Source organism: Cibotium barometz, chromosome 25 (genome assembly GCF_041138505.1).
Source record: "Cibotium barometz isolate CiBa-2024 chromosome 25, ASM4113850v1, whole genome shotgun sequence".
Lineage (NCBI taxonomy): Eukaryota > Viridiplantae > Streptophyta > Polypodiopsida > Cyatheales > Cibotiaceae > Cibotium > Cibotium barometz.
The window spans coordinates 35,368,750-35,435,416 of record NC_141070.1 but is presented as its reverse complement, the minus strand read 5'-3'; the positions used below and the strand labels follow the sequence as shown (position 1 = coordinate 35,435,416).

General features: G+C 41.3%; 1 protein-coding gene across 1 annotated transcript; it reads right to left on the bottom strand.

The window, feature by feature from the left end:
- Positions 1 to 6,245: 6,245 nt before the first annotated feature.
- LOC147624504 (uncharacterized) lies at positions 6,246 to 33,984 on the bottom strand. The gene is made up of 5 exons (XM_086819841.1): positions 33,647 to 33,984; positions 33,114 to 33,562; positions 8,908 to 9,004; positions 8,327 to 8,628; positions 6,246 to 6,547 (listed from the first exon to the last, which is right to left on the bottom strand). The coding sequence occupies exons 1-5, from the start codon at positions 33,982 to 33,984 to the stop codon at positions 6,246 to 6,248; spliced, it is 1,488 nt and encodes a 495-aa protein (XP_086675967.1).
- Positions 33,985 to 66,667: the final 32,683 nt, after the last annotated feature.

Here is a 66,667-nt window from a genome sequence, read left to right as displayed (position 1 = left end):
GAAGAGAGAGAGTGTGTGCATATGTGTGTGTGTGTGTGCATATGTGTGTGTGTGTGTGAGAGTGTAAGAAGAGAGAGAGTGTGTGCATATGTGTGTGTGTGTGTGAGAGAGAGAGAGAGAGAGAGAGAGAGAGAGAGCAGGTGTGTATATGTGTGTGCATGTGAGAGAGAGAGAAAGAGAGAGAGAGAGAGAGAGTTTCAACATTTGAGAGTGTGTGTACGTGACAAAGAGGGAGAGGGTCATGTGCATGTGCATGTGTGTGTGGGAGAGAGAGAGAGATGGTTGTAGAGAGGGAATAGTTCTTTTCTGGAACCTTGGTTGGCCGCAGCAATGCGCAGGTGCAATACTAGTACTAGATAAAGCATAGATGCCCCTGTGGCCACATGGGCAGAGAGTTTGAAAAAAGGAGAAAGCTGAGCCATAAGAAAACTTGAATCTCACATCTTTCCATGCAATTTTGATTTTGAAACTCATATCTTACATCTTTCAAAGCAAATCTTTGGATGCAACTTTCTTCACACGTGGGTCATTCTTATTTTATTTTGCACTCTCTGCACTTCCGGTTCTACACTTCTACACGGTCTGAGAAGCGGAGGTACTTTTCTTGCTTCTTTAAATAAAAATTGCAATGTAAATGTATGTAACGGGGGTGCCACCGAACTCTGGTCTATTCTAGCACATCTGGGCTAGAGAGCTTATGGTTATAAGGGCTAGGAGCCACCCCCTCTGCCTCCGCTACTGTCAACCTGTGTAGTTGGTGAGTTGATTCGTTGACGTCTGTCGACATGGTTGTGGAAACGGATGTGGAGACGGCTGTGGAAACAGCTATGGTGATAAAGGAGGCAATACCAAGGAAGGTGGCGATGATGAGGGGAATGGCGGCGACTTTGGACCAGGCGTCGGACGAGCAGGTGAGCACGCCGAGGCGGATTTCGATGACTGTGATGATGGAGGTCCTTCCAAAGATGAAACTCAATGAAAGCGAGAAAGAGAGAGCTTCAATGGAGTTTCTCAGTAGCACAGGGAGAGAGAGAGAGAGAGAGCTTTGATGGAGTTTCTTCGTAGTAGCAGAGAGAGAGAGAGAGAGAGGACCACCCAGAGCTTCAATAATGGAGACTCATTGGTGAGAGAGAGAGAGAGAGAGAGAGAGGGGCATGTAATCACTTCTCAAAGTGGTCGAGTTGTGAGACCGGTTCAGTTTGTTTCAATGGAGACTCATTAGCAGGAGAGAGAGAGAGAGAGAGAGAGAGAGAGAGAGGGGGGCCGTAATCACTTCTCAAAGTGGTGGAGTTGTGAGACCATTTTAGTTAGTTTTTTTTTCCATTTTCCTTTAATTTTGCTACTTTTTCAAGTCCTTTTTGACACGCAAATATTTTAACTATGTTTCTAGTAATAGCTCAATAGTTGGTGTCCATGGACACCAACAATTGAACCACCATTCCATGCATTTACCCATGCTCTACCATTACAACAGTGAAGTATTTGTATACAAAGGACATGATAGAGCTACTATAGATTTTCAAGATACACATGGAGTTATTGATGATGTTAGTTAATATCTGGATGCATGGTATATGTCTGCATCAGAGGCATACTAGTGCTTATACCAATATTATTTGCATGATGAAAATCCTGATATACAAAGGTTTCATGTTCATTTTTTGATGCAAAATAATGTGATATTCAATGACCTTGATGATTTGCATGATGTAATTCGTTTGTGACAAAAACCAAAAACTCCTCTCACCGAATGGTTTAGAGCTAATCAATTGCAGGCAGATGCAATTAGCTTGCTATATGTTGATATTGTTGATGCAACATTGTGCTAGTCATATATTTGGAGATATGTGAATTTTTTAAAGCAACCCAAAACATGCAGGTCAGATAGAGTGCTTATGATTGTACAGAACTAGAATTTGTCAATTGGACTTTACGAATTGGATATGTCTCTATAGGCCATCCAAACAATTAAGGTAGAGTGGTAATTCCACCATGAATGTTCATCCATGGGAACTCCCTTTTGAGTTTGGTAGAATGGGTGTACAAAGATCTTCACAGAGTGGAGGATATGCATACTTCCTCAAAGATCGTGCTATTCTTACACCACAAAATCTAGAGGTCGATGAGATCAATGACTAGCCTTGAGTGCATTACCCAGTCTTAAAAGAGAATATCTCAATGTAGATTTGGTTGTTTCTTCTGAGAATGACATAAAATTGTATCCAATTGAGTACTTGAATAGTTTGAACTTACGTGGTGGTTACCCTCCTCACCACTTGCTTCTAAAGATAAATGCTTCTATCATGCTGCTCTGTAATTTGGACCCTCGGTAGGGACTTTGTAATGGTACCAAACTAATATGCAAGAAATTTCACTCAACGGTGATAGAAGCAAAAATTATTACAAGTATAAACATTTGATACAGGGTCTTTATTCCTAAGATAACATTTATACTAGCTATGCTTCAATTGCCTTTTGACATGAGAAGGAGACAATTTCTTGTGAGGCTAGCTTTTGGTATGTCAATAAATAAGTCCCAAGGACAAACACTGAGTGTGTGGGGACTTTATTTGGGCACACAAGTTTTCACACATGGACAATTATATGTTGCTATGTCACGTGTTAGATCATCAAATGTAGTGAAAGTGTGTGTAAACAAAACTGTTGAACATAAAAGGAGTATAGAAGGTTCAAACAAAATCTTCACAGCCAATGTTGTCTACAAAGAGGTATTACGAATGGCATATAGAATAATGTAAATGTAATCTATGCCCAAAAGGTATGAAACAAGCTATTGATACATTAGCCTACAAACGCTAGAAACTACATTCATAGATATCTCTGTATCAATCAAGTAAGCATTTGAAAGGAGAATGTTTGCAAAGATGTGACATGTTCAATCTATGTTGTCTTTCAATAAGCGTGCATGCTTTCAAGTTGATTGATGTTTCTTTTAGGATGAAAAATATTTTAATGTGATGTGAAGACATGAAGTTAAATAGGAGTTGGATGCCAAAATTCCTTCAATTTATCTCTCACACACTAACGCTACCCTTGTCGGTAATATTGAATTCATATATATAAATCTACTTACATTGTGTGGATTAAATGGTTGACATTGAGGTAAACCATGTAGATCCACAATATGGAGTGTCCCATCCATTACTCAAGGGGTGTGGTTCAAATTGTTGAGATGGTTGTAGTAGCCCGGTGAGTTCCTGTTTGTTTTTTTTTTAACATTTGGATAAGAAAATATTTTTCTTTTAACTTGCTTTCATTTACAGTGGCATTATTTATTTTTCTTGCTTGGCTCAAAATATTGAACATTGAGAGAGAGAGAGAGAGAGAGAGAGAGAGAGAGAGAGAGAAAGAGACCTTAAAATCTTATGTAAATGATTAGTGTAGTGTAGTGACGTATTTGATATGACGGGTATATTGCTTAGGATGGATGTGGCAAGGATATCATTTTCATTTATCTATGGTGATGGGCAAAATATTCAAGGTATTTTTCTCAACGTTTGCTATGATATAGTCATCATTGTTTACCATAATCTTTTTTTTTTAATGGCTCGATTGTAGGCTCCCCATTTTGGGAAGGATAAGTAACAATATCTCTAATGATTCGAACTATTAGAGAGCACATGAGTATTATAGTATATATAGAAACTTTCTTCTTATGTAGCTTTTGTGTTTTATGTAAAAGGGTGTAAGTAGGTTAACGTTGTATGTTATTTATGCTTGTGAGCACATTTCAAAAGCTTCTTTAACTAGCATAGAATATAGTAGTTATGTGGGGTGATATTATAATAGCCTAAAATGCGATAAATCTTAATAGTATATTTATTATGTGTGAAATATCATGTCAAGTTTTTTACCACTATTATTCCCTCCAAAAAGAGACACCGGATAAAATTTTTGCAAATGAACTCCAAATTTGTCGGACCTCAAATATTTAGATTCTACTCTTCAAAAGCTATCCATTGATATATAACACGATAGGATTCTGAGAAGGGACAAGATAGATACTTAGAAGATTCCTTTTTGCTTGGGGAAGATTCACGTAACCTATCCATTGATATATAACATGATAGGGTTCTGAGAAGGGACAAGATAGATACCTAGAAGATTCCTTTTTGCTTGGGAAAGATTCACGTTACGTGAATCTTCCCCAAGCAAAAAGGAATCTTCTAGGTATCTATCTTGTCAGATTCCTTTTTGCTTGGGGAAGATTCACGTAACCTATCCATTGATATATAACATGATAGGGTTCTGAGAAGGGACAAGATAGATACCTAGAAGATTCTTTTTTGCTTGGGGAAGATTCACGTTACGTGAATCTTCCCCAAGCAAAAAGGAATCTTCTAGGTATCTATCTTGTCCTTTTTGCTTGGGGAAGATTCACGTAACGTGAATCTTTCCCAAGCAAAAAGGAATCTTCTAGGTATCTATCTTGTCCCTTCTCAGAACCCTATCGTGTTATATATCAATGGATAGCTTTTCACGTTACGTGAATCTTCTCCAGGCAAAAAAGAATCTTCTAGGTATCTATCTTGTCCCTTCTCCGAACCCTATCGTGTTATATATCAATGGATAGCTTTTGAAGAGTAGAATCTAAATATGTGAGGTCCGACAAATTTGGAGTTCGTTTGCAAAAATTTTATCCGGTGCCTCTTTTTGGAGGGAATATTCCTGTCAAACTTCCTTACAAGGCCCAAAAATGATCTCAAAAAATTCCTAATGGCTTGTTAACAGTCACCTGTTAACAAGCATGATAGTTAACAGTACCCATACTTCCTAGTATGCTTGTTAAGAATTTCCAACATATTGTTTAACAATCACCTGTTCACTAGCATGCTAGCCAACAACCACCCATGTTAGCTAGCACTTTAATATGTTTAGTTAACAGTCACTTGTTCATTAGCATGCTAGTCAACAGTCAGCTATGTTAGTTAGCACTCGAGTATGTTTTGTTAACAATCACACGTTCACTAGTATTTGACTAGGTTAGTTAGTTAGCACACATATGTAGATAGCACCCATACACTAGTGCAGTCAACTACTCCCTAGACTCATATGTTAGATAAAAAGTGCTTTCCACTTTGTACTTATGTTTTCCAGTTGGTTTGTCTATTTTTGTAGCTCCGTTGACATGCAGCTCATCAAGATGAACAAATGTCCAAAATATGTTTTCACATGGGAAAATGGAGAGCAGCATAACAACGGGTCATATGCACATGCAGGATAAGGGTGGTGAAGACAACGGCTCTTCTGCAAATTTGGCCAATTTGAATAATGCTATTAATAGTGTCGGTGTTGACATACACCCTATTTACAACATGTCAAATTTGGAGCAAAAAGGTGACATACAGGACTTGAATTATAGTGAGACACAAGAGTTGGAGGAGGAAAAGTACAGGACCTCAATTATAGTGAGACACAAGAGTTAGAGGAGGAAAAGGTACAGGATGAATCAAACCACCTGTGCAAGAGGACGCACTACCGTCTTCCCCATATGAAGAAATTGCTGATGTCCTAGAGTTGGAAAGTCAAGGGTATGATCCAAAGATTGTGAATGTAGGAGATGACTCTCCCTTGGGCCACCTTGTAGGCCAGATTGCAAGAAAGAAGGGTCGTGAGCACATGGTGAGCCAAGCATCTCCTGCAAAGAAATGGAAGGTAACAGTAGGTACAACAAAATCCTAGAAACCAAAATCACCTAGTGTAAAAGTTGGCAAAACTCATGCATGCAAGGAACTCGGAGGTCACAAGGCTAGGTCTATCTTTTGTCCATCCTAGTAGTTGCACACCTCATGGAGGTGGTGTATTTTGTAGTTCTCAATTATATTGGAAATATGTTTTGTAAACCAACGATATAATAAAAAATGTCATTTTTTAATCCGTGAGTTTCAATTTTGTGTATGAGTGCCTAAGTAGTACAACTTTGTTTGCGGGATACTTTGTTCTAGTGATGTGGGTGCCCCCATGTTTCTGTATTGCAGTTAACTTGTCAGTATGGGGTTTAATGCATGTTCTTTGGGTGCCTCAAGTTTTGTGTTTGGATGCAAGTTTTCAAGCCTACAATCAGTTTAGTGAGGTGTTAACACATCTAAACATACCAAACATAGTTGATGATGAACAGTTAAAGCCATTATTGGCCCCTGGGTCATAGCCTAGTAAAGAAACAAAAACAGAAGAAAAGAAAATAGGTAGTCAGGCAAGTGGAAGAAATAGTGATTCATCGAGTGCTACGCGGTAACATGTGAAGAGCCATATTTGAACCAGAAACCAGCTTCAGAGGAGAATGATCGCAGAGCATTGATACTAGATCTTAATGGTGTGTTGTTGTGCCATTTTAGGGAAGGTGAATACATTCCAAGGTATACAACACGGATGAAAGAGGTAACATATGCCCCTAGAGAGCGAGTATTTGTCCATGAGGGAGCCTCTGTATTTTTGCTATGGTGCATGGAGAACTTCACTGTGTCTATATGGAGTTGTGCGAGGTCAAAGAATGTAAGCAGGCTGCTAAGGGCACCATTTCCACAGTCTGCAAGCAAATTAGCAGGCCAAATTTTGTCCCAGCAACATTGTCAAAGACAGGACAACGCAAAAGTTCCTGGAACAAAAAAGTTGATTTTTTATAAGTGCCTGTCTGATTTCTGAGCCACTACAAGCAGCGATTCGAACACTTTAATAGTCGATGATTCAGCTTACAAGTGTTTCAAAAACCCACGTCACTGTTGTTTAATAATTCCAAAGCTTGTAGACATGGAAATGTCAGAAATCGCAGGGCTTCTTAATGATAAGATTCTTAATTGGATTTGGCATTGGCTACTTGCAGAGAACTATCCAGAGCATGCAATCGCCAATCTTATGTGTACACCCTTGGATAGTAAATTTGTGGCTCAATATGTAATCAATACTTCTTTTCACATCTTGCAGCCTTTTCGAGGGGCTTTTGTAAATTTTTATAAATTTTTAGCCCGATATGTAATCATTACAATGAATATACATTCAAAGAATGTGCAGTCTATTAAAGTGTGTATAAACTAACATGTACAATTTATGAAAGAGTGTTGTTTGTTCAAATGAGTCACCTGTTGATTAGTTACAACAGTCACCTATTCTCTCTAGTTAGTCAATATGTTTAGTTAATAGTCACTTGTATGCTAGTTAATAGTTACTTGTTACCAGTGCTAGTTAATAGTCACTTGTATGCTAGTTAATAGTTACCAGTGCTAGTTAACAGTCCCTAGTATGCTAGTTAATAGTCACCTGTACGCTAGCTAGCAGTTACTACTGGCAGTTAACAATCCCTGGTAAGCTAGTTAACAATTAGCAGTATGCTAGTTAACAATCCCCAGTATGGTAGTTAACAGTATACTAGTCTTCTTTTCACTGGGAAAACAAAGAGGCAACTATTCTATTCTCTATAGTTAGTTAGTTAACACTCTCTTGTAGGCTAGCTAGCAGTTACCAGTATGATAGTTAACAGTCACCTGTATGCTAGTTAATAGTTAATAATATGTGTGTTAATAGCCACCTTTCCACTAGCATGCTGTCAACAATACCTATGTTAAACCAGCCTTTTGTTCTCTCTCAAAACAAAGAGGCAGCTATTATGTTCTCTCTAGTCAATTAACAATCACATGTATGCTAGTTATGCTAGTTAACAATCCCTAGTATGCTAGTTAATAGTCTCACATATGTTTGTTAACAATAACCTTTTCAGTAGCATGCTATCAACAGAAGTCACCTATGTTAGTTAACAGTATACTAGTCTTCTCTTCTCTGGGAAAACAAAGAGGCTACTTAGTTAATAGTATACTTGTATGCTAGTTAGTTCTCTAGCTAGGTAGTTGTTAGTCATGTGTATGCTAGTTAACTGTTACATGTATGGTAGTTATAGCAGTCACTTGTATGCTAGTTCACAGTCACCAGTATGCTAGTTAACAGCAATCACCTGTATGCTAGTTAACAGCAGTCACCTGTATGCTAGTTAACAGCATTTTTTCTAGGAAAACAAAGAATGTGCAATCTATTGAACTATGCATTTATTAACACATAGTTTATGAAAAATTTTAGTTTGTTTAAATAAGGTGGTTTATAAAATTCCATGTATTAAAAATAAGTCACATATCAAATGGCATGCTATTATAGATTTCCTCACATTAGGTTTCTGGAGTGATACAGTACAAATTTCATTTTTTGGGGGTATGCTCCATGGGTATCTTAATACAACACACAAGTTGTGATAGTATGTGAACTGGGGGCATATTAGAAAGAAGATTAAAGGAATATGCATCTCTCTTCTTGTAATACAAACCCTTGATAACATATGTTCCTTTAGCAATTTTATTCTGCCATTCATCCACATAATTGTCTTCAGTCTCGTCCTTCTCTGCAATACATTTGATGACGTAAAAGTCAATTGCCTCTATATTGGTTGCAGCATCTGGTTGTACTGCAAAAGTGTCACCAATTTGTCGTGCATTGCTCAACACATCATGATGTCCCTCATATAGCACTTCATCATATGCATCTTTGTCATCAGGAAGGGGTTTGGAATCAGGCAAGGGTTGCAAAATATGATGATCCCAGGAAGGAACATGTGCTTCATTGACACATCTATTCCAAAAACGACCATGCATATGTGCATCACAAAAGCAAGCAAAATGTCTGATGGTGGCAAGTCCTGTAGTAGAATCCCATGGGTTATGAGCACGAATGGCATGCATAGAGCATGACTTTGGGATAGGTTCACAATTCTATTTTACCTCCCTATTTACATCTCCTACTTTGACCTTCCAAAAAACATGGACACAATTTCTCTGTTTTGAAGAATAGCAAGCTTCAGCACCCTCTAATAGGTTGTCCCTACAGTAAGTGACTACATCATTAGCACACTTTAAGGTAGCACTGTCTAGCTTTAATTGTTCATGTGTCAATGTTCTCTTCACCACAGCTCCTGCTCCATCATGTTCTCCCTTGCCATGTCTTGATGCTGAAAAGTAGGGATTTCATTAACGTCTTCACAATTTCGTGATCACGTTAACAAAACCTATTGTTAACATATTAAAACTTGTGATCACATTGTATATTTACATCACCTAAGCAATGACCTGCCAGAACCCACTAGTCCCGTAACACCTCCGGGCCTTTAGCTTTCCCGACGGGCCTGCCGGGATTTCAGATATCCCCGCGGGCCCACCGAAAAAACTAAAGAAACCCGGCAGGGTTCTGTTCTGTATATAAACACTGCCCGACACCCATCGTGGAACTTTTGGGGAGATAGTCCTTGTTTTAGAGGCGTGATATCTCTCCTCAAAGTACTTGTAGAGCTCTTGAGTTGCTAGAAGTGTCCTCTTGGAAAGAACATCCTTATCTTAGGGGCTGTCATCTTTCCTAGTAGGCACTCCTAAGGCTATTGAGCCACTTGTCCTTAGTTCTTTGAATTAGGGGCAGGGTGTCGTAGCTAATACTTGCGGAGATTTAGGGACAAATTTGGAGTCATTCAGCTTTGCATTTGAGCTACGTAGGTAATCTACCTCATTCTGCTTTGTGAATGGTTGGATGGAGCCAAGAGTCCTGCTTAGGGGCTTGTATTGGTTCTTGATACTTGATATAGTTTAGAGTAGACAAGGGTCTATTGTCCTATACTAGAGTATTGGGCAAGCATAGATCTTTGATTTTCTTTGTGAATGTAAGAGAAGGTCTATTGTCCTATACTAAAGTATTGGGCAAGCATAGATCATTGATTGTGTAAAGTATCCTTAATTGGGTACAAAAGGCATCCTTCATTGGGGGTGCAATGTGCATGATAGTTTCGAAGTAGTTTTGTAGTAAGACCTTGCAAGATAGTTTGAAGTAGTTTTGTGTTATGTGATGATCTTTTGTATTTGTCAAGATAGTTTCGAAGTACTTTGTCTGCTAATGTATGTTTTGTAATACGTGAGTGACTTTGTTGTTTTTTCATTTGTGTATTCATTGTTATATGCTTGGTTGAATAGGTTATTTGTTCAGATGGAGGACAATGTTGGATCCAGTGATACCTCCAATAGAGTCCAAATTTCAAATAGCAGGAAAAAAAAGGCACCTGGGATAGAGTGGCAATATGCAATTAACATTGGTGATCGATTCATAGATTGGGAGTGTAAGCTATGCCATGCAGTAAAATTAGGTGGGGCGCCTCGATTAAGAGAACACTTTTTAGGCGGACCGAAGAAAAAGTCATGTATCCACCCCTCTGCACCTGTAGTGGCCAAATGCATAAGAGAAGAAATTCAAAAGAAAGATTCAAGAAAACATGACACTCCTACCGTTAATGTATCAAGGCAGCAAGAACACTGTTGTTCTAATCATCAAACTCCCGCTACATCGCCTACTTGTACCCCGTCGATGGCAATGTGCAACCAGAAAGTAATTTACCCAGTGCATCTTCCTGCAAGCAAAACTTTGATGTAGGAAATATACCCATGCGTCAAACTTCATTGCAAGAAAGCCTACGTCAAGGTCGACTCGATGATGCACAACTTGCCCTTGTTGTTGCTGAAGCGATTTACTTTTGTGGGAGTGCTATGATGATGGTGGACAGTGAGCATTGGAAGAGAGCATGGAAGAAAATTGGTGAGTTTGGACCAGGGTTTTCACCGCCTACGTACCATGCTATGCGAAATGATCTATTAGAGAAATGTTATGCACAAGTAAAAGAACGTGTACAAAGAATAATTCTTAGCAATATAGAGCTTTCTGGATGTAGTATAGTAAGTGATGGATGGTCTAATGTACAAAGAAAACCATTAATTAATATAATGGTTATTTCACCTAGAGGTGAGACTTTCATCCGTGTCGTGGATTCAGCTGGTTCAATTAAAACTGGGGCTTACATTGCTCGTCATTAGCTTTGTGATAGAGGAAGTGGGTGCCAAAAATGTAGTCCAAGTCGTCATGGACAATGCAAAAAATTACAAAAATGCATCCAAAATCCTACAGCGATAATATCCACATGTTTTTCCGGTAGGCTGTAATACTCATAGTTTGAATCTTGTATTAAAAGATTGGTATAAAAGTGATGATACCAAATGGTTTGCCTCAATCGTCGACACTGCTCGCCAGCTTGTGAGATTCATGCTCAAGAGACAGAGAGTGTTAGATATTTTTCGACCTCGCATGTTAGTTATGTTAAAGCTTCCAGCGAAGACAAGGTTTTGAACTCACTTTTACACTTTTGAGTCTCTTCTTAGAAATAAAGATGCAGTTTGCGAAACATTTACATGCATGGCATTTCATGACTAGGAGAACACTCAACTTGAAAAAGTGAAAGAGAAAATCACAGTCTTGAAGGCAGCGCTTACGAGAAGAAGTTGGTGGAACAGTGTGATGGATGCATACCATGTAATGATGCCTGTTATGTATGCCGTACGAAGTCTTGATCAAAGGGCGCCTAATCTCGGGAAAGCATGGATGCAATGGTGGACTGTCCAGCGGAGTTTGGAGTGCCCTGAGAAATTAGAGCATTCAGTGGTGGACAAGCAATGGCGTGTACCATTCTCTAGTAGACAAAGAAAAGTTCTATTGAAGTACTTTCATGCTAGATGGATTGGAGCGCATTCACCACTACACAGTGCTGCTTACATGTTAGATCCTGAATATTGGAATATAGATTTGATGTCCAACGTTGAGGTGGTGCAAGATTTTTATAAAGTGGTAAACACTTTCTATAATAATGTTGATGATCGTGTAAAGTGCATAAAGGAGATGATCGTGTAAAGTGCATAAAGGAGATGACCTCATTTCGATTGAAAGAGGGTTTATTTTCCAAGTCCCTTGTTCAACAAATGGCTAAAGAGCAACCTGCATGGAAGTGGTGGGGATGATGAATGGTGGTGAGCATTATGCTTTATTGCGCAACCTTGCGATGAAGGTTCTAAGTCAGTGCTCTTCAAACTCAGGCTCAGAAAGAAACTGGAGCATGTACAAATATATTCACAGTACTATTCACAATCGACTTCTTGCAGATCGAGCAGACAAACTTGTTTACATATATTGCAATGAAAAGATCTTGCGAGACATTGAAAGCAAAGAGTATGAAGAAGATATGCCGCCCAGATGGATGTACAATTGTGATGATGTAGTAGACGAGAACTTTGATGTTGGACGCATGTTGTGCACCACCCTTGAGGTAGAAGACAATTTAGACATTGACTTAGATGAGCTTAATTTAGCAGACGAGAGAGTAAACGGTGAAAGAATTTTGGAGCAAGATACTGACATAGAGGAAGAAGTCATTTCATTAATTTCATAAAAAGTACTTGTACAAATGATCGTATTTGGAGAAATTATCAATACAAAAGTAGGATTTGTCTTTCTTAGCTTTCATCTTGAAATAAATTACGAATTGCACTAGGAGTTGCATCTAAAGTTCCTGGTGGTTTATATTCGCTAGCCATGCCGAACACTGTATAAATACCTTGATTTATTTTGGGACACTACACAATGCACATGTGGAAGTATTTTGCATTTACCTCACTAAGCATATTAAGTGGTAGTAGTGTCCACAGGGTAGTATATACTGGCCGCTCCACCCATCGAATACTTTGTAACATACAGGACATTGGGGGGTGAAGGAACTAGTAGCCTCAGCAGAAACTCCCACAAGATCAGGATGTATCAAAAAATGAGAGAGGTGGTTTCCTTGGCGCACAAGAGCAATACGTGAAGAGATGCTCTGTACATCTTGGCTGATCTTTGTGAGCTGCTCTTGAATCCCTCTATTGGCCGGGGGTGGAGTTGACGCTTGAGATAATCGCTCAGCTTCTTTCTCCTTCTCTGCTAGCTGTGCCCCTAAGCTTTCTTTGACCTTGTTTAACTCCAATCCAGCGCCCTCCACCATGAGAGCAAGTTCTTCCCTTGTGAATGTCACTGTCTCTTCACGTATGTCGTGGGTGTTGACAGCGGCCTCTCTGGAGGCGAAGTCCACTGGAGTTTCTAGGATAAATTGTGCATATAGCATCTTAGCAAAATAGAGTGGAGCATCGGCGTTATGGAGAGGACGACCGTAGACCTCCAAGAAAATGCGCTCGACATTAGTTTTGATATCATTGTGAGTGCAACGTGAAATCTTCCATCTTCCCTTCTTAATCTCGCCATCTGGACATGGCCATATTTCCTTTATCATCTCTGTGGGGGGTTACGCGTTTTCCAAGCATGAAGCAAAAACCACTCGTGGACACGCATGTGTCATAACAACCAGCCCAGTCAGAATCTGAAAAAACATGTAAATCTGGCGGCAATGATCCCCCCTTGGGATAAAACAACCCAAGATGCCGAGTACCACTCAAATAGCGAAAGATACGCTTCACTGCCTGCCAATGCTTAATGCCTGGGCTATGCATAAATCTGCTCACCTGTGAGACTGCAAACTGAATGTCTGGCCTCGTAATGCATACATAAATGAGGCAACCAACAGCTGTCTGATAGAGTGTGACATCAAAGTGATCTCCAGCATCATGAAGACTCAACTTCAAACCTGTCTCCATTGGAGTAGCAATAGGCTTGCAGTCTTCAAGGCCAAATCTCCGCAACAATGTTTCAATATACTTTGTCTGACACAAAGCAATACCTCCATCACACTGCTTAAATTGTATCCCCAAATAATGATGCAAATGCCCCAAATCTGACATCTCAAAAGAGGCATTCAAATCAGCCTTAAAATCAGCAATATGACTCTCATTTGGTCCTGTGAGCAGCATGTCATCGACATAGAGAGCAATGATTAGATGTACACCATCCACACGTTTAACATACAAAGTGCTTTCTGTTGGACTATTCTGAAACCCATGTGCAGTCAAATATGCATGTATTTTTTCATACCAAGCTCGTGGAGCTTGCTTTAAACCATATAAAGCCTTTTTTAACCTGCACACTTTGTTTTCCTGCCCTCTTTGAACAAAACCACGAGGCTGCGATACATACACCTCCTCATGCAAATCTCCATTTAAGAACGCAGTCTTTATGTCCAGCTGATGTACATTCCAACCATTATGAGCTGCTAATGCACAGATGCTACGAACAGTGGTCATACGACATGTGGGAGCAAAAGTCTCATCAAAATCAATGCCCTTCTCTTGAGCATAACCTTTTGCAACAAGCCTAGCCTTATGGCGATCCACTGTGCCATCAGGCTTACGCTTCAATTTGTATACCCACTTAGTGCCAATGGCCTTCTTGCCAGGGGGCAAGTCACATAAAGACCATGTACTATTCTTCATAATAGCATCGTATTCTGCTTGCATAGCAGCCATCCAATTTTCTGAACTTTGTGCCTCATCAAATGAAACAGGCTCACTTTCATCGCACATACTAGAAACAGCCAATGCATAACAATCTGACGCATAAGAGGCACCATGAGAGCCAGAACGAGTGCGACTAGACAAAGGGGCATCCAACTTGCTGTCACGCAAAGTCTGCACCAGCCATCTAGGCATGTTCCTAGAGCCCTCAATCTCTTGTCTCTCATCCTCAAGTGCATCATGCACATCTGCATCAGATATAGTCTGATCTGTGCCATCATTTAAAACCTGCATAGGCTGAAAAACTGCCTCATGAGGTATTGCACTTGACTGTGCACCACTGAAAAGAGGCAACAATGTATCATAGACATCACGTGAGCTGATATCTGTCTCCTTAGTACATGAAACCAAGGGCTGAACTGCATCTTCCACAAATACAACATCACGGCTAACCAAAATGCGCTTTGTCTGTGGATGATACAAACGATAGCCTTTGCTCTCAGCACTATATCCAACAAAAATACATTTGACAGCTTTGTCATCCAATTTTCTGCGATGTTGCACAGGCACTAATGCATATGCCAGGCAACCAAAAACACGTAAATGGCCAACAGATGGCTTGCGGCTATGCCAAGCCTCATATGGAGTGACAACCTGTAATGCTTTGGTGGGACACCTGTTTAGTACATAAGTGGCACACATGACAGCCTCAAGCCAAAAACCATGTGGTAGACTTTGACTCTTAACCATACATCTTGCCATTTCCATGAGAGACCTGTTTTTTCTCTCAGCCACACCATTTTGCTGTGGTGTATACGGCACTGTACATTGGTGTTTTATCCCACGCTCAGCCAGAAATGCATTAAATTCTGAAGACATATACTCCCCCCCTCGATCTGAACGGAGGGTGCCCATCTTACTTTCTGACACATTTTCAGCCATAACCAAAAACTGTTTGAAGCACAAAAACACTTCGGACTTTGCCTTCAAAGGATATACCCATGCATGCCTGGTAAAATCATCAATGAAAGTCACGAAGTAAAGGTAGTTTCCAAATGATGGAGTTTGCATGGGACCACAAACATCACTGTGAACAAGCTGCAATCTGCGTTCAGCTCTCACTGATCCATCTTTGGGAAAGGAAGCACGCTGCATTTTACCCAATATGCAGCCCTCACAAACATGCTTGACAGGTGCCTCAAGCTTAGGCAAAGAAGACACCATTTCAGATTTCTGCAGGCGCAGCAGACTTGCAAAATTCAGATGACCAAAACGTGCATGCCACAGTTTTGCATTTGAAATAGCCTGCGTATCCATAATAGCACATGCTGAATCCTCTACACATTTGCCATCCATATTGAGCTTATACAGCCCTCGACATAGTGAACCAGATGCTACAATGATGTCACCACAAGAGAGATCATGAACAGTGCATCTGTCATCCACAAATTTTACAACCAAACCTGTTTTGGCAAATGCGGAGACTGACAGCAGATTCTTTTTGATCCCTGGCACATACAATGCATCAAAAAGTGTAAAGGTGTTGCAATTTGCAACATTCAGCACAATCTGTCCAACTCCTTTAACGGGATAAGAGGAGTTATTGGCACAAGTGACAGTATTCCCTGTGGGAGCAGACTCAAGGAAAGTGAATAAACTGCGCTGCGAGGTGATATGCTTAGTGGCACCACTGTCAAAGTACCATACATCTGAATCTACTGCAGACATACATGTGTCATGCAAAGATGGGTCATAACTGCACTGCGCATTGAATGCCCATTCTGTATCTAGCACAACATTAGCAGATTCATTGTTAGAAGGAGAGGCATCTGCAACAGCCATACCAGCCTCTTTCTTCTTAGCCTCTTTCGCAGCCAGCTTAGGACACGCTTTGATGACATGATCATTTCCCTTACAGTACTTGCAAAATGTCTTCTGTTTGTCACCCTTCTTCTCATCTTTGTCTTCCTTCTTTGGTTGCGCAGCATTTGCAGATTTCTGCTTACTAGAAGAAAAGCCAGCTTTACCTTTCCCGCTTCTCTGACTAGCAACGAAAGCTTGATCTGCGACACGCATAATATTCCTGTTTTGCCTTGACTGGTCTTCTTGCAGCAAAACAGAAACTAACTCCTCAAATGATAAGGCATTGGGATTGCCTTTCATCATCAAGCGAAGAGTGGAAGCAAAACCCTGATAAGAATCTGGTAGACCATTCAAAACAGTCTGCACAAGTGAACTGTCTGACAGGATTTCATCTGCAGAAATGAGCTGCTCTTTGAAATCCTTGATCTTTGTCAAAAAGCTATCCATAGAATCACCTTCGTTCATATGCTCACTCTCTAACTGTTTTCGGAGGTAAGCAACACGAGCCTCATTTCTTGCCTGATACAATGTGGCAAGTACATCCCAAGCATCCTTAGAAGTCCTGCAGGAGCGAATATGTGGGATAATGGTACGTTTGACAGACAGCGCAATCAAGGCATGAGCCTGCGCATCTCTACCATCCCAACGAATCTGCTCTGCTGAAAGTGGTGGTTCTCGAACAGCTGCTACAGCACTTGTGCCTGCACCATCATCTACAGTACCTGTTTCTGATGTGTTTGCAGCATTCCCAGCCACAATAGGACGTGCATCAATACCCTGCACAATGTTCCATAACCCCTTTGCTACCAATACATGTCGCATCATATATGCCCACAATGGATAGTTGGTGCCATCCAACTTATCCTCAGCAGCCAACATGCGGAATACATCATTGTTGTCAGCCATGGCCAATGACTGTACTACTAGATGTAAATGCTGTCTGTAAGAGGTAAACCTGTATAAAATCGACCTGTGCTATGTAGCACAGCCCAAAACAGACGAATGGGCACCTGTCCTGCAGATTTTAATCTTGACAGAAAATCTGCACAGTAGGACGATTTTGCCTGCGCAGTACTTGGAATGCAAAAACGGAGGGCGAAATGACTTCAGATCAAAATTCTGAAACGACCAAGCCCTACGGGCTTTCCCACGGCATATACTAACCTGCAGACGCTCGTGAAACCTCGTCGCAATCGGAGGAGATGAAGCGGCAGGTGCCGGTGATGCTGCCCGAGAGGAGGAAGCCTGCTCTGATACCAATTGTTGGAATTAGGGTTGCAGGAATGCACACACAACTTCAAGAAGATGAGGAAGCTTGAGCACAACACAGTAGTGTATTATGAGTGCCAAAAATGAAAGATAACAAGCCCTAGAAGATAATGGGCGTATATACAATGCACGGGGGAAAAAACCTCCTAGTGAGGGAAAAAGTGCCCCGGCGGTCCTAAGTGTGTTCACACACATCACTACTATAATATGGTACTAACAGCTTCGCGGGCTGTCAGGCCATGTGCAAGGGCCTTCATTCGCTCATATGCCTTCTTGGCTAACTCTTGATGCTCGTTTGCTTGCGCCTCTGCCATATCTGCATGAACATAAATGACTTTAGGATTTTAATGAACTGTAAAGATCAACGTAAGATAAATTGACCATTACCCTCAAAAACTTAAAGTTTAACACCACGAGAGGAGATATGTATTGCAAAGACTCAATGAGAAATATCCACTTGACTCCAAAAATACTTTAAACAATGCGCGCACATCAAATTTTGAAGAGAAAACATAAACTTAAACACCACAAGAGGAGAGAGATATTGCAAAGACAATGAGATAATATTTCAAATGATGGACACATCAAATTTTGAAGAGAGAAACAAAGTGCCATTCCTGAAACTTAATCTCCTGATACTGTATCATTACAAAATTGGGATGAATGACACCGATAGCTCTACAAGAGGACGTTGTGCCCTCGTTGGGTCAGTATTTAATGATCTAAAAAATTCAACTACTTGCAAAATTGATTTTTGCTCATCACGATTAGGCAGAAACATCCAATTTTTGACTCTATAAATAATAGTATCCATGGTAACTTTGTCATAGGAACTATTATCCATCCACAACTCTTGTACTTTCTGCCAAAAGTCATATAAAGTTTGTAATAAATATCCCAAGGCAAAAACATCAGATGCAGGAGTGTATGCATCTGCCAAAAACGGATCATAAAGCTCCGGGGCTATCCACGGCCGTTTATTTTGCTCTCTGTCTGCGTAGGAGACCGCCTGTGCCACCTTCTCAGGGTTCTTGTCTGCTTCAAATACAAAATTGAGAGACACCCGTTTTTTGGGTGCTCTCAGCAGTAACCCCCAATCGATAATACCTATGTGTGGCTTCAACTCTTTTGTGAAATCCAACACTACATTGAATGGATGTAGGTCGGTATGTACAATTCCTGCTAGATGTGCTGCCGCTAGGCCTTCCACCAGGGCATGCATAATATGTGGCATGGTTATTACTATTTGTTTTATTTTAGAAAGTTCTAGATGACTTAAAGAAATATTATCGGGCGGGGGTTGTCTCTATCCTCGATCTAAATGGAAAATTGCTCTGGTGAACTCACTGAATCTGAAGGGAACCTTCAAAAGAGTATCACCAAGCGAGCCGCCATTATAGTACGAGAAAATAGTGATCCAAGGAGATTCTTTTGTGAAGGCAATACACTTGACAATCGATGGGTGTAGAACCTGCATGCCCTGCTCTGCCTGGAAGCTCTCGAACTTGGCGTTGCCTTCTCCTTTGTAGTGCTTTTCGCAAAAAGTAATGTGCTCCGACAAAAATGATATACCTTTAATTGTATACTCTTTTACTGTGCCAAAAACACCAGAGCCTATTGTTCGCCCTTCGAACAGAGCCTCGTGCGGGATGCCAATGAGGTGTGTGCACATAGAATTGTAGATGGTACGATTAATGACACCTGTACCACTTGCATCTGCCTGGCTAGACATTGCAGCGACGTCCTGGGCAATGCACACTCTTTTGGGGAGGGACTCTGCATCCAACGCCTTCATGCGCTTGCTCTTGGCTCTTTGCTTGCTCCATACAATGTCCCATAACTGTAGACGTTGCATATTAGCTTCAGGCACGGCAGCATCTCTAAGATCACTGCATGCTACACGCATGCTCCCCAAAATGGTTCGTATTATATGTTGATGGTTGAAATCTGCTATCTTCTGTCTATCAAGCAACTCAGCGTTGCCTCCGCTTCGAAGCCGACGCTGTGCATTTTTCCATATCTGGTCTATTAGATCTCGCATGAGTATCTCAGACTCAATGATCTTTTTGACGACATCATCAGCACATTGTGACACTGTGATGCGAATTGCTCGTAGAATGATTTTACGCTCTTCAGGGGAAAGCATGTTGGTCGTCTTCGTAAATCTAGCAAATATCACTAAACACAAAAAAACAGAATATCAAACATTACTGAAATCAACATCAAGCAAACGTGAGAGAACAGCAACAAGTGTATCATTACTTATCAATGTTCAAACAAAAACGGAATATCAAATAATTTTAATGAACTCAACATCATCCAATACATCATCAAACGTGAGAGAACAGCAACAAGTGTATCATTACTTATCAATGATCAAACAAAAACGGAATATCAAACAATATTACTGAACTCAACATCATGCAATACATTATCGAACGTGAGACAACCGTAACAAGTGCATTATTACTTATTAAGTGTATACATTATCGAACGAGAGAGAGAGAGAGAGAGAGAGAGGGGGAGGAAGAGAGAGAGGTGTGACAGATAGAGAGAGGGGAAACATTAGATGACATTTTTAATAGTTTTGTGAGTTCCTAAAGAGAGGAAAATAATGTTTTGTAATCCTAAAGCACTCCTCATCTACACACCTATCGTGATAGAGAGAGAGATGTGAAGTGTATCATGAGAGAGAGAGAGAGAGAGAGAGAGAGAGAGAGAGAGAGAGAGAATTGTGAAGTGTATCATGAGAGAGAGAGAGAGAGAGAGAGAGAGAGAGGAGAGGAAGAGAGAGTTGTGACAAATAGAGAGAAGAAACATTAGATGACATTTTTAATGTTTTTGTGAGTTCCTAAAGAGGAAAATAATGTACTGTTTTAATTTTTAAGTAAATAGAGGGCGAAAAAAGAAATTATTAGGAATTATGTATATTTTAAGAGAAAAAAAAAAGAAATCCTTATCTACACATCTATCGTGTTGTGAAGTGTATCATGAGAGAGAAAGAGTTGTGAAGTGTATCATGAGAGAGAGAGAAGGGGGTAGGAAGAGAGAGAGATATTCTTTTTTTCGAGTTACGAATCACGATATTATAAAATAAAACGTTTAGACAATATGATGTAAACTTTGATCCATGAAATACTCATGCCGCGTTAGCAACCAAGTATCGCATGGATCAAACACAATAAAAACAATACAAGTCAAATCAAACAAATTTACGACATTTTTTCGACAGCGTTAACGATCAAATGCCGCAATATGCAAAAAACAATTTATGCACTAGCGGACGACACCAACTTGCCGCGTTAACGACAAAATGCCACCCGATTCTATGGGAATACGAATAGGATACGAACATACACTGGTTATCGACCATATGCCCGCATTTGACAAAGGGAAGGGAAGGGAAGGTGACATTGCCATAACGATACTATGCTTGCCGTGTTACCGACTAGTACTGCTACGAATGAAATCCTACAATTAGTAAAAGTGAGCTTTACAATCCAATCAAGTGACTTGGTAACAATACAAAAATGTAGCATGTACCATCTTCTTCCATGAACATTGCAATCATAATATAAAATTTACCTTCTTCCATCACTACTGGAAATGCACCTCTGTTGTCCTCAACAATCAACCCTGTAATCTTGCCTCTAATGTCCACGTTTGGGGGGGGGAGAGAGAGAGAGAGAGAGAGAGAGAGAGAGAGAGAGAGAGAGAGGAAGAATGAGATAGGGCGTTCTCCAAAACATTTATGTGTATCAACAAATCAGCCCTTCCATCACTACTTCTTCCATCTCACTACTGAAAATGCACCTCTGTTGTCCTTAACAATGGCAGCCCTGTAATCTTGCCTGTAATGTCCACATTTGATGGGGAGAGAGAGAGAGAGAGAGAGAGAGAGAGAGAGAGAGAGAGAGAGAGAGAGAGAGAGAGAACTTTCTTGTAGGTGTTTGTTTACAGAGAGGAAGAGTGGGAGGGAAGATGTGGGAGTAACTGTTGAGGGTTCTTTTTTAAATTGTATTAAAAAATATCTCGTTTATTAAAAAAAACTTTTTTTCAAAAGGCACCTTGTTAAATAAATAGAAAGGCAAATAGCAAATGCTAGCAAGCAAGCAATGTCCATGGACATGCTATTTGGTAAACATTAACATGCTTACACCCAAAAATATAAATATTTATTAATACATTTTTTGCAACAAGGAATATCTTTATTTTTTGAACCCAGATTATTTTTAGGTTTGTATGGTCGAGACACTTACAATGAGAGCTTTGGGCTCCTTGGAATTTACAATCTAAGATTACGAAAGATTACGGATCAGCTTCATGTACATGTAATGTTTATAGAGTATGAAAAACCTAATAAGTTATATTTGGGGTGCATAGGCACTGGACATGACATAATTTTTAGATTTGTTGTCTATAAGCTTGTTCAAACGCCATTTGTCTCAAATATTGATCCACTGAATGAGTTTTGTAAGTTTTTATGTTTTTCCTTTTGTTTTTCTTTGAAAATTATATCTTACAATAGCTAATGTTATTATCTTAAATATATTTTTTGGGTAGATGGAGGCGAAGAGTATAGACTTCCAAGAAGAGATAATCAAATCACCTAAAGATTTTTTTTAAAGCTTTGCTTAGGTATTTTAAGATTGTCACCCTACTATATTGGGTTGGAATGCTAGATGTATATTTATGCCAAGTTTGGTGCTTTATACAAAGAAAAGTAAGTGCTTTAGGAGCTCCTACATGGACATACATGGCAAGCATGGTGTGTTCATATATATAGGTCGCCAAGTTGAGGACCATGAGACCCAAAATGGACTTCAAATATAAGGCTTATATCTACTCACCCCCACCAGGACGAGTCTGTGTATACTCTTGCTTGTCAGGGTCTGTGTATACTCTTGCTTGTCAGGGACCGGGTCATGCCACTAGTTTCAATTGGCTGGCCTTTTTTTTGGCAGGCATTTCTTGGCAATCAAAATCATTGCTTGGCAAGTGTTGCCCCCATATCTTTCTCTACACTCCACCAAAAAAAAACCCATTTGAGTTGTGCTCCCGCGGCCGTCACCTGGCACCCACTATCTTCACCCTTCCCTTCGCACTACGCTCTTGTTAAGGTTATTATAACCTTTTTAATAGTAAACTAGAACTTACTTTACCTTTCCATTATAGTAACCTCTTAACGGTTTCAAGCGTTATGATATCCACTTCTTGTGTGTAAGTCCGCCGCCCGCCTGGGCTTGACATAATATAGCGTTGTCTGCTTGTTTCATCGTTTTTTTATCTATGCACTCTGATTAAGCTTACAGTATCGAGTTTCACATGGTATCAAGTTCTAAGAAACCTAGATATGTTTCTGTTGTCTTGAGTCTAAATCCTTGATTAAGTTTTCTTCAATGGCTTCTACTCATTAAGCACCTGTCAATCCCATCCTTGCTCAACTAGCCCCACCAGTTACAAGCACAAGCACAACCCACTATGCCCCCCACCCGCACTTACAACATATATTGGTAAGCTAGCTGGCCCGAATCACCTGGTCTAGAGGGTACACATGGAGATCTTGCTCCAGTGTGCAGATCTATGGCCTCTTGTCCACGGGAACTGAGGCTAATCCTGGCAGTGCTGCTGCTGCAGCACAAGTCAGATGGCAGTAACAGGATGTTTCTACCCGGATGGAGACCATACTTCATCTTGGTGATGACCGCCGCCAATTCCCACTAGTGCCACCTCTCAGCTGTTTGGCACTACTGCACTCTACATGTGAGCATACTAGTCTTGTCTCACAGCCGTCACCTTAGTCAAACGCCTTACTAAACTCACAATGTCGGAGGGGAAATCTGCCTCTTAGTTCAGCCAATGCTAGCCCACCAGGGAAAAATAGTTACGAGATTAACAATAACTTTATCCATGTTAATTCAATTGTCACCCGATACATCAACGGTTATGAGTGCCCATAACAACCCTCATCAGTACTAACCATGGGGTCTTAAACACCCTTGTTAGGTGATATTAGTGGATTGCATAGATCTAAATCAGGATGCCTTTTATGGGCCGTCAGATGAAGTAAACTCAGTCTTGTAAACTCGGCCCAGTAAACTATGCCGAGTAAACTATAAATAAACTGGGAAAGTCTACTTCCTAGTTTATTTTGTAGTTTACTAAGCGGGCATAGTTCACTTCCTAGTTTACTCAGCAAATCATAGTTTACTTCGTAGTTTACGTCATGGGGTGAATGTGAATTTGGCTTTGAGACTTAGAAAAAATTGGAACAAGATATTATGTGCAAAAGAGGATTTGAACTCGAGACCTTGGGTCTCCAATGGGAACATCTTACCACTACACTATACCTTCGAGCAATGGAACCATATGATTTCAAGCCACTATATTACTTTGACGTAGTTGACTTGTCTGAGTTTACTTGGCCGCGTTTACTAGGCCGAGTTTACTTTCAAGATGGATGGTCAAGATTCGTGCGTGAATCTTCAGTGCATGGTGGCGGTGGACCTTAATTAACAGGGATTTTTAAGACCTCGTGGTCTATAGTGGCATGCACAACACAACTACCAGTACATCAATTAGATCAACCAATACAGCAGGTATATCAAGTAAATGAGCCAAGATGTTGATTAAATCAAACATTATCACATGTAGGCACATCAAAAGCGAACAGCTATAGTACAAGGCATCGTACATGGCGGGCATTGTATAGTCATGCAAAATGTATTTCAAATAAACCAACGTTTGATTAGAATGCACCAACAATACCAAACATAGAAAAAGATAGAGGAGGCATGTTTTGATGCTAAATAAAAGAACCAACCACTCACTATCTACTAGGGTCACCTTCTTGTGGGGCGATAGTCATGTCATCCTTGACATACTTCTCACTCAATCTATTCCACGGTGGAGTCTCTCCTCTAGTGTGCATGCTTTCGCCACTTGCCTCTAGTCTGCATGCTTTCACAACTTGGGAAGTTTAGCATAACAAAGTCTGATACACCCACTTCATCTTTTTCCCCATCTTCATGTATTCCTTTATTGAAGCTGCAATGGACAAGAAGAACTCACAAATCTTGGCATAGACATCGTTCTTCTTGCCCATACAAAAATCATGCCCCATCTCAATATAGTCTCCCATCAACCCTGTCATCATGGCCTTGTTTCTAGATTTCTATGCCCCCGATAGGTCTATTTACACCTGAGTTCATGCCCCATCTCAATATCAACCCTGTCATGGCCCTATTTCTAGATTTCTGTGCCCCAGATAGATCTATTTACACCTGAGTTCATACAAAAAAGGCATGAGCCTACAAATATGAACCTAAACACATGAACCTGCATGAGCCGTGAGCCTCAGCATGTCAGCTCTATGAACCTACACACGTAAACTTACAAACAGACGTGAGCCTTCAGGCGTGTGCTATGAGCTATGAGCCATGAGTCTAGATACATGATCCGTGGGCCATGAGCACACGTGAACTTGCAGACATGAGCTTACATGCATGAGCCGTGAGCCATGAGCTGTGAGCTTAGCACCCAAAAAATACCTTGTCTAAAACCATTCTAAAACCTAATCCAAAAGCACTCAAGATCTTTGATGTGAACTCGATCAAGACTAATTGTTGGGAACAATAATACAATCAATTGCAGTACATCAAACCAGACCTCCTCAAACCCACCTAGCCTTGATCCCAACAAACAAACGACTAGCACCTAATAAAGTGCTCCCCAATTATGAAGGCTAGATACCTGCGGCCCACTGAGGAGCTTTGGGAAGAAATGAGCCAGTGAAACATGGACTTGAGTGGAGGAATAGTGGAACACCTAGAAAAGGGAGCCATCTACAGTCCTCTAATCTTTGAATTTACCAAAACAACAAGCTCTATGAACGTCTTAAATTTTATGAAGAATGCATTCAACCACCCTATTATGGGGAAAGTTCTAGTGAAGGAGTGATGGTAAAACCTGAAACCTCAAGGTTCACTCCAAAGGAAGTGGTTAAACCGTGTCAGCATGCCATAATGTTTGAAACATTTGGTGTTCATCCTAAGCAAAGTTTATCCCAAGTAGACTATGACCAACAAGTAGTCCAACAATCGTAGTTTACGATAATTGAGACATGTCTCTTTTGTTGTACCACTAGGAACAAGTATTTTACAATACACACAACTAAAAAGATGCAGGGGAGAAGGGACCTTGAGCTCTTGCAAGCACACACACACACTCTCACAAACCCTAGAAGAGAACACACAAGGTGAGAGGCTAAAAATTGTTCTTCTTCTTCTTCAACAAAAGAGGTCTACAAAAGAGATAAAGTGACTAACACACATACTAGAGTATATACAAGCAGTCCATAATGTGAACACCCTAAAGTGGAGTGGGTAGGTGTGGATGTAGTCTAACTCTAGAATCTCTGGCGAGGATATGTCAGTGCCATCTACCAACCCTGCCAGTGATGTAAATGTCGAATGGTCACGCAAGCACCTCGAGAGTGTCACCTTATGTTGAGCTTGACATCTCAACACTCCCCCTCAAGCTCAACTCCAACTCATGAACTCTAAGCATATCTTGAAATCTCCGGAGCTTCTCTGCTCCCAAGGCCTTCGTGAAGATGTCAGCGACTTGAGCGTGTGTGCTGACATAGGCCAAGTCGATGTCGCCTACCAAGACTCTCACCCTGATGAAGCGATAGTGTATCTCAATGTGTTTCATCTATGCATGGAAAACTGGGTTCTTGGCCAACTATATACTGCTAAGATTGTCACAATATATGACAACATTTCTCTCCACATGCAACCCCAAATCAGTACAAGTAGCTCGTGTAACCAAGCTACCTCACACATTGCCACCGCAGCTTCTTTGTACTCTGTCTCTGTACTCGATAAGGCGACTGTGGGCTGCTTCTTGCTGCTCCATGTCATAATATATGACAACATTTCTCTCCACATGCAACCCCAAATCAGTACAAGTAGCTCGTGTAACCAAGCTACCTCACACATTGCCACCGCAGCTTCTTTGTACTCTGTCTCTGTACTCGATAAGGTGACTGTGGGCTGCTTCTTGCTGCTCCATGTCACAACAGCACTCCCCAATGAAAACATAAATCCACTAGTAGATCTCATGTCGTCTGAGATGCTACCTGCCCAATCTGCATCATCTGTGTACCCATATAGCTCCAATGGTACACCTGTTACATAAAACAATGCATAATTAATACTGGCCCTCAAATATCGAGCTATGCATCACACACTTTCAAGATGTGGTTTGCACAAAACCTGCATAAATTGACTCTCTAAGCCAACATTGTAACTCAAATCTGGCCTGCTGATCATGACATAGATCAAACTCCCCACAATCTTCATGTACATACATACATGTACATACATACATGTACATATATACATGTACATACATAGTGGGGTCCTCCAACACATAACCTATATCCGACACTAATTTTGCCATTTTGATCTAATGGCACCAAGATTACAACCAACCATCCCATACTTGGACAACGTGTCTAATACATACTGTCTCTGTGACACAGCCAAATACCATCAGGTGTGCAAATGACCTCAATTCCCAAAAAGTAGCGCAGATCTCCCAATCCTTCATGTAAAACTTCCTTTTAAGAAGACTTTTCACATGCTCAATCTCTTCTTAGTTGTCACCCCTAACAATAAGATCAGCTACATAGATGGTAATGATCACAATACCCTTATCACTTTTGCGCATATACAAAGAGTGATCCATGCCATGCTCGTGGAGCTTGCTTCAGCATGAGCAATGGCATATAAAAATCAATAGTGATAAGATACTCAGTAATCTTGTCATGCCATGCTCGTGGAGCTTGCTTCAGCATGAGCAATGTCATCCCTTGTTTCAACAAAACCTGGTCTTTCAAGACTTTTCATTTCCTTGAACCACTCACCATGACTTGTCATGTGGTTTGAAGCACCTGAATCAACATACCATACATCATTCTTATATACAGCTACATCATTTCCAGACACAGCATCAACTACATGTTGCATAACAAACAACCTCTCATTATCCTCATTATTTCTGCTAGAGGACGCGTCGTTATTTTGCTGCACTTTTCCATTTTACATGTGATTATGTTGTCTGCACATGTCTAGGCTTACCACAATAAAAATAGCCTCGTGTATCATTATGCTACCTTTGCCAATTACTACGGCCTTTTTGACTCCCCCTACCTCTAAACTAGCCTCTTCCACCTGTGTGTTGTTCCTATGATTCATGGGACTATTTGCTGCCTACTACTACTGACCATAATTCTCATTACCTGTTCAGCCACCACCTTGGCTACGTCCACGACCTCTACCTCGTCCTTTACCTGAACTTGTGTAGAAGACATGCTTCTCTGGATTGTTTTTGTTTTATGAAGATTGTTGATCTTCACCCAAATTCTTCTTTTCAATAATCAACATTGACACCAAATTTGTAAAGTTGGGAATGTTTTTCCGAGTTTGAATAGACGTCTTGAATGCCTTGTATTGTGGCTCAAGACCACATAGACATACTTTTACCTTATCATCATCATCAATAGAAACACCAATAGTTGCAAGGGATTCCATGATGCCCTTGATCTTCAAGGCATAACCATTCACACATACATGTTTTTCTTCTCCACAATATGAAGCTCATTCTTCAACTGAATCTTTCGTGCCTTGGTGTTAGTTTCATACAACTTCACCAAGGTGTCCCATGTCTCCTTAGGTGACTTGGAATCATGTATGTGCCCAACCATGGTGTCATGTATGTTAATAGAAATCCAATATATAACTTTCCTTGCTCCTTGATTCCATTCCTTATATTCTTTTATATCTGCAGCAGTTGGATTAATCTCTAGTATCTCTGGTGCCTCCTCATGTTCACCTTCAATGTAGTCCTAATAGTCGTTTCCCATCAAAAAATTTGTCAATCTAAACCTCCAAGCATGGAAGTTGTTCTTGTCAAGCTTCTCTAAAAAAATCTTGTTAATTCCATTATTTGACATCTTGACTGCAACACTCTTGTTTGACCTGCACAAACTGTTGTATTCTTTGTAGCGGTACTATGCTACACCCAAACTATCACAACCAGTGACCTCAACTTGCATACAGCACTTGTAAAACTTCATTGTAGTACACACAGTGTCTGCACAACCAACTCCCTTCTTGAAGTACCAAAAATAGAGTTCTATAGAGAATCGAAACTCACCCGTAGTGCCCGTGAACCCTTGCAAACTAAAAAACTAAGGTCCAAACGTACCCAAAACATGTTTTCGGGGCCTAAAAAATATAGTCCAAAAATAGTCGCCCCTAATCTCCACTCCCATGAAGAAATCTCCTCAATCGGAGTTCGTTTGCTGGTGCCTCCCGAAGAGCTCCCGAAGAGTTCGTTTGCTGGTGCCTCCCGAAGAGCTCCCGACAAAGGTGTAGTAGCCAACACAAAGGGGGGAAGAGTAGATGAAGCTTTTAGCCTCGTACCGCTTCATGTGCTTCTCTTGCTTGCTGCTCAACTCTTAGCATGAACCAAGCCTTGATACCATGAAAAGATACAGAGGAGAAGGGACCTTGAGCTCTTGCAAGTACACATACACACTCTCACAAACCCTATAAGAGAACACATAAGGTCAGAGGCTGAAAATTATTCTTTTGCTAATTTAACAAAACAGGTCTACAAAGGAGATAAATTGACTAACACACATACTAGAGTATATACAAGAAGTCCATAATGTGAAGACACTAAAGTGGAGTGGGTAGGTGTGGACTAGTCAGTGTAGTCCTATTGTTTGTAGAATCTCTGACGAAGATATGTCAGTGCTAGCTACCAAACTTGCAAGCGAGTGATGTAAATGTCAAACCTTCACATAGGTGCCTCGTGAGTGTTAGTTCATGTTGAGCTTGACATCTCAACAACAATAGCAAGTGTACACAACAAAATAATTAGGAGTCCCACTCAACACAGGATAGAAGTGCCTTTACCATGGAACTAAGTTCTAGTTTTTCTCCATTTAGACAAGGAATAGGGAACATAGGGAACAAAGAACCAAGGTCAGGGACTACCTCATCACAAAGAGATCCACAAGGGTATTCACAAATGTGTCCTCATCCCATATAGTGAGCTTGCAAAACCTCAGAGACAAGTTGGTGGAGAACAAGTGTCATTGGAAACTGCATAGCCCAACCCTATAGGGAAAGACATCTTGTACCCTAAAACAGAGGGTTACATGCAATCCATCTCACTACAAGACAATGCTGCCATACACGCGTTTCATACACGCGATAAATTACGAACGCGTGTATGGTCGCGCTTGTATTTGAATAGAATCGGGCGCGTGTATTTTAGCATTTAAGTTCGCGTGTATATTTGCATTTATCAACGCGTGTATAAACGCGTTTATATACACGCATCTATACACGATAATATTCACGGGGTAATACTCGCTATTATACACGGATAAATACACGCTGCTATACACGGATTAATACATGCATGGCAGAGAAAAACTGAAAAAAAACTGAATTCCTTTACAAAATTAAAAACTATTTTCCTTAAACCATCTCATAGTACATTACACTATACATCATTACACAATCCCACTACATGCATTTACAACAATGAAATATATTCAAAAATAAATCATGCATATGAGATGATAGAAATGTCATCAATTTAGAACATACAGTGACGGATTGGTTAGGGTTCGATCTCATCTTCAATAAGATCCATCCTTGCCAAACGATCAACATCAATATCCATTTGATCAATTGGTAAGGCTACGATTAAATTTATTCCACTATTGATATTCTGTACTCCATTGATAATGGTATCGATGTCCTGATCATCCTCATCAACATCACCATCATCCTCAATGGTAGGGTCATTCTCATGATCATGAGAAATGGCATGCTCATCCTCATTATCATGATCATCTCTTATTTCTTGATCATCGATCACAACATCTTCAATGGCATGTTCGACGTCATCTTCATTGCGGCTTGTTACATCCTCCATATGCTCCATATCAGTGAATGTATTATACATCACTTTGGAACGTGGTGCAATAGGGATGACGTACCACCATTTGATGTCATGCACCATTGGTAGATAGATAACCTACTCAAATACACACAGTACAGTAATTAATTAGCATATCAAAAGTCAAGGGGTACGCGAGCTTAGATATATATGTACATGAAACACATTAGTAAAAAAATGCATACCTGCTCACATTGTTGTGGCAATACGAGCCTATCTTTCTTTGTTTGCCAGAACTTTGTAGAGTCAATAGTTACATATCCACTTGCATGGCGTTTTATCGTTGCATCAGGCCCTTTTTCCACCACGTTCATTTGCCATTTGACATCCAAAACATACACAAAGAAGCGACGAAAGTCAAGCCTAAATATGTCTTGGATTATGCCACAATAATCATCCATTTTTCCATTAGCTCCCTCAAAGCTACTAATGACACCGCAATCTTGTGTATTTCTCTTTTCATCAATTCTTTGTGTTCGAAAATGCTTGCCTTCACACCATATAGCATTGAACATAGTGCACTGGACCAAAATAGAAGCAATATTTGTGTAAGCAATGTGAATAAATATTAAAAGCAAATCACTTACAACTAATGCAAAACATTAGTTCTATGTACCTTTGACATGCATCCTCGTGCATACTCCCATTCTTCCGCCGTGATATGCAGCCCCTCGTCGCTCTCTGCTCTCTCCATTTCCTCATGCAACCAATCAACATGGATATCATTCGGAAGTGTTGCTAGATGCTTAGGGTACGCCTTCCGAGAGCCATGTTGCCTCTGAAAGAGAGCTCTTTCTGCTTGTCTTTTTGTCTTTGCATCCTCATATCTTGTAACCCATCTGCTCATCACATCACTATTAAGGATACAAGTGAAATTGAGATCATCAATCAATGTTCTGTCAATTACTTTACTCTGTCCTTTTCCTTGAGGCACAATAGAGGTCATCCTCAAGTCCTCTTCATTGCTCCATAGTCGTGGCAAAGAGCTGTCCACCTGACCAAGAAATTCTGAAATATATACAAGAGACTCTTGTATCAACCAACCCTCGGCCATGCTTCCTTCAGGCCTTGCACTTTGCCTCACAAAGTCTTTTAAGGTCTTCATGAAGCGCTCTAGGAAGAACATCCAACGTGCATGCACAGTACCACATAAAGCAATTTCGTCCACTAAATGCACAATGAGATGTAGTTGACTTGTGAGAATGGTTCGCGGAAAAGTCTCCTCTACCAAACAAACCACCTCCACTGCCATAACACGCGCATCATCCAACGTGGCTGGATCAATTGCTTTGGAACTAACATATCTGAAAAATAAATAAATAGTACGTTATACCTCATGCACGTTCATTTTGCAAGGTATAATGAAGGGTGATCTGAGCATGGGTTTTTACATACCTCACAAGCTCGCCCATCTTATAAATACATTTTTTCAAACTCTTATTCGCACAATGGTCGATGCTAGTAGGTAGTATGAACTGCGCACATAAGAGCACATTTATGGTTTATGGCATTACAAAATTTCATTTCAACGTACGTACAAGACTTGGAAAACACTTACTTGAAGCATCTTGTGCCAATCGTGGGACTTCAACCCATATAGTTGCTCAACGCCTCTTTTCTTAGTGGTTGTAAAGGCTCCCTTCAATGATCTCATGCATCCAGTGGGAGTACGCAAAAATGGTGATGGCCTGCTTTACCTGCTTCTCCTCTTTCTTTGATATAATCCATGGTGCAGGCGGAAGATGAACGTGCCCACCCACCTCTCGTGGCCAAGCTTGACGCATACGTCCTGCGACCCGCAAGTCCTCACGTACGCTAACATTGTCTCGTTTACCAGTAATATGTTCCCAAATACCAGATCCCACATTCTTGAAGATGTGCATGGGATCAAGAAGATGGTTGATCTTAAGATGGGTCCAATATGGCAGCCGGAAAAAAATGGAGTACCTACACAAGGGATTGCTCTATGTGACCTTTAATCCAATTAGAGACTACACAAAACAAGATTGAAAAAACATCACTATACCTGTTCATGCCATCTAGAGGAAGAATAGTTGTAGACTCCCAAATACGCTTCCAATCTTTTGCACGAAGTGTTTGTGGAGGAATGTTACTCTTACTAGCAACATATTTAGGATGATCTGAGGGGAGAAATCGATGATGATTATCGAATATAGTCTTACACAAACCATCACCATACTCATGTACTAACGAAGGGCCACAAACAGGACATGCATGTTTACCCGATGTTTTCAAACCTGTTAAAATATAGGAAAAAGTTAGAATAATAAAGTCAAACCGTCTAATTAATATATATAGCCAATAGTAATAGAGTAGGGAGGTAATTAGAATTCTTACCAGAACAATCGCTGTATCCTGGAAAGTCATGCATTGTCCACATCAACACTGCTTTTAAGTCGAAGTGTCGAGAGGAGGGAGGCCTACTAATGTCCACCACCGCAACACCTCTCCATAGTTCCTCCAACTCATCAATCAGTGGGTCAAGATAAACATCCATATGCTTGACTTTATGTTTCCCTGGAATTAGAAGGAATAACATAAGATGTCCCTTCTTGATCGCCATTGATGGTGGAAGGTTGTAATTCACCAATGGCCACATGCTGTATGCGGTGCTTTTGAAACCAAATGGATTCACTCCATCCATACCCAGGCCAAGTCTCAAGTTTCTGGGCTCTGTTTTAAAGCTGGGCCACTCATCTTCAATATGCTTCCAAGCAGGAGTGTCTGCGGGAATTCTCCACATGCCATCATCCGATCGATGCGAGGAATGCCATGACATGAGCTCTGCTATGGATTTGCACTTGAACATGTGTTTGATGCGAGGAATTATAGGAAAGTGTCGCAAGACTTTACGAGGTACATCAAAACTCTTCATATCTGTTCTGTACCTTGCTTCACCACAAGTGGGACAATGTAGAGCCTCCTTATGCGTCCCACGAAAGAGAATGCAATCATTGACGCATGCATGTATTTTATCATAATCCAGTCCTCCAAGAGATGTCACATAGCGCCTCGCTATGTCTCTTGAGGTGGGTAGTCTATTTTCCTTTGGAAGCATGTTTGATAATAGCCTGCATCCAATATCATCAATTATAATTAGTCTGAAATCCTAAACCTTAAACCACTAATTCAAATTTGTAAGTTAGAATGCTTACTTCAACAATGCGTCAAGACTGGCATTGCTCCATCCATAAACTGTTTGTATATTAAGTAGTTCAAGTGAAGCACGTAAAACTGAGAATGTGCACCCTTCAAACACCGGTGTCGATGAAGCCTTATAAAGATGCTCTTGTTCCATATCATCGTCGTCCATACCTTTGGGATCATCCTTAAAAAGATTCCGCACCATATCATCAAGCACCTCCTCTTCCACAACTTCGTGGGGTGCAGGGCTATTGTCGTCCCTTTCCCACTCATCTCTGACAATAGATCCCGAAGCTCCAGCATCATCTCGTCGACGCTTTACGTGCTCTCGTCGCGCGTAGGGTACCATGTTAGGGTGTGGTACTGCATCCTGCTTCAATTTATCAAATTATATGTTACAACTCTATTAATTTAATTTGGATACCATGAGTCATTTGAATACCATCAATTTACATCTACTCACCTCTAAACCTGTTTGATTCCATTCTCCATACATGGAGATGTGATTCAAGGTAATTCGACGTGCTCGTACAATGCATCCTTGACATCGATTACACATACATTTGATCCGTTGTCCCAACCACACATCGCGATTACGATGACGCATTGTCTCATCTTCTTCAGAACTGCTTGAAGAGGTTGATGACATCCTGTGTACAAATCAGAAAACACAAAATCATTATATGTTTTTAATGAAAGCACAAAATCGCGTGTATTGACGCGGCTATCTCCTGAAAATTGCGTGTATTAACGCGGCTACTTCCTAAAAATCGCGTGTATTCACGCGGGTAATGTCTGCAAAACGCGTGTATAAACGCATCTAAAATCACATACACGCGAATATACCTGCGTTTATAAACGCGAATATAAACGCGGCAGTATGTTTAAACTAAAAATAGCCCGCCTTCCCCAAATATAGATTTTGAACTTAGAAATCAACAGTGCGCCTGTTTTCGCCTCTTCCAACAGCAAGGAGGGAGCAGAGAAAGGAGCACACACACGGGAGAAGGAGGGAGCAGAGAAGGAGCAGAGAAGACTCACTTTTTCAGAGGTGAGTCACTTTGTCCTGTGCCTTGTCTCTTTTGTCAGATTTGTTTACTTTGCTCTTTGCTCTTTGGGTTTGTCTTTTTGCACACGATTGGGTTACTGCATCCTGACAGGGGCGACAATGGCTGGTCCTTTTATAAGGACATTCTGTCTTTGTCGGGGGGTCGGTCTTTTCGAGAAATTTTTTTCGCAGGTCGCGTGTAAGAACGCGTGTAGGAGCGCGTGTAACCTGTCTGCAGAGTATGTTCACGCGCATATACACGCATTTTTGGACGGGTGTATACACGCGTTTTTTGACGGGTGTATACACGCGTTTCTGCAGACAGAAAACTGCGACGTTTCAGATTTCTCTTGACTTGAATGATTTAATTTGTGTGAGTCAAGAGACAGCCCATGATGTACATGAAGATGTTTGTGTGAGTCAAGAGACAGCCCATGATGTACATGAAGATGTTTGTTGCAGGTTCTTTATGGATATTCCAGGTTCTTCATCCGATCCATTTGCGTACAGCAATTGGTTGATGGAGATGATGAATCACTTTGGGCGCCAACCTGGTCCGGTTGAGCTTACAGAGTATATGTATGCCCATCCCCCTCCTTCCCTGCCTGGTGTCTATACCCCTACCGCGAGTATCCAGGGCACTCCAGTGCCGTCTATTCCTCCGAGTCCGACGAGACGGCATGCAGCTTCTCCTCTTCCACGTCCACCGAGGAGACATACCTCGTCCCAGACACACTCACGTACACCCTCACAGCCACCATCACGTGCTCCCTCAGAGCCACCGTCACGTCAGGGCTCACAGCCACTGTCACGTAGACAATCCCCCAGTCGTGACTCCACCCGCAGCAGTAGGAAGAGTGGGAGCAGTGGAGGATGCGGCGGGTGCTTTGGTGGGGGAGGTAGTAGGGCACGCGGTGAGAGAGGAGATAGAGGGAGAAGAGTTAGAGGAGACAGTTCGGAAGAGGAGGAGATGAGAGAGATGGAGAGAGTGGTTTGCTATGATGTGACGGATAGGGGCGGGATAGTGATGGATGCGAGGGGGAGGGAGGTAATGGAGTACATGCGTGGGGTAGTATCAAACTCATATAGAAATTGTTTTATTAAATTTAAAGATCAAAATAGCCGATTAGTTGGGGAGGTGATAGAGGCTGTACATAGTCGGTACCCAATCCCCCACATGCTACATTTGGAGATATGTGGTTTGGTGCAAAATTTTCCACCAAGTAGAGAGTGTCCAATGCTGAGGCCTAGATGGAAAAAATATGATGCTCATCCTAGCACCATGGGAACCATGACATAGTTTAATGTTGGTACCAAGGCAACGCAAACACAAGCTCCAGTGCCTATATATCATAACCATTTACCCACCACCACGAGGTATGTATAGACCACTTCAATTGGCATATCCACCTCCGGTACCACCACACCCCAATCGGCTCCTCCAAGAATCACATCAATTTAATAGTATTGGTTTTACTGACCCTACCCCTAGCAATCAAAACCAAAGGATAAGAGATCTATGTGTCTTATGATCAATAAGACCCATATGAGCAACAACAATATGATCCCTTTGGGTATCTTCACCAGTGTTCACCCAAGACTACACCTCTCTATTCGAGGCCATGGTGCAATTTCTGATACAAAGGCCCACACAATATTGTGAAGTTCCCTCACAAAGGCCTTGCAGAGAGCAGCAAATCCCTCGAGTGGTCCTATCCCATGCCCAACCCTAACGTAGTTACTTATGGGGGCATGCTATACGTGTGGATTTGATTCTATTTTTCTTTGATCACTAGTGGGAGGCTCAGTACCATTACATGGGAGGAGCTTGTGCGGATGGTATTTAACCAAGAAGAGCAGTTTTTCAACCCTCCCATAGGACGGGGGTTCTAAGGCTTTGACTGGCTAGTGGTCAAAAGGCCCACAACAACAACAACAACAACAAGGGAAAAGGGAAGTCTTCATCGGTGAAGTCTTCTGGGAAAAAGCCCGACTCAGAGCGTAATGCTTTGAAGGACGAGCCGACCAACCATTGTGTCCCCATAAGGGTCATTATTGGAGGAAATGTCATCAGCAGAGCATCAAGAAAGGTGTTGATTTCTCAACTAGCAGCTTTTGTGCACTTAGCCTCACCGTTGGGGATACTTGGGAGTGGATTCTTAACAATGATGCTTCTAGGCACATCACTCCTTCCTGAGAGTTGTTACAGGATCTTTGAAGGAAAACAAAACACATCTTCATTGGTGACAGTTCCACTATCTTAATTCACAATGAGAGCAGGTTGGAGATTGTTCCCGAAGGAGGAAGCATTCCTCCTGGGTTCTTTATGTCCCATCTCTAGGCTTCCATCTTTTGTCAATTGCATGAGGTTTGCAAGATGCCATGAGGGTGGAGTTTGATGAGCATTTTGTTACTATTTAGGATAAAGTAACATGCCAAGTTGTTTGGGAAGGCGCAGTGGAGAATGGGCCAATATAGGATCGCCTTTAGAGAATGGAATGGTTGAGCAAAAGAACTCAACTGTGGTGGAGATGGCGAGGATGATGTTGGAGCATCGAGACCTTTCTTGTCCACTTTGAGGAGAGGCTGTGTATGGCTTTCCATACCCTCAACCAATCTCTGACGACTTCAATACCTAAGAAACCTAATGTCCCCCATTTTTCGTGTTTTTGGGAGTGATTACTATGTTCACATACCAAAGAAGCAGAGGGGAAAGCTTGACTCAAAGTCCTAGAAGCTTGTTTTTGTGGGTATAACTCTCTTTCCAAAGCTTGCAGGTTATATGACCCAGAGTGGAATGAGGTTGTTGTCAGCAACTTCCACTGTTGAGGAGCCACCACTTCTTGGAGAATCAAATGAGTATGAGGATGATTTCCCAAGCTAGCCAACCTCAGCCAGTTGCTTGTTGTCAGTTGAAGAGGTTGAGCTCGAGGTTGGAGATGTGCCACAGCAAGAAGCTCCGCATTCTGCTCAAGTACCAAAGTGGTTGTTGTATACCATTTGGGGATCATGTGTTACGGAGTATCCCTCCAAGTGGACCATGGAGGATGGACCTCGAAGATCACACAAAGTTTGTGATAAAAGTCAATCAAAGGAGCTTTTACAGGTAAACTATGCATTGATGTCTCATATCATTCGGACAAAATCCTACTTCAGTTAAGGAAACTCTTTCCCAGAAGACTTGAAGGAAAGACATGCAAGTGGAACTTGAAGCCATAAAGAAGAATAAAACTTGGGAGTTGGTTCCGAGGCCATCAAAACGGTTAGTCATTGGTATCAAGTGGGTCTACAACACCAAGTATACATCTGATGGGTCCATGGACAAGCACAAGACCAAACTTGGTGGCTAAGGGATATGCTCAGCAACCTGGCATCGACTATGAGGACACTTTTGCATGGACAGCTAGGATGCCCATGATTTGGACAATTCTTGCCCTTGCCTCTTCTCAATAGTGGCCGTTGTATCAGATGGATGATGTGAAATATGTGTTCCTAAATGTGGTGGCTTACAGGAGGAGGTGTATGTTGAGCAACCTACATGCTTTGAGGTTTCGAGATCAAAAGGTATGGTTTACAGGTTACGGAAGGCCTTGTATGGTCTTAAACAAGCTCCAAGGGCTTGGAACCAAAAGATTGATTCCTTCTTTCTTAGAAAGGGTTTCCAGAGATCAGTGTGCAGATCCAAACTTGTCTCTCTTTCGAGAACGTGGAGCATTTTTATATTACTAAAGCTGATGATTTTGATGCAATATTATGTCCTCATTCTGGATTGAAAGTTTTTACAATCAAACCACAAGATGACGGTGTAGATGATGCATCTTATATCTATCCAGTCAGCTAGACTTGCTGGAGAAGAACAATGTTATATCTTTGATAAAGATATAACAACATAATACCTTGTTGTTTTGATAATAGGAGAGTCAAGCAACACTACAGCAAAGCACCCCAAAAGAAGTCATTATTGATCTTACAATAGAAGATTCTCCCACAAGTAAACCACTTCAAAAGAGTGTGGTCAAATACTTACTATTTGAGGAATCTCATGCTAGTGTTCTTCATATAATGTTATTAGCTAGCACATATATTGAGAAAGTAGAAGAGATTCCTCAAATCTATAATGGCAATGTGGCTTTTGAGTTGTCGAATTATCTTGGATCAATTTCAGTAAACTTTGATTAATAAGAGTATGTATTGGAACTTTGTAATTTTCGCATACTAGGCAAGGTCACACAGAATCTTCCCTCGCTAGACTTAACAATGGATGGAAATGGATTGTTTCTACAGTAAAAATAAACCTATATGTAGAAGAATGTGTGGTGCACGGTGTAATATTGTATGCCTGATGACCACATATGACGAGATTGATGATACATCAAGGGGAACATTTGCACATGAGGTACAAAGGGACACATCAAAGCAAGAATTGCAAAAGATAAGAGAACTTGTGCAAGAGGCAATTTTAAAGGTGGCTACATGTGGTGCAAGAGGCAGTTTTAAAGGTGGCTACATGTGGTGCAAGAGGCAGTTTTAAAGGTGGCTACACGTGGTGCAAGGAAGATACAAATGGGTACTGGATGCAGTTGTCATGAAGCATACAAATAATGAATCAAATATTAGCATCATGGAGTTATCACTATTATTGGAACACATACATCCCCTAATTCAATGTCAAAGGTAATGTTGATTCAATATTGATTTTAATTATTTGGTGATTCTTGTGAACTTAAGTTTACATAGTTTGTTAAGTTGTCTAGTTCTCTTGTAGATTCAAGAGGATGGTACGTGCTTCTAGGATCAATGGTTTAGTGTAAGGACTAGAGTCAAGTATCCTAGAATTGAAGAGATAATGTGCTTTTGAGTTTTTCCATAGTAGTCATTTTCTTGGGCAAGATTTAGAGGAGTCAGAGAGGTGTTACGTGTTTAAAATGTCAACCACAAGACCTACATCAGGTTTGGATCTCGTGAACCATATGCACCAAACAGGAGACGGTGATTTGAGGAGGGCTTGGGTTTGTTTTGATCACGTCAGGCGTGTGCAAGGATGGACAACAATGGCTGCATATGTATATGATCCAAGGTACAGTTTGGTCTTGAAAAGTTCTTAATAAATTTGATCTTGTTTCAGTAGTTTTCCAACTATTGTATGATGGCATGTAGCCTGCAAGAGCTCATGTATGATGGCATGTAGTCTGCAAGAGCTCATGTGACAATTACAACTTGCGAAATGAAAGAGGAGGACACAATGGCACAAGTGTATTTTTGGGAAATGATTAACAATGTGGTGGTCCAAAAATGGTTTTCCAAACCAATTTTTTTCGGCTTCATGGTTGATGAGGAGGCTGGAGCCAACTGGAGGGCAGTTTAAGGACAATCTATAATAATGCATCATAGAATATATTGGAGGTTTGTGAGCTTTTGTGTCTTTTTCATTGGGAGAAAAGCTTGAACATCCATATAGTACAATATCTAGTTAGGAATTTTCAGGAAGAGCACAAGTAACTATGTCATCAATGGTGTTGTGCATTGAGTGAAGAAGAGGCACTTTTAAAATACAAACACATTAGATCGTGGTGGCGGATGAATGGTAAAATCGTTGATGCAAACTTACTAGTCATGGATTGTTAGCTGAGTTGGGGGTGGCATACCCATTGGAGGAAACATCTTGTAAGGGTAAGTATTACTTTCTTGGTTTTTGAGAAGAATAGCTTACATTTGGAATCTGAATTATCAAGTTAATCTTTTGGTTATGGAATGTGGTTGGAGCTCAATTAACCTCATCTCTTATTCTATAATGTTGACGATGCCAATGTGTCGTACATGCTGACCACACCAATCTAGTAGAAACAAAACATGCAAGTTAGTTAGCAAGAGAGGGTTTCAGGGAAACCATCTATTTATATGATAAACCTCGTTGCTAATGCCCTCTTGCAATCCACAAAGAAGCATGCATTCATGCAAGGTAAATATCACAGAGCAGGCCCTATAATAACAAAGTTGCTGGAGAAGGCTAGAATATTAGAAGCTCCAAGTCCATCAAGCACTAGTAGCAGATTGTTGGGGGAAGCAGTGAGTGGCACACCAATACACATGCAACCGAACTTTTTTTGGTCATAACATTACCGTTAGTCGGCATGGAAAACCCATAGTTATAAATCTTGAGGAAGATAACTCATCACGTCATCTAGAGTATGTCATAGAAAATCAACCATGCAAGAAACAAGTTAGGAGATTAAAATTTCCACCCGCTATTCCTTTAGCTACAAAAGGTGGTCAACACAATGCAAAGGGAGAGACAACTGAAGAAGAGGTGAAGGAAATTGTTGAGAGTGGATATACATGACTCAATGTGGGCTATATGTCGAACATCTCTACACAGCAAGGTAACTTGCCAAGGATGGTTAGGTGGCCAAGATGGCAAGTGCAAAAAGAGCATCAAGAACTATGAGCAAGCTGTTCTAGCTCCTTCTTTCTATGGTATGAGAGAATGGTCTAGGGTAAAAGGCGTTAGTTCATGTGGTTTTGTAAATAGCAGCATGGATCATACTTGGAGAGTGTATAACACCATTTGTCAATCACCTACTAGACCCCCAATTGTGTGGCCAGTGGGCGACGAGGTACAAACCTGACTGTGGATGAGATTTGGTAATTGGAGGCTGGTGGGTTTGTGTTGCAAAAGGGACTATGCCATGAAGCAAATGATGTAGACCATTGGTCTGCAAGCATTGGTCTGCAAGGTACAAAAGTGGCATATTGGATATGGCAGCCAAGAGAATAGATTCGGCAATTTCAAGCACATTTACGGTCTTTGAGTATTTGGTAATTAAGGTCGGGCATATTTTGTTTGTTGTCGCGATTTGAATACCAGTTATAATAGAAGAATTGTATTTTGAAGTTGTATGTGAATGAACTTGGTTTTATTTGTAATTAAAACTAGTATTTTCAATCCTAAGGATTTAATGTCATCATGTTCTTCTCTCTCTCTCTCTCTCTCTCTCTCCCTCTCGGTTTCTCTCTCCCTCTTCCTATCAAATAATTATGCCATGACCTCAATCATAATTAAAAAATTATTGACCTTAAGAAACTGTTTCTTATGAAACATTATGCAAGGCATACTAGATATCATGCCTAGAATGAAATTATCTTGTATGTATAATTGTGTACATTATTCACCTTGTCAATTGTACTCGCATATGTAATGATATAAGGTCACATGAAAAGGCTTCAAATGACATATAATCGCATGCAAAGGCATGTTGGATGTCATTGCATGCAAAGGCATGCAATGACATCCAACACTATGCAAATAACATGCAATGCTATGCAAAGGGCAAGAAGTACCATGCAATGACATGCACGTGTAATAACATCTAGATGCAATGCCATGCAATGTTTGTAATGGTACATACAAGCATTGACATGCAAAAGGATAATCAAGAGCATGAAATGTCATGCAAACGCAAAAATGCAAATGTAGAAAATGAACTCGAATGCAATGCTATGCAACGTCATGTGACAATGAGAGAGAGAGAGAGAGAGAGAGAGAGAGAGAGAGAGAGAGAGAGAAATGAGGTGAGAGAGAGAGAGAGAGAGAGAGAGAGAGAGAGAGAGAGAGAGAGAGAGAGAGAGAGAAATGAGGTGAAAGAGAGACTAGGGGGCAAAGGAAGGGAAGAAGAGATTATGCATAGGGAGGGTGGGACAAGGAGAGAGAGAGAGAGAGAGAGAGAGAGAGAGAGAGAGAGAGAGAGAGAGAGAGAGAGAGAAATGAGGTGAGAGAGAGACTAGGGGGCAAAGGAAGGGAAGAAGAGATTATGCATAGGGAGGGTGGGACAAGGGGAGAGAGAGAGAGAGAGAGAGAGAGAGAGAGAGAGAGAGAGAGAGAGACAAGGAGAGAGAGAGAGAGAGGGAGAGAGAGAGAGAGAGAGAGAGAGAGAGGGAAGAGGGTGGGAGAGGAGAGAGAGGGAGGGTGGGAGAGTGAAAGCGAGGGAGAGGAGAGGGAGGGAGGCTGGGAGAAGGAGAGAGAGGTTGGGTGGGTGGGAGAGTGAAAGGGAGGGCAGGAGAAGGAGAGAGAGGGAGGGTGGGAGAGTGAAAGGGAGGGAGGGAGAGGGAAATGAATGAGAGAGAGAGAGGGGGGAGGGAAGAGGGTGGGAGAAAGAGAGAGAGAGAGGGAGGAAGCGAGAGTAAAAGGGAGGGAGGGAGAGGGCAATGAAGGAGAGAGAGGGAGGGGAGGATAGAGAGAGCTACCAACAAAGAGAGCGAAGGATACAAAGAGTTAGCAAAGAGAAGGAGAGAGAGAGAGAGAGAGAGAGAGAGAGAGAGAGAGAGAGAGGGGCAAAGAGAGTGAGTAAAGAAAAGGATAGAGAAAGTGATAGGGGGAGAGTGAAAGGGAGGGAGGGAGAGGGAGATGAATGAGAGTGAGAGGGGGAGGGAAAAGGGCGGGAGAAGGAGAGAGAGGGAGGGTGGAAGAGTGAAAGGGAGGGAGGGAGAAGGAAATTAAGGAGAGAGAGAGAGAGAGAGAGAGAGAGGGGGGGGGTGGGGGGAGGATAGAGAGAGGGGGAGGATAGAGAAAGTGAGTAAAGAGAAGGATAGAGAGAGTGAGAGGGGGAGAGTGAAAGGGAGGAAGGGAGAGGGAGATGAAGGAGAGTGAGAGAGGGGAGAGTGAAAGGGAGGAAGGGAGAGGGAGATGAAGGAGAGTGAGAGAGGGGGAGGGAAGATAGAGGGTGAGGACAGAGAGGGAGGGTGGGAGAGTGAAAGGGAGGGAGGGAGAGGAAGGGACAGTGGTAATAGATAGAGAGAGAAAGGAAGGAACAGGTTGTGTGGGCTGGGCTGGGCAGTGGTGGGCGGCGGAGATGGTAGTGGAAATAGTTAGAGAGAGATTGTTTAGTAGAGAGATAGGGCAACCAAGAAAATCTCCCTTCACCAAGCTCCCTCAAAAATCACACTCGCTATTGGGATATTTTGCCACTCCAGGCACCATGTCAATCTTAAACAAGCATGCATCTAGGAGATCATCATGGGTGGAATTCCATTAGGAATTTGTGACATATGATTAGGTAAAACGTTGCAGTCATTTTCTCACAGCAGTGACTATAAAGCCAAATTCGAAAAGTAAAGGCAAACCATCAAGTAATTTGTCCCTTTGTGTAAAAGACTTATTGACGAGATATAATAATGCCTAGTGGTCCACAAAGAACACAAATTTATTTGCACCAAAAGATAATGTATATACTTCTTCGTAGCATAGACTATGGCCAACCCTTCTCTTTCTTATATGGTTGTAGAGTTCATCTTTACCTCATTGAGTTGCCTACTACTAGCAAAAAAAATAGGGTAGTAAATTTTTGTTTCCTTACTTATGTAACACACAACCAATGGTAAAGTTTGAAGCAGCAGTTCATCATATGTCTACTGACATTCTGCAATCCATTCAAAGATAATGAATAGTCTATGTAATGGGCTTGTGATTTTTGTATAGAATATAATGAACCTTCCATAGTACCCAAGTGTCCCAAGAACCGTTGTACTCCCATGAAGTTGGTGGGTGGAGAGAATCCCAAAATCAATTTAACCTTGCTCTCATTTATGGAAATACCACTTTTGGACACATGTGCCCCAATATAAACCCATGATTCACCCATAATTAATATTTCAATGGATTTAGGGATATTTGATACAATCAATACCTTATAAATACCTTTCATAATCAAGATAGGTGGTCCTTCCACTTGGAATAACCACACAAATCATCAATAAATACTTCGAACAAGTACTTCTATAGGTGTAGTGTACATAAGCTATTGGGGCATTAGTTAGTCCAAAGGGCATAACCTGATAGGTGAACATGTCTCAATGGATTTAGGGATATTTGATACAATCAATACCTTATAAATACCTTTCATAATCAAGATAGGTGGTCCTTCCACTTGGAATAACCACACAAATCATCAATAAATACTTCGAACAAGTACTTCTATAGGTGTAGTGTACATAAGCTATTGGGGCATTAGTTAGTCCAAAGGGCATAACCTGATAGGTGAACATGTCTCCCATAGTGGTGAATACAAACTTCTGCTAGTCTTTGGATGTAACAATGGACACTTGAGTGCAGCATGAGAAACCATCTAAGAAGTTGTAAGCTTCCTCATCTGTAAAACTCTCTAGAACATGTTCAGTATATATACATCAAAGGGATAATGATCCTTGCATGTATCCTTGTGCATAGCTGTGTTGATTGTTTTGAAGTTCACACACACTCGTAACTTTCCATTCTCCATTGGCACAATGATGATGGTAATCAATGTGCTCAATTTCATAAATCAATTCTGTAGAGCAATGAGTTTGTCAATCTCTTCTTGTAAAATGGCTAAACATTCAAGATTTATTTGTTGGTAAGGTCTTTGCCTTATTGGTCTTGGTCCTTCAAATGACAGGGATCATGTTCTGTACCACCTCAAACCATACTCCCTTCATAACTATATTTTTCCAAGGTAAGATATCCTTAAAGTCCTTTAATAGATCCACCAACTTCTTTTCTTCTTTTGGTTTTAGGTCCTTAGTAATATGAACACTAGTTTGGGTTCCTCCCTAGGCTCAGGCTAAGTCTACTTCCTTGACCTTTGTGGGTTTGTCATACGAACACTAGTTTGGGTTCCTCCCTAGGCTCAGCTAACTCTCAACTAAGTCTACTTCGTTGACCTCTATGGGTTTGTCAAATGAACCACCTTCTTGACCCTCCTTAGAGAATTGTTCTCTAAGGCGACCAACTATTTGGTCACCCACTCCATATGATTTTTAATGTTTAGGGACTATTTACCTTTGTTTGGGCCAAGATCCTCTTGGCTTTTTGTTCAACTTTTTCCCTTGCACCTTTACGATCTAAAAAGTCGTGACTCAACCTTCTCTGGATATTGGGGTCTCTCTTGTATCTTATAAAGGATAGTGACTTTCTCTAGTTCCTCACCCTAGTTCTTGGAGGACTCTTCAATGAGCATTTGTAGCATCCACATATATTAATTTACTCCATAATAAATTATTATGTCATGCCTCATAACACTTTCTCTTTAACCATCTATGTATGCAGTTCCCTTGCTATTTGAACTTGTTTTTGTTAACATTATTTCTTAAATGCCAGCCATACGGTCCTAACTCTTATCATAAAGATAGAAGTTGAAGGACTCTATTTTGTGGAGTCCAAATGAATGTACTTTGTTTCCCGACTTTGCATCATGCATCCAATGTAGTTGGTCTTCATAAGTATAAACTCTTATACATTCTTGGATCTCATACCCCCCTTTCAGAAGCACTATAATTTTTCCATCGGCCAGCCTCTCCCAAAGCTTACATGGGGAGTTCAAATGTTTGAGGTGAGAGACATAATCTCATGCTCTTGTTGTATGTTTGAGGTGAGAGACATAATCTCATGCTCTTGTTGTATGTTTGATAATGTAGAGATGTGCAGATGGGCTCCACTTATCACAACTTGCAAAGATTGGCATAAATACATTCTTAAGCCAAGTGAAATTGACCTTATCCAAAGTCCTATACCATTGATAAGTCTTCCCACCTAACATTAGGGAAAATGAATGGATCTTCATGATCTCATCAATGGAGCCACATGTTTCACAAATAGAATTAAAGGTTTCCACGTGTTGGATGCAATCATCATCTCCATTGAAGCTTTGCATGAGTTTTGCAATGTGGTATTGCTTCATGGGGCTTTGTCTCGTGGGGCATGAACCTGAGAAGTTCCTAATTCCCCTTCCCCTACCCCCTACCTCATGGTAATCCTTAACAAATCAATCATGTTTGCTATGGTTAAGACTTGATCTCACTCATAAGTTGGTCTTGTGGTGTGTGTTACTCCTCTTCCTCTTCCCCTAACCCCTCTTGGATTGGTTTCTAGGTGGTACTCCCCTCTACCCAAGGTTGTGGGAAAAAGTAAGATTTCTATGTTCTTGAAATACTCCTTTTCCCACCCAAACAAACCCTTTCTTGCCCTTATAATAGCCTCGAGATAATAGCACTGATTACGTGTAAATGAGGAAATCAAGATTAGTCATCATTTTATTGTGATTTCCTATTTTATGTAGAGTCATCATTTTATTGTGATTTCCTATTTTATATAGAGTTGTTCTATAGGCTCCTCCTCCTTTTCTAGGTTGGGTCTTACAAGCTCATGGTAGTTGTTTCCCATTCTCCTTTGGAATCTTCCCTAATTGGCTCTAAGGGTGGTATTCCTTTTGCCAAAGCTTGGGCAATGGCTTGGTCTTTGTGCTACAACCTTTCTTTTATCCCTTTCTTGGGTGTCTGTATCTTAGCTTACATCCTTTAAAGATTTCTATGTTTTTCTAAGGCCCTTATTACATCCAGTTCTTGTTTCCTTTAATTCAGGATTTGCATTTGCACATTGGCCTCTTTGAATTTTATTTCTACCTCCATCTCCTCACTTGTTGAGGTCTCTCTAGTTATTGCGATACCTTCCATGTCCCTCTTAATCCTACTAGGAGTGAAAGTGATTTGCTCATTTAGGATGGGTAAAGGTTTCTCTCTATACAAATGTCTATAATGGAGGTGTTAATTGTGCAATTCCTCTTCCTATTGAGAAACGATGGATATTGCTCACTATATGCAACCCTCGGCTAAGTGAACCTCTTGATCTCTGTATCCCACTACAATTTAAATATCCCTTTGGCAATATTTAAAAGATAGCTGGATATTGTGGGGGAGGTTGTAACCCTCTCCTCCACTCACTCATCGCCCATTTGAGCTTCCTCCATGGATTCTTTACTACTAGTTTCACGTGAATTCAGACCTTTCCAGGCAAACACACACTTGTTGATGTGTGCTAGCCAAAGGATTGGATCCAACACTTCTCTGATATGAAGATCCTTGGTAGTTTGATGCACTATCCTCTGGAGCAATTTCGTCTCCCAATATTTTTTTTGGATCCCAAATGCAAGTAAGATTGCTTCAATAGGCCAAATCCCACTATTTAATTTTTCTTGTTTATGAGTCTTTGGTTATTACCCAAGGGGGACTGAGCTATTCAGGACATAAGTAACTCGTTTTTTAAACCCTAAATTATTCACTTATCCCTTAAATTCAAGGTATATGGTTCAATAATCTTCCTAAAGTTGATTAGATTAAGCATAAACCACAAGTGAACTAATCCAAAAGATAATCACGTCATAAATATATAGGAGATACACGTGTGAAATACTCAAGATAGTCACAACACCAAAAACTCAAAATAGTCACTACATAAATAACTAAGAGATAGTCATGTATGAAAAACTCAAGAAAGTCACACATGAAAAATTCAAGATAGTCACAATGTTTATTTAATATCTCACACGTGAAAAACTTAAGATAGTCACAGTATGGAAAACTCTAATTTTTCATGCCAAATGCACTTCATTTTTTTAGTGTAAGTTCATTTCCAATGAGCTTAAACAGTAAGTGTGTAACACTTAGTCACCTTAACAACCTTAATCTATGAAATTATTTCGACATGATTTTCTCAAGTCACTGCATGAATATCTCTGGGATAGTCATGCATGAATATCTCACCCCGAAATTCCTTCAAGATAAGAGGATAACCTTTCAAGGATAATATTTTCTATTTTGATAAAGCAATCCCTATAATCACATCATGAGTCTCGAGTATTTTTTTACGGCATGAATTTATATGGTTCTTGATAAAGCAATCCCTATAATCACATCATAAGTCTCGAGTATTTTTTTACGGCATGAATTTATATGGTTCTTCACGTCATGGAAAACCCGCATCGTGAAAATTGGTTTTAGACTTTGATTTGTTTTTTGGGTCTTGTTTTTTTCTGCTCAAAAGGTACAGTTTGATTTTTTGGGGGTCCAAATCCTGTTTTTTCTTGCTCAAAAGCTATAGTTTGAGCCTACTTACCAAGGCCAAAGTAATGAAATCTTCAGTAAGACTTAAATAACATTATTTTTTTATGATTTGAAAAAAGCAAGAAAAGAAACATCACCATGGTTTTCAAGTGTTTTCAAGTGAAAAGCAGACATGAAAACACAAAAATCAATAGCTAGCTTTTTTTCCTCCACGCTTCCCAAGTACTCATAACCCAATCCTTTAATGAAAAACATAAAAAAAATCAAACCTTTTCCACACTTTTCTCTATTGTGCAACAACCTTATTCACTTAGATCTTCACACAAAACCTCACCAAAACTGAAAATGTTGATTTGAAACCATGCAAGGAAGGAGTTGAGAGCTCTAAGAAGAAGGACGAAGTAAGAATGCTTCCCTGCACAGCAGCACCAAAAATGTTATGGCCTATTTCTACACCTTCAAGAACTCTCTCTCATTCAATTAAGAATGGAAATAGACAACAATCATCATGAGGATACTTACCTTACTTCCAATCTCATGATCTCCACGATAGCATCTACTCTTAACTCTCTCTCTCTCTCTCTCTCTCTCTCTCTCTCTCATACACAAGAGCAAGAGCAAGGAGCTAACAAGAGCTCACTTAGCAAAAAGGGGGGATTGTGTCTTTGAATTATGAGAAAATGTCTTATATACATCTAGCACTTATTGACACTTGGCACCCAAAATTTAAAGGACTAACTAGTTAAGCTTGGTTATGGCCAACTTTTCTCATAATATTTACAACTTTATAGTGCCTTTTCATGACACTTATTACTACTCAGGACTATAGGTAGTAGAGAGTGCTTTTGCTAACCTCAAAATGTATTTAAACACCTTTCATCTTTAACATTCACTTCTTTTTGTATAACCAAAACACCCAAACCCTTCCACCTCTGCCTTGTGTATGACCCCCTCACCACACATGCCATTTAACATACTAAAATCATAAAATAAATAAAAATAAATTGAAAAATAAAAAGTATAAGAAAGCCCCTAAAAGGAAAACTTGTGCCCCTTGTGTACTACCCCCTCACCACACGTGCCATCTTACACACAAAAGTCATAAAGCAATAAAAGTAAATTGAAAAGAAAAAAGTAAAAGAAAGTTCCTAAAAAAGAAAAATTATGCTCATGTATATAGAGGCTTCCCTAGGGTTGGGAGAAGTGCAAGCAAGGAATAAGATTCAAGCAAAAGAGTGAGGAGAGTAAAGATTGATCTTAACTACAACAAAAATAATGCCATGAATAGAGAGGAGGGTGACATGTGAGCAAAGGTTTAGGATAGCAAAAGAGTGAGGAGAGCAAAGGTTTATAAGAGCAATCTTAACTACAACAAAAATAATTCCATAAATAGAGGGGAGGGTGACGTGAGAAAAATAGTATTCTCAAATGATGAAGGAAAAAAGTGGAAAAATTTGAGGTTCATTAGGTTGGATGTGCATCAAAATCCATCTAAAGAAAATATTAAGGAGTTTGGGAAATTTCCAATTCCCACTTTGTAAAGATTTACAACAAATGGGGAGCACAATGAACCCTATCAATCTTTTATATTTAAAACCCCCTCATATGACATATCATTTGTTAGGAAGCTCTTAACGTGTAGGAGATAAAAACTGATGTTCATGCTACCATGAAACCATCCACAGGCTCTAGAGATGTGCATCTAAGTTGGTTTGTACCATTTGGTTTGTCTGCACATTTGTTTTCCGACAAATCTGGAGTTGGTGTGCTTAAGACACTCTAATAAGGAGATTTAAAGTGCCACCATTTGGAATTTCCAAAGCATGGAGATTTTCCTAAACTCCCTAATATGGTATTTCTAGCATTAGTTGTGAGGAAATCTAAAAACAATTGTGCAATTAATAAGAATTAAACATGCCAACAAAATGTGAGACCCCTACCCCTCCAACTATACAATGATGTGGTAGTAAAAACCGCACTAAGTGTAGAGCAACTCAAAGTATCCCAACACTTGGCTATCCCATCAACTCTTTAAAGTTTGAATGGGATAATCCTAACATGAAGAAATGTGTATGATTCCACCAAGTGTTTTCCCTTCATAATTCTCACAACTAGGTCACATCAAGTCGCTCCAAGATGTCATGTCTCCTAGATTATGAAGGCAACTATCCTTTTTTTTATGAATTCTAGTCTCTCATTTCTAGAATACAGTTTGGTCTTATTTGGAAAGTACCCACAAGATTAAGTCCATCCTGCCACCCACTTTCCATTATTTGATCCTTTTCCTACTTAGATAAGTTCCATAGACTTGGCCTAGCCCCGCCCAATCACATGGGTCTAGCTTTCTCCCTGTGTGACCACTCAGCTTATTGCACCGATGTGGACTCACACACCATAATTGAAATCCCTAATCAACTCACACAAATTGCTTAACCGAGTTTACACAATGCACTCCTCTAAAAATAATTCTTTTCATATAAAAACAAAATGTCATATAAAACTTTCACATAACATTCATAAGTTCATATGTCCAATCACATAACACATTAGTGTCACATCACCATCACATATCTCCTTGCACCATGAGATCAATCACTCCTAGATCTCAGTGAGACTAGCGTATATCTCATATATAAGAATATCTCACAGTGGAAAGAGATAGCAAGACAAAGCACTATAGACAATGCAATAGATACACAATGGAGAGAATTCAAAAAAAATTTGATTATACCAAAAAGGTACAAGTGATGGTGCTGTCTACCCATGTGCTCTCAAGTAGAGCTTAGATGGCAATCTAGACATACTTTGGATGGAGGATTTGGATGGAGGATGTACGAAGTGTAGAAGGTGGTGGACACTCACAAGCATTGGATGCCTTAGCTCATGGAAACCATGTCCATGTAGGCAGTGTGGTAGACACGTATACAACAAGGGTGGTTACACTACATAGACATGGTCACTGCTCGAGTATCAAGAATGCGGCCTATTGACCACCATCGACCACCACTAATGATGGACCTGGTATTCAAGGGAATATTATAGGTAATATTCCTCATATCATCACCTCGGGGGAGGAAAATGGGGTGGAGCCCCCAGCAGCCAAGGCGCTGCCCCCAGGCCCCAACTAGTGCTCGTATCCCTGACCATCTCCTAACCATCATCAATGGTCACAATAATGATCCCATCGGCATCTAAGTTGAGGTTCCCACTAAAGACATGCACCATGGCTACTCCTCATAATGGGGACCTAACAAATGTGCATTATACATTAAAGTGAGATACATGATGAGAGGCGGGCATTGAGTGAAGAACCAGGTTTTTTTTTCCCAATGCCAAGTCGATGAAGATGCTAAGTAAGCTGGTCCTTCCCAAGAGCCTTGGTGAAGATGTTGGCATAGGTTTGCTTTGTAGAGTAGTACTCCAAGTCCACTATCTCATCGTTTATCATCTCCCACACATAATGATACTGAATCTCAATGTGCTTCATACAAGCATGAAACACAAGGTTCTTGGAGATAGCTATGTAACACAAGGTTCTTGGAGATAGCTATGTAACTCTGGTTATTACACTGCAAGACTGTAGCCTCCCTAATTTGAACTCCCATGTCAACCAACATTCTCCTCAACCATACTACCTCACATGCAACAAAGTAAGCTTCATACAAGCATGAAACACAAGGTTCTTGGAGATAGCTATGTAACTCTAACTCCCATGTCAACCAACATTCTCCTCAACCATACTACCTCACATGCAACAAAGTAAGCTTCCTTATACTCAGCCTCTATAAGAAAGTGCCACTGTAGGTTGCTTTTTGTTGGTCCAAGAGAAAGCACCAGAACCAAGCAAAAAACAATATCCAAAAATTGATTTCATAGAATCACAAGCTCCTACCCAATCTGAGTCACAATAACCTATCGAAGTGTCACCCATGCTGTAAGTGATGCCATACTCAGGAGTACCTCTGATGATGTACCTAAGTACCCTCATCCCTTCCTTCCAATGACTTTCTCGCTCGTGAGACTTTTTGGAAAACTTGCTCAACACACCAACTATGAAGCTGATATCAGGTCTAGTGTTAGTGAGAAAAATCAAACTCTCCACCAACTTCTTGTACTTTTTGATGTCAACAAGTGATGAAGAATCCTCTGCAGAAAGCTTCACATTCGCTTCCATTGGCATAGACACAGGCTTGCAATTTGTCATCCCAAATGCTTTGAGAATCTCCCAAGCATACTTTTGCTGCAAAATGAAGATTTTACCTGACTCTTGCTAGACCTCAATCCCCAAATAGAAATGCATAAGACCCAAGTCTATTATCTCAAACTCATGGCTCAATATATCCATTATCTGCTCTGGATCATCTCTTCATTGTCACCTCAAATGTTTAAGTCATCTACATACAAGACAACCAAAACTCATGGCTCAATATTATATCCATTATCTGCTCTGGATCATCTCTTCATTGTCACCTCAAATGTTTAAGTCATCTACATACAAGACAACCAAAACAATCTTAAGTCATCTACATACAAGACAACCAAAACAATCTTGCCATGCCTTTTTAGAACATACAAAAGAACTTCTTATATACCCAAACTTTATGAAAAATTGGCATGTCCTATGATACCATACCCTTGGGGCCTCTTTTAGCTCATATAATGCCTTCTTTAGCCTATAAATTTGTTTTCTGATTCGGGCATCTTAAAACTTGGTGGCTACATATACCTCCTCCTTGAGATGGCTGTTTAGAAATGTTGATTTGACATCCACATCAAAGACTAGTCACTTTTTGTGAACAGCCAAGGCAAGTACTGCCCGCCTGATAGTTGTCATACAAGCTATGGGAGAAAAGGTTTCATCAATGTCAAAACCCTATACTTGTGCAAATCCCTATGCTACCAACCTAGCTTTGTATTTTTCAAGTGAGCTATCAGCTTTATTAGTTAGCTTTCCAAACACATTTGGTACCAATTACCTTTCTATTTGGTGGTCGGTCAACTAGCTCCCAAGTGTTGTTCTTTATGATGTTGTCATACTCAGACTACATCGTGGCTTTCCAGTTTGGATATGCTAAGGCTTTATCCAAGGTGGCTGGCTTTATCCAAGGTGGCTGGCTTCTTCACTGTTCCCATTATCTCAGCCACATCGTCAAGGCTATATTGACAATGAGATCAAATGCTATTCTCTGCTCCTCTATTCTCCTTGATCTACATGGTCCATCTGCTAAAGATTTTAGCTTCAGCAGGTACTGGATTACGTTTATCAAAGAGCTGTCCTCTACAAGGGCATTGTACACCACCAATTGTCTTTCTTCATCTAACCACTTAAGGATATACAAACGCTCTACTAAGGGATTACCATCCTAGCCCTCTTGAGTAGCAACACGAAGACTAGGAATGAAAAATTCCCACAGCATAACTGCTTCTTGGCCATATACCATCTTGAATAGCCACTTTGTATGCAGTACGATAGGCCCATAAAGCTAACATAAGCTTTAGATCCCAATCTGTGCGATGAGCCTCAACTGTCTTTGTCAGAATAGAGATTAAGGTCTTGTTTGGTACTCTCGGCTTGGCCATTTTCTTACAGATAAGGAGTAGATTTATAATGGGCTATCATGAAATTTGTTGTGAGCTCCTTAATCACTTCATTTATAAAATGCGTACCATTGTTGCTCACAAGTTTAAAAGGACAACCAAAGCGTGTGATTATATTTTCAAAGAGGAACTTGGTTGTTGTCTTTACATTTGTCTTTCATGTTGCTTTCACTTCAGCCCATTTGGTCACATAGTCAGTGCCACAATAATATAGCGAGATTGTGTGTTACGGGGCCGCTGGGCTGATTGGACCTACAAAGTCTAATTCCCACTTTGGTTGGTTTACTTTAATTGGATGTAGGGGCATTTGATCTTTCCACTGGGGTTTCTTGTAGCATTGGCATTCATCACACAACCCTTCACAAAAAAAATGATGCGTCTTGGAACATAGTGGGCCACCAATACCCTAATTACAATATCTTTCGCGTAGTTAAGTCTCTTGAAAAGTGACCACTGGCTACGCCCATATGTGCCTCTTGCAAAATATATAGATACTCATCCTCTCGAGCACAACGCCTAAGAACATCATCCTTTCCTCTTTTATAAAGAGTCCCGGCCATTAGGCAATAGGGTTCGCATTCCTTGATCAGCTTCCCAGCTAGATATTTACGAAGCTCTTTGGGTGGAAAACCATTAATCAAGAAGTTAACAATCTTCTCACTCCCTTTAGGCATTGTCTCCACCATGAACAAGGAAGTGTTAGGTAAGTCATCATCAATTCCTGTAGGAGCTTCACCATTAGGTATGTGAGACAAATGATCAGCCATGACATGTTTTTTGCCAGGTCTCACAGCAACAGTGAAATCAAACTCAAGAACAATCAACAACCATCGTGTGATTCTTCCTGTGGAGCAGCATGGTTTGTTCACCAGATATAACAATGCTTGATCCACATAGAAAACAAAGAAAACAAACTTGGTGGCAAGAAGGTAATAACAAAATTTCTTTACTGCATATATCATTGCCAACCCTTCCCGCTCCGTAGTGGGGTAGTTCATTTCAACATCGTTCAACTGGCGACTCGCAAAGCTAATGGGGTAGTCTAGTTTATGTTCTCCATGTTAAGTTAGTACACACCCAATAGCAAAGTTTGATGGGGTAGTCTAGTTTATGTTCTCCATGTTAAGTTAGTACACACCCAATAGCAAAGTTTGATGCATCAATATGCACATGGAAGCTTAAATCCCAGTTAGGCATTCACAAGATTGGAGCACTCGCCAGGGCCTTCTTTAATAACTCATATGCATGGTCACAATCTTGGGTCCAAATAAACTCGATGAGAAGCTTGTACAATGGTCGAGCTATCTCAGCACGAAGAATAAAATAAACCTTCGATAATAACCAACATGGCCCATAAAGCGCTAGACTCCCTTATAGTTGGTGGGTGGGGGAAATTCCAGAATGACCTTGATTTTACTTTCGTCGGTGGAAATCCCAACGTATGTATTCTTTCAAGAACAATCTCTTGAGAGTGGGAGAGTGAGTACGCTCTTCAACCCTTAAAGTTTGATACCAATCTCTCGCTTTTTCACTCAAGGTTAAGCCTAAGGCTTTACACTTATGTAGCTCATTGTGCTCTTCCAAGGAATCACACACGTGTTCAAAAACTTCAATGTGCTTCCTAACATCTTCGTTACCCCCCACTGAAGTTCTGAGTGAGCTTGGCAACTTGTACCGCCTTGCTTCTAGGCTCTCTCTCAGGTACACCACGCATGTTTTCCGCAATAGATCATCCGATCGTTTGAGAAAACACTGCTAGATCACCTAAGTGAGCAGGCATAGCTGGTGGAGGCACTTGTGGGATGGCTTGGTTTTGATAGGAGTTGGCATTGGTCTTGGTATATATGCAGCTGACATAGGATATGATATGTGACTATGCATAGCTCCTCTTGGATAAGGGTTCTAATAAGGCATTCGTGGAGCATATGCCATTGGCATAACACGAGGCATAGGAGCTACATGAGCATGAGTAGCGATAGGTACATATGGTCGATATGCACTGGTACGCACTGTTGTAGGTACTGTACCACTAGGTAGCAGTGTTGTACTAACTATAGTGGTAGCGGGTGCACTTTCCGTCATGCTCATCATTGGAGTAGGCATTGTGGATTCCCTAATGGAAAGTTGAGCCAAAGTTGAAAAGCTAAAGATACTGCTCATGGGCTTAACCTGCATTGAGGCTCCAGGCGAAACAACGACAAAGTCTCTTGTTTAGCCTTGCCTGTATCCAAAAATCTCATAGGGCGAGTTGAAACTACGTTCACTCCCCTATTCTGCCTCTCGAATTGGATAATTCGTTGAAACTAGGTTCACTCCCCTATTCTGCCTCTCAAATTGGATAATTCTATGGATAACTTCACATATCATTTGTTGTTGTTCATCTAGATTGGTGGCACTAGTAGATCGTATGACTTCTAACCCCAACCCACATGGTATGTGTAGCCCGTGTATAGGTCAGTCAGAGTCTCTGTGTGTAGGTCATATTCCCAATTTTCACTACTGCTGCTGCTGAGAAATCTCCCATCTAAACTTGGCATACCAAAAGGTTCGCTCGAAGTGGACGCAATGTCACTTCTTGTGGTTTGACTTCTAGGGGCCTCTACTTTAGGAAGAGTGTCAAAAGGTGGTAGCTTAGTAGGGCCTTCATTAAATGAAGTGGATAGAATATCCACATGGACACTCTTTTGGAGGGTAGGGTCTAGATGAGATGTGAATGGTGAATCTACTTCCCCACCTCCTTCGTTTACTTCACTTGTCGCACATTCAGAGCGTGTAGCTCTACTAAAAGTCTCTATTAGACGACTAAGCATGCTAGATCCGGGTTGTGGGACCCAAACTGGCACATTTTGGCTTACTTCCTCAGAGTTCTGGGTAGGATGCCCTTTCATGACTTCAGAGCCAGAGGACGAGTCACTAGCCGCCGCCGCTATTCGTGGATCGTGGGTTACACTTCCTTGCGTTCCAACTGAAGGCCAAGATGCTAACGTGGAGGGATGGTGTGACCCTGCATAAACTGAAACACTTTCTAGTTGCTCAGACTCTAGCACCCGACCAGAGCATAGATGCATGTGACGTGGGTATCCTGCGAGCGTTGGTAACTACCCTTGAAGCCCACACAAGTGGTTTCTCAAGTGTTTCGCACCCCGTTTTTACTTGTTTTTGTCTTGTTTTCAACCCGTTTTTACCCCCTTACTTGTAGTCGAAACTGGACTAAGGCATGTGATAGCTCAAGATAAGCATATCGTTCAAGGGGCCCTAGCGTGCTTTACAACACAGTGTTCGCCCGGAGCTCTCGTGGCCCTCAGAACACTCTATTTGTGCCTATGTGGGGGGGAAAGGTGAAGGCTTTGTCCCACATGCCCCCACTACACTCCTTGGGGGGTAGACTACATATAGAGCTTCACTCCCCTTAAGCTTTCACTTGAGAGAAAGCTATGGAGGCTCACTCTCCTATATATATATATCAGAAGACTGAGACTGCAGAGCCGGGGTCGATTGGGGTTTTTTCTTTTTCAATTTTTTTTTCCAATAAAAAATTTCTTTCCACGTGGGTTGGGTTGATTTTTTTTAATTAAATTCTTTTTTAACTTAAAAAAATATTTTTAGAAAACAAATCTTGAGGATAATGTTTTAGCTCATGTGCACCTAGGGTTGGCGGCTTGCCACTGCAGCGCCAGCAGGCGCAGCGCGCGTATAGCAGCTCTTCTACCCTCTGACTGCACGCACGCATGCACACACTAACAGCTAGCATAGAACTGAAATGTGCAGAGAATGGAGAAAATAGAACTGAAAAATAACTGAAGAATAGTAGCAAACACACAAACACGCCTCTCTTTGCCTTTCCTGCAGGATAAAATAGACTTCAAACAGCAGCCGGGCTGCATTTGGAGCTTGGGGCAGGGTAATTCCTCGAGAACGGTGCTAAAATGTGCGCTTTTATCGCACGTGTCAGAGCTAGGGACTTGCCAAAAACCATGTGCGAGCCGCAAATGGCTACAAGCACACAACCAAGAAACCAGCAAGCTCAAAACAGGGAGAAATGGTGTGTCACACTCATCGCTCAGACTGCCGTCGTGAAGGATTCTCATGCCGTGATGAAGAAGGAACCACCGCCCCGCTGCTCTGCCGCTTGCCACAGCCGTGCCGCCATGCAATACTCGATCGCTACACTCTCTCTCTCTCTCTCTCTCTCTCTCACACACACACACACACACACACATTGGAGAAGGAGATGGAGAAGATGAAGCAAGAGCACTCCTTGTATTCAACACTTAGAGAATGAGAGGTTTTAGGTTACATTTGACTTTTATATGTGACCTAGCCGTTCACACAAGGACGCCCACACATGGCCGACCGCCGATCCTAATCCTTACCCTGATGAAATTCGAGGTGTGCCTCTCTCATCGGCGATCACCCAATCCCTTTACCCTTTACATGTGGTGCCGACAAGCCCGACCCATGACTCAGAATACATAAAATAATTATATGACATAAAAATTAATACATCTCAATGTCTACCACCATAGGTTAACCAAGCAAAATCTTAATACCTTTGCCGAGGAGTTTGATGGGGAGAAACAGTTAGGGTTTCACTTGTGTGGGAGACATACACAGAGAGAACAAGGGAGAGAGAGAGAGAGAGAGTTGTGGGGATAAGTCAACTCATCAATTGAGTGTGTGACTCCCCTATCACACATGTATATTGCACTAGTACACATAGTGCACTTAGTACATTAAAAGTACTAAGTGTACTATGTACTATAACTTATGGGCTTGTACACACTATAAGGGTGGGCATAACGCCTTTACCCCAACAACCTCCCACTTAAAGGCAAAGTGCCCTTAAGTAAAGGAAAAGAAAAAATCAGCATGTACATGATAATATACAAGGCCATATCAAGGCTGAAAATGGCCTCATCCACAAGTGTCTGCAATGAGCAAACCGCTCTGGAGGCAAACTCTTCGTCAACAGATCAGCCGGGTTGTCATCCGTGTGAATCTTAACAAGCTGAATTTGCTTGTTCTCTATCACCTCTCTGATGAAGTGATACTTCACATCCACATGCTTCGTCTTTGCATGAAAGACAGGGTTCTTTGCCAACTGGATGGTACTCTGACTGTCACAATGCAACAATGGAATATCCCCTGTATAACCCAAATCAACCACTAACCGAGATAGCCATAATGCCTCCTTGCAAGCCTCTGTGGCTGCAATATACTCGGCCTCTGTAGTAGATAAGGCAGTGCACTTCTGCATCCTGGATATCCATGACACAGCACCTCCTGTGAATGTAAACACATAACCGGTAGTAGACTTCCGGTTATCTGGATGATCGGCATAATCCGAATCCGTGTAACCATGCACTAATGCATCCTGTTTGCCAAAGCAAATGCACAAATCCTGTGTGCCCTTCAGGTATCTCATGACACCTTTCACTGCTTCCCAATGCTTCTTGCCAGGGTTGGCTTGCATGCATGGTTATCACCCAAATAAACCACTCCTTCATTGCCAGCACTGTACCTGACAAACAAGTCTCTGCAACCTGTGACATGAAAGGAGGCACCTGAATCAATGATCCATGAGTGCATACCATGACCACCTGTAAGAAGTGAAGTGAAGAAGTAAATAGGACCTCATCCTCACTGCCACCTGCATGTGACACATTGATTTCTTCAATCTTGACTCCACTTTTGCCCTTTGGCTTTACATCTTTGGCTTCATCCTTGTCTTTGTCTTTGCCTTTTCCCTTTTCTTTTTGATCATTTTTCCATTTGTAGCATTGCTTTTTGATGTGTCCCTTCTTGCTTTTTGATGTGTCCCTTCTTGCCACAATAATGGCATTCCAAATCCTTTTTGGAGCGAGACTTACTCCTTTCCCTTTCTTGGCTTTTACCCCTTTGCTGGGATCTCCCACGTGCATTCATTGCATTGGACTTTCCCACAGAGTTGTTTTTCCTGTTCATCTCTTCTTGAAGAAGAGCACCCTCAACATCTGCATATGACAGCATAGCATGCGAATTGCTAGTGGCTGTCCTGAATGTGTCCCAACTCTCTGGCAAAGTGCATAACAAAAAAGTGGCTTTGAACTCATCGTCCATTGCCAACTTTTGATTAATGACCTGGCTGACAATACCATTAAACTCATTTAGATGGGCTGTCATAGACGCCCCTTCCTTCATCTGAAGACCTATGAGTTTCTTCAACCAATACACTTTGCTTGAGGCACTTTGTTGGGCATACAAGTCCTGCAATCTCTGCCACATTCCCCAAGCTGTCTTCTCTTCACGAATGCTGAAAAGTAATGAGTCTGACACAGACAACATAATAGTAGATCTTGCCAGCTCATCCATATCTTCCCACTCTTCAGCAGTAAGAGAAGCGGGCATCACACCCCTTTCTTTGATAGGCTTGTGCTGCTTTTTCTGGAGCAACACATTGTAGCACTGGGTTTGCCAAATATCATAATTATGCGAGCCTTCAAGCTTCTTGATGTGAAGCAATGAAGAGCTCTCACCTGTGGTTGCCATAGCAAAATGCAACCTGTCAATGCTTGACTCCCTGCAAATGTGCAAACACTGCACCAAAAGCACACAAAGTGCTCACAGTTTTTCTCCCAAGCTTTATCTCCCACTGCGGAAGCAAGAATGCAACTTTTCTCCCACTTTATGTGATGAAAACACCAAAATCTAGTTGCTGCAGATTTTGGACAGCACCTTAAATGTGCTCTTTTGCTTTTCCAAAGTACTGTACAGCAGTACCAAGTGCTCACCAATGATGTACCAAACCTGTCCCGGCAAGTACAGCAGCTGAAATTGAACCTTTTGGTCACTCAAAACAGTGTACAGCCATGCCAAAACATGCACAAAGCTGTGCCAAATCTGTACCAGCAGGTACAATAGCAATAAATGCTCTCCTGGCTGTCCAAATGAGTGAAAATCAGACTTTTACAGTCCTGTACACTGCATACAACAGTCCCGAACAGAAATTGGGCAAAAAGCCCCTTGACTGCAAGCTGATTTCTGAGGATTCAAGGCATAAATGTCTTGCCTGCTGCTTTGCCAAGCTCAACAAGCATACGAACTTGAAAAGCCCCTTGATTTAAGATCAATTTCTGATCATACATGGTACATTGACGCACATGAAGGCATCCAGAGTGTTCACGATGCTTCCCCCTGGCCACATATACATCAAATACATGAAAGCCCCTTGATTTACAGGCACATTGAGTGCTTGTAAGGCATCAACACATTATCCACAGCATCAAATGCGATTGCCTGCATGCAAATCGACCAAATCGGCACAAAAGCCCCTTGATTTGCACTGCAATTTGCTGCAATTTTACCCAAAAGTGCGATTTTAAATTGAGCAATTAGGCACCTGTACCTGCTCAATTGCTTGAATTGATAAGAAATTTCCAAAATATTGAAGGCAAATACCTCTAAAATTTTTGATTTTTCTGAGTTTCTTGACTTGCAGGCTGAGATGGAGGCAGTGGTGGCGGCGACTTCGGTGCTGGGCAGCTTCTGGAGCAGCTGGGCAGCCCCGTGTGCTGGCTGCGTGGATTATCCTGGGCAGCCTGGTTGGTTGGGGCAGCTGGTTGGGTAGCCCTTGTTGGGCTGCATGGGCTGTTCGAAGGCATCGATTGCTTCAGCCACCACAGCCAATGACTCGAAGGCATCGACTGCGTCAGCCACCCACCAGTTCCCAAGCAAGCGAAAGGGCCCCCTGGAAGGGTTCTGCAGTTCTGCGGTTGTTGTGTGTGTCGCCGGTTGTGATACGCAGCCTTCTCCGCCTGCGTATACACACCCGCGTATACCAATGATGCTTTTACACACCCACTTACAAGCTCGCCTCCAGCTTCGCCTTCGCTTAACGCCCGCCTGACGTATTCGCCTAGCGCCTACACGATTAGAGTCGCTCACGTAGCTGCTTACGCTTTGCTTCGCCGTGCGCCTTCTACACGCCTGAAGTCGACAGGCTCCTCTTCTGATGTGACTGTCATCAGAGGTTGCCACAGCAGCCCCTGTCTTGTCTTGGGCGTCAGTCAACCTGCTTCGGCTCCTGCTGCACTACTGCCGGGATGCCTCCTCTGAACTGCGCTAGTGAGTAGCTGCAGCTTGCTTGTCCTCAGCAACACCTGAAGAAAATCCTACTTCTTTCTCCTCGAAGGAACTGAAGGCTCTGAATACCAGTTGATGGGGAGAAACAGTTAGGGTTTCACTTGTGTGGGAGACATACACAGAGAGAACAAGGGAGAGAGAGAGAGAGAGAGTTGTGGGGATAAGTCAACTCATCAATTGAGTGTGTGACTCCCCTATCACACATGTATATTGCACTAGTACACATAGTGCACTTAGTACATTAAAAGTACTAAGTGTACTATGTACTATAACTTATGGGCTTGTACACACTATAAGGGTGGGCATAACGCCTTTACCCCAACAGAGTTTGCCCAGGAGACCACCTCTTCAATGCTATGATTGTGGTGGACCGCATCGTGTAGCGGAGTGCCCTAATAGGCTATAGAAGATCGCTACTCAAATGCAACCAAATCAAGGGAGCACATCGGGAATGCCGGTACTTACATGTAATCATTGTGGCATAGATCATTTGATTGCTCATTTTCCACATAATCCAAGTGCACCCAAGATTACGCCATTGAATTTGGTTTGAGGTCACCAATGAGGCACTAGGAACCACACCTGTTGTACCTGCAAATGTAGTCACACGGTCAATGCTTTAAAATCAAAACTACATTCTTGAAGAGAGGGATACTGCATCAATTGCTTGAGCAAAGAAAAATAAAACGTGACAGAAGAGATCGCTTAATGCCACAAGCTCCAAACCTAGTTCAAAGACTAATATAGGGACAGGAGACGACCCTGTGTATATGAATGATCGTGTCGTGAAGATGATTCTGATTCAATAGAAACCATGGGGACCAAAGCCACTACTTTAAGGGAGGAACCCACTCTCGAGAGCGCAATGAAGGAGAATCAAGCAAAGACATAAATCGAGGGAAACAAAAGGAAACTCCTCCTGTCCCACAACCAAGTCAGCTAATGCCCTCTCAGCTACCTAGACTAGCTGAGACTCTCAAAGACAAGCCACGTGGGCCAAAAACCCTCAAGAAAAAGATTGGGACTTAGCCAAACCTAGTAGAGGAGATTGAACGAGTGCAACACTTAAGGGGTTTGGTGGAAGAAACACAAAGAGAACTGGAGCCAGAACCTAGAAAAATCAAGATCCCAAACACAGTGTTTCCTACACAAGTTCAGCCTCACATGAGCCATAAACTGTTAGCTATACCTAGTATCATTCGCAAAGAAAGTGAGGATAGGACATCAGGAAGTGGGCAGACACCCTTCTTGCTCGAAAGAATGTTTAGTGAGGGAATGCCTAACCCCATCGGAGAGGAAGTGATTCCATCTTCACTAGTCCCTAGTCAAGAGTCGATATCTCAAAAAGTACCGTTAAATGTGTCCAAACTAATGGATTTCATGTCCTCTAAAATTAGAACCATGATCATATCCAGGTTATATGGATATCTTGAGCTATTCTTAGCTCTTCAGGCATTTCTCAATGGAGAAGTGAAGGCAGGATTACCACAATTTGCAAATATGGATAGACCCGACATGCTTCAAGATGAGGAGGAACATTTGGATTTACAGCCCAACCTAGATGAAGATTCGGTCGTTAAAATACCTGTTAACAAGTTGGGATAGTACTTTGAAGGTGACGAATCTAATGCAACCCTCCCCATTATACTACCAAGGGATTGACTCTAAAGGAAATCCTTTACGGTGGTGCTAGAGTGAGCATTGTGACTAAAAACTGGTGGGAATTTATGGGAAGACCTCACCTAGAAGTCTTCTGATGGTAGCAAACTCCCTTGACACTGAAAGTAGCGAAGACTCTGACCAATGTGACTCCGAGTCTGAATCTCAAGAAGAAACTGACTCTGAGCCTAATAGGGGGTATGAATTGAATATTCACCTAAGTGTGGAAGCCACATGCTCAAGGCCTAAGACACAGTAACCTTTTGCAGTTCATCCGAGAGTGAGGGGGACACAAGTGAAGATAGATCAAGAGAGTCTGAATCTGATATAAACAAAAATAAGAAACTAGGTAAGAAGAAGATGAGACATAAGAGACAACGCTATCGAGCTAAGGTACGAGCTAGAATAAACAAAGAGAGATCCACTGCAGAATGGCTTAGTTATGTAGGAGCATATGACGCTCATCGAATTGGGGAGAACACCTCCAAAGTGTCATGTGGTGTAGTCCGCAACCTCATGACATCGCCCAATCAGAAATCGAAGAGAAGCCGAAACTAAGTCATGTACTGTGAGAAGAGAAGCCGAAACTAAGTCATGTACTGTGAGCAGGCGTCAAAATCGAGAGTTAGCTCAGCAACAAAAGGAAGCAAAATTTAAAGAAAAAAGCATGGCACAACAAGAACCGGTAGACTTACACCTCGCACCCGAGCATTTCAAATCTTTTACCACCACCACGGGGGAACGTAAAGTCGTCTACACAAAAGCCAAACAAATGCCTACCAATGAGTAGTGGTGTCTACGATGGCCCGACGGTAGTAGTTAAGGAAATAGAACTAGCAGATCCAGGTGAGGAGTCTAAACCAGTTTTTATTGCTCAAGACCTCACCAAGACGGAAGAAGCTACACTTAAGATGCTTCTTAAAGAATTCAAGGACATATTTGCTTGGACATACCATGATATGAAGGGTATTCCACCCTCTGTGGTGCAACAGACAATTCCAATGATTAGCACTGCTAAACTAGTCTAACAACATCCCTACCCAATGAATCCTAAGTATGCAAAGATTGTACAAGAGGAAATCGAAAAGCTTATAAAATGTGGATTCATATACCCTATTGAGCACTCAGAATGGATTTCTCCGATAGTCATTGTACCACCAAAGAAGAATGGGAAACTCAGAGTGTACATTGATCTCAAAAAGGTTAATGCAGCCTTTAGAAGAGATCATTACCCCTTGCCGTATTCGGAACATGTGCTTGAAAGAGTTGCAGGCAAGGAGGCTTATAGCTTTTTAGATGGGTACTCTGGTTATAATCAGATCACAATTGTAGTAGAGGACCAAGCTAAAATAGCTTTTATAAAACAGAGTTTGGAGTGTTTGCCTTTCGCGTCATGGCCTTTGGCTTATCCAATGCACCTGCAACATTCCAACGATTGATAAACACAGCCTTTAAGGAATATCTAAGGGACTTTTGTGAAGCCTTCTTACATGATCTTTGTGTTCATTCCTCTTGGCTTGATGTGTTTATGAAAAGTATTTGAAAGGTGTAGATTATATCCCATCTCATTGAATCCTTTCAAATGCCAATTCTCGGTTAAACACGGAGTTATTCTAGGACATATAGTCTCCAAAAATGGGATTTCCACCGACGAAAGAATCAAGGTCATTCTGGAATTGCCCCCACACACCCACCAACTATAAGGGAGTCCAGCGCTTTATGGGCCATGTTGGTTATTATCAAAGGTTTATTTTATTCTTCGCTGAGATAGCTCGACCATTGTACAAGCCTCTCATTGAGTTTATTTGGACTGAAAGTTGTGACCGCGCATATGAGTTATTAAAGAAGGTCCTCGCGAGTGCTCCAATCTTACAAATGCCTAACTAGGATTTAATCTTCCATGTGCATATTGATGCATCAAACTTTGCTATTGGGTGTGTACTAACTCAACCTGGAGAACATAAACTAGACTACCCCATTAGCTTTGCCAGTTGCCAATTGAACGATGCTGAAATGAACTACACCACTACGGAGCGAGAAGGGTTGGCAACGATATATGCAGTAAAGAAATTTCGTTATTACCTTCTTGCCACCAAGTTTGTTTTCTATGTTGATCATCAAGCATTGTTGTATCTAGTGAACAAACCATGCTCCACAGGAAGAATCACACGATGGTTGTTGATTCTTCTTGAGTTTGATTTCACTGTTGTTGTGAGACCTAGCAAAAAACATGTCATGGCTAATCATTTGTCTCGCATACCTAAGGTGAAGCTCCTACGAGAGTGGATGATGACTTACCTGACACTTCCTTGTTCATGGTGGAGACAATGCCTGAATGGAGTGAGAAGATTGTTAACTTCTTGGTTAATGGTTTTCCACCCAAGGAGCTTCGTAAAGATCTAGCTGGAAAACTGATCAAGGAATGCGAACGCTATTGCCTAATGGTCGGGACTCTTTATAAAAGAGGAAAGGATGATGTTCTTAGGCGTTGTGCCCGAGAGGATGAGTATCTATATATTTTGCAAGAGACACATACGGGCATAGCGGGTGGTCACTTTTCAGGAGACTTAACTGCGCGAAAGATATTCCAATCACGGTATTGGTGGCCCACTATGTTCCAAGATGCATCACTTGTTGTGAAGGGTTGTGTGATGAATGCCAATGCTACAAGAAACCCCAGCAGAAAGATCAGATGCCCCTACATCCAATTAAAGTAAACCAACCATTTGAAAAGTGGGGT

Bases quoted from the DNA above. Each gene is read 5' to 3' on its own strand.
- LOC147624504 (XM_086819841.1), bottom strand. From the start codon at position 33,984: ATGGTACCCTACGCGCGACGAGAGCACGTAAAGCGTCGACGAGATGAT. The intron at 9,005-33,113 runs GTTTCAAAAGCA...CCTACTTTTCAG, and splicing joins GGATGGAGTGAATCCATTTG to CATCAAGACATGGCAAGGGA. The intron at 6,548-8,326 runs GTTTGTATTACA...ATTTGCTTGCAG, and splicing joins AGGAACATATGTTATCAAGG to ACTGTGGAAATGGTGCCCTT.